At 56.5% G+C, this 60,852-nt stretch overlaps 2 protein-coding genes and 1 long non-coding RNA gene across 6 annotated transcripts in view; 2 read left to right on the top strand and 1 right to left on the bottom strand.

Annotated features, from left to right (window-relative positions):
• Window positions 1–503, top strand: part of LOC142819017 (uncharacterized) — a 2,091-nt gene extending 1,588 nt beyond the window's left edge. Inside the window, exon 2 of the long non-coding RNA XR_012896702.1 lies at window positions 1–503. This exon is cut by the window's left edge and continues 134 nt beyond it. This is a non-coding gene — a long non-coding RNA (uncharacterized LOC142819017).
• Window positions 1–13,436, bottom strand: part of CRLF1 (cytokine receptor like factor 1) — a 20,507-nt gene extending 7,071 nt beyond the window's left edge. For 2 of the 3 annotated variants that reach the window (XM_075902888.1, XM_075902887.1), the window contains exons 1-4: window positions 13,262–13,436; window positions 3,685–3,963; window positions 2,023–2,152; window positions 1–26 (exon numbers count right to left, since the gene is read on the bottom strand). The exon at window positions 1–26 is cut by the window's left edge and continues 144 nt beyond it. In XM_075902888.1, the coding sequence (XP_075759003.1) occupies window positions 1–26; window positions 2,023–2,152; window positions 3,685–3,963; window positions 13,262–13,436 (610 nt within the window). Of the gene's footprint in view, window positions 27–2,022; window positions 2,153–3,684; window positions 3,964–12,644; window positions 12,965–13,261 lie in introns of those variants that run through there. The other variant, XM_075902889.1, reaches the window with a different exon arrangement.
• A 20,247-nt stretch (window positions 13,437–33,683) lies between these two features.
• Window positions 33,684–53,686, top strand: TMEM59L (transmembrane protein 59 like). 2 transcript variants are annotated; one of them, XM_075902890.1, is made up of 8 exons: window positions 33,684–33,906; window positions 40,341–40,446; window positions 41,977–42,071; window positions 47,944–48,090; window positions 49,187–49,295; window positions 50,170–50,282; window positions 50,877–51,017; window positions 51,503–53,686. In XM_075902890.1, the coding sequence occupies exons 1-8, from the start codon at window positions 33,784–33,786 to the stop codon at window positions 51,662–51,664; spliced, it is 996 nt and encodes a 331-aa protein (XP_075759005.1). In that variant the 5' UTR covers window positions 33,684–33,783; the 3' UTR covers window positions 51,665–53,686. The 2 variants fall into 2 exon arrangements, with proteins under 2 accessions (XP_075759005.1, XP_075759006.1); XM_075902891.1 differs by having other exon boundaries at window positions 33,687–33,906; window positions 50,170–50,281; window positions 50,900–51,017.
• Window positions 53,687–60,852: the final 7,166 nt, after the last annotated feature.

Genomic DNA, 60,852 nt, shown 5'->3' with positions numbered 1-60,852 from the left:
GGCATGTGTTGTCCCGGCCGTACCACCTGCGAACGAGAGGCCCCAGCCCACCCCTCAGGTCGAGTCCCCGGCTGGTGAATCGCGCTGGACTCCAGGGAACTCGGTCAGCTTGCCCCAGCAGAAAATCTGCCCCTTGGTTTCCATCCAAGCTCCTCAGCGGCCCGTAGAAGCCGACCCCAGAATGTCACGGCTGCACCCTGGGATGCCGTCGCCCCCCCACTGCTTTCCTCACGGGCGCCTTGGGATGCTACCGTGATGCTGGGGGTGAATCCCCAAGCCTGCCCCCTCCACGCTCACACTGAGGAGGTGACTGCTCCTAACCGGAGCTGTGACTCATTTACGGGCCGGTTAATACTTGCAGAGTCTCTCTGCATGGTGCGGGATTCCCAGCCCAAAATGCCAACGGCTACTGTCTGTCCAGAGAGCAGACTCCTGGTGCTCTAGGATGCCGGAATGCCAAGGATCTCCAAGCTAATGAATAAAGCCCCACAATCCCCTGGGAAGGTGGTCAGTGCCCTTAGGCCCATTGCACAGATGGGGAAACTGAGGCACGGAGCAATTTCCCAAGGATGAGTCCATTGGGTCAGCTGGGAATTCCCAGCCCCCTGCACTAATCCCTGCGTCCCTCCCACAGCTGGGAACAGAGCCCAGGGGTCCAGGCACATGCGACTATGCATTAGCCACAGACTCCTCTTAACCTTTGCCTCTCTCAGGTGCCCAGGAAGGAGAAGGCTGAGCCCTGCCAGACTCATTGCGCAGGGAGGCCACCGGCACCAGGCTGGGCCCCGTCTGCCCTTCAACTCCAGGCGGGGGAACCGTGGCAGCGCTTTGATGGCTGCAGAGGCAGCACACGGCTCTCCTAGTCAGTGTTCCGTGCAAGGAGCCCGCCCCCCTTTTCACATGCTTGGCGTGTATGTCACTTTAGTCCAGGGGTGGGCAATCATTTTTTGAAGTGGCCCCGGACATCCCGGGAAGGGGCGGGGCCAGGATGCTTCGGGCTTCCCCACTCACAGACCATGACTGGTCTGGAGGTGGGGGAGCCCCTTTGCCCCTCCTTCCCACTAAGCACCCATGCCCCTGGCGGTGGGAAGAGACTTCCCGTGCTCCCCCAGGCCGATCAGGGCCTGGGGGTGGGGGAGCACGCGAAGTCTCCTCCCACCCTGCCAGGAGGGTGCGGCACCTCTTAAGTGCTGCACGCTCCTTGCAGGGCAGGGGTAGGGTGGAGGAAACTTTGCGCACAAAGTCTCCTCCCACCCTGCCAGAAGCAAGCGGCGCTTCAAAGCACCACGTGCTCCTGGCAGAGCAAAGGAAACTTCGTGTGCTTCCCCTGTCCCCAGGTCCTAATTGGCCTATGGGCGGGAGAGCAGCGGGGCCTCTGCGGGCTGGATCAACCTGCTTGGTGGGCCGGATCCAGCCCACGGAGGCCCTTTTGCCCTCCCCTACTTTAATAACACCAGGGCTGTGTCTAGACTGGGCAGTTTTTCCGGAAAATCAGCCACTTTTCCGGAAAAACTTGCCAGCTGTCTACACTGGCCGCTTGAATTTCCGCAAAAGCGCTGACCATCTCATGTAAGATTGTCAGTGTTCTTGCGGAAATACTATGCTGCTCCCGTTCGGGCAAAAGTCCCTTTTGCGTAAAAGGGCCAGTGTAGACAGCTCAGATTTGGTTTCTGCAAAAAAGCCCGGATTGCGAAAATGGCGATCGGGGCTTTTTTGCAGAAAAGCGCCTGTGCCAATCTAGACGCTCTTTTCTGAAAATGCTTTTAACGGAAAAGTTTTCCGTTAAAAGCATTTCCGGAAAATCATGCCAGTCTCGACGTAGCCCAGTAGGCAAACAGCTGCATGTCTGGAAACCAGCAGAATCTAGCAGCCCTGAATGTGGGCAGCAGTCAACCAAATGTCTCATGGGCCACAAATACATATACAGGTTGCCCACCCCTGCTGGAAACCTTTCGCTGCTGCGCTTGCATGCCAAAGAATAGCAAGAATGAATTCCCTCCCCCGCCAGCCGCTTGTCTGTACCTGAGTTTGTATTTGAGGGTGTAGTTGGTGTGCAGGTAGGTCTCACCTTCCGTGCCGGGGGCCCATTTACAGGTGAGGTCTTTCATGTTTTTGGACCAGCAGGTTATGTTGACTGGTTTTTCTGGTGGCACTAAAAGGGAGAAGAACACTTGACGGGAAACCAGTTCTGCAAAGAAACCGCCAGCACGTCCCCGGCTCTGAGGACTGAGCTGGAGAACTTTGCTCCGTGGATTTGTTTAACAAACTGGTTTTAAGATCCCCGGCTAAATGCATGTAGACAAATCTGCCCACTTGTCCCTCACCTGCCAGGACCCAAGCTCAGGATTCTGTAAATCACCATCCGAGACACCCAAGAAAATATCCTGAGTTGGGGGTAACACCCCCAAGCCACTGTTGTAGGAGGAAGACAGACTCCTGAACTCAGGTCTCGGCAGGTGCATAAAAGCGCAAATGATTTCTCTGTTTGAAACGTTAAGAGCGTTTATCAGGCTGGGTGGCTGTTTTTTCTAATGTCCACCCATTTATTCAGTGGCTTATCTGGGATCTGAAGCAGTTTTCTTTTGGGAACAAATGAGAAAAAGCTTTTCAGTTCCCCGTTAAGCCTCTCTGTTCTGAGACACTCCTAGACGTGTCCTTAAAATAGCCTAAGATAAAATCTTACGATCATTGATTTGGACAACTGTAATTTCACCTCCGGTTGCCAAAGAGACGTGCGGCTGTTGAGTTCTCATATGCAGAGGCTAACACCATGTGTGATCATTCCCAGGGTTAGGGTTCTATTAATGAATACAGGGAAATGAGCTGGTAGTGCAAATTATGGGGAAGCCATTAAAAGGTGCAGATGATTAGTGTACAAATTACTAGGATTGTTGCCAGAGCTTCTTCTGCCTCGTTCTTGCTACCCAACAACACTGGTGTCAATTACTCCTTTTGTCCTAATGAAATGCTCAGGCCCTGATGAAAGAGGTGGGCACGTGGCATCCTATGGCTTCTCCTCTGGCATAGAAGCAAAACCCCCCTGAATATCTTGCCATTGGTAGAAGCCGACGGAACTTTTTTGACAAGAGCTGGTGTGTTCAGTCTAAGTGTCTGGGCCAAATTCCAACTCGAGTCATCCCCTCCTTCTCCAAACACCCCAGGCAGTTTGACTGGAGATGCTATTCTTAATTTCCCCTCCTCAAAGCTATTGAGCCGTGCTGCCGGTAGGCTCCACCCCAGAGACGGCTGCATGTCAGTGGATGGACAGCAACATTTATGTTTGTACCATCCTTAAAATGCTTAGGGATCCTTTAGGATAAGAAGCGCATGCTAAAGGTCTATCAATGAACAAGGTAAATATCCCTGTGTAGCCAGATTTCATCCCAGTGTAAGCTTCCGACTGTACCAGAATGAATTTGGGCAGGTTTGTTGTTCTGGCTGTGACTAATGTTCCCTGCAAGCTGTATGCTTGAGTGGTCGCCCAGAAGAGATTCAGGTGCCACCCAGCCGATTAGCAGACCGCTCACGGCCGGCAGCATGTGTTTCTACTGGTGGTGCACATCTGCACATGCCTCGGTGCACCGAACAAAAGTTATTCTGCTCATGGATGGAAAAGTTTAGAGGGACCATTGGGGTGTTTTGGCTAAACCCACATCTCTCTATGCAGAAGAATTGCCAACCTACATCCCACATACAGACAGGATCCAGCCAGGATGCTGCCGTCTCTGCTGTGACACACCAGGTTATCGCCTGACTGCTGCCTGGACCCGTTCAGGTTGGCTAGCGTCACGCTGAGGGTGGTGCCATTGAGGACCTTGTAGGACTCTGGGGGGAGCCGTCTGCCATTCAGAGTCCAGTACAGGTCCCCTGCTTTCAGGTGTAGGTCGGAGTTCACTGAGCAAGTTGCGGTGAGTGAAGAGCCAATCACCAGAGTTGGATCTTGGGGGGCTATGACTGCAGGATCTGCAGCAAAAAAACAAAAAAAAAGTATCAAGGAACAATCTCTTATGTGGCTCAACCTCTAGCTCTTCCCCAAATCTATTTGGGTTGCTTGCTGGGCAAAAAGCCTCCTTCTCTCTGTTCACATGATGAAAACACAGGAGATGCCTGGGATTAGTAGAGGCAGGTTTGGCAGCTTTTTCCTACAACTTGGACAGCGAGATATAAATTGAATGTGGGTTTCTCTCCAAGAATAAGCGGATTATTATCCGAAAGAGCGGGCGCCAGGGGAGAAGGTGTCTCTTGCTCACCGCTGCCTGGGCAGGGACTGTTTATATGGTTTGCTTTGGCCTTCCTTGCTGACCGCCGAAGGGGCTGGGTTTCGGGAGGGCGTGGCAGCCTGTGGCTGGTGGGTGGGGCTTGGGGCAAAGGGGATTTCAGAAGCAACCACGGAAACACTTAAAAAAACCCATTCACAGCCAGATCTCCCCTGAGCAAAGAGTGAAGAATCTTGAACCCAGAGCTGGTCAATTACACCCTGGTCAGTTACATCCTGGAGGACATGCTTAACTTTAAGCACTTGTGTTAAGCATTTGGCGCGCACAGTGTGCACTCAACGGGTGTTGGGAATGCACGTGTCACCCCGTTCCATTCATACACGTGTCTACACACACACACACACACACACAAGTTTGCACACCTGAGGCACCGGTTGACAGGGTGCAAGCTCTTACGATTGCTCCGACCTAGAAGATTCACCCAGCTCGGGTCCTTAACACAAATAAGTTTTGTTTTTCTTCATTTCAATCATTTGTTGTGGGGTTGCGGTTGAGGCTCGAGCTGAGGGGGGTCAGTGTGCAGGCTGTCCTGGGGAGAGAGGACAACTGCAGCCCTCTCTCTCCACAGAAATTTAGGGCCAGGTGGGAAGCGCCTGTCTATGGCTGCTGCAGCTCCAGCAGGCACGGCCAGGGGAGGAGTGCATGTACAGACACGCAAACAGATACACTCTCTGAAAAATATTATAAATAGCTGTCCCTTTCTCCACCCCTGCCCTCTGCTGGCCCTTATATTCGAGATAGCTGTCCTGGTCCCCATCTCTGGCCCTTTGCTGCGCCCTGTGGTCATGCTACAGTATAACTCCCTCCTTTCAGATCCCTCCCTTTCCACTTTATGAGAAACAATCAGTTTCCCGGCACTTCCCATTGTCCTGGCACATTAATGTAAGAGGAAGCTGCCATACCAAATGGGGTAGCCCTGTCTGTCTGTCTGTCTTCACAACTTCCTCTGGCAAGGAGTTCCACAGGTTGACTGTGGGTTGTATGACGAAATACTTCCTTTTGTTTTTTAAACCTGCTACCTAGTCATTTCCTTTGGTGACCCCTAGTTCTTATGTTGGGAGACAAGTCAATAACTTTTCCTTATCATTTTCTCCACGCCAGTCCTGATTTTAGAGTCCTTGATCCTATCCTCCTCCCTTAGCCTCATTTTTTCTAAGCCGAGAGTCTCTGCAGCTCAGAGCATCCAGCCCAAAGAGTAAGACAGAACGTGCCTCGGCCTCCGAAAGGGCCTCTGAAAATGTAATCACTCTGCACACAAGCATTTCCAGCCACCAACTTTTCCTCCATCCGGCAAACCCCAAGGAGCTCTGTGCGAGAAAGCTGCAGCCCCGTGGATAAAAGGGGCAATGTCTGAGGCCCTAATTCTAGTAAATCTTAATCTAAACACCCCTGGAAACACGTACGAGCGTTGTAAAACAGACATGTTTCCCGTCCTCCTTGCTGAGCCTCTGAGAGGCAGCGTCTGGTGCGGCCAATTTTGTAAGCAGTGGGGTTTTTTTTCAAGACCCAGACCCCAAAACGAACATGTGTTTTAAAAGGGAAAAGTGTGAAGTTTTCAGAGCAGCGAGGAATGGGCCAGAGAGACACAATCAACGTGTGGAATGTGCAACTCAGAACTCCAGCACCGGCTAGAAGTTTTATTACTTTCCTATTTCTTAAAAAAATGCTGATCAGGTGCTAAGTAATGCTATAAAGTGAAACCACACGTCCAAGGTGTCCAGAGCGTTTACTCTTTTCTTTTGAAAGGCCGGATTTCATTTTATTTTTATATTGGAAGTTTAAATGGCTGGGAAAGGGGAACAGACACTGTTAAAAGCCTCTGAGATCACACAGCAAGAGCTGTGTTTTAACTGGGAACTGGAAGGATTTTAAAAATAATTATCTGTGAGATTCCCAAAGGGGAAAACAAACGAGAATTTGTATTGTCTCAAATTTGGTAAAAAAGTCTAATTAGAGCACGCTCAGATCCTGAGAAATATGGTGCACAGATCCCCTTGTTGCTATGCCAGAGTGACACACAGACCCCAGAAAGAGCCAGTTTGGCTGCATGCTTTGTTCCTTCACAATCTTCCTCCACCTCTCCCCCCCCCCCATTTTGTGGCTGCATTTCTCATCCCTTTGGCTCAGAGGTGAATCTTTTGCAAAGTCTGGTCAAATGCAATCAAGCCAGACACGGGGGGGGGGGGGGGGGGGGAATTAGCCATTTAAAATGATGAAAGGTCTAGAGAAGATGACCTATGAAGGAAGACTGAAAGAACTGGGCTTGTTTAGTTTGGAAAGGAGAAGACTGAGAGGGGACAGGAGAGCGGTTTTCAGATATCTAAAAGGGTGTCACAAGGAGAAGGGAGAAAAATTGATCTCTGAGCCTCTGAGGACAGGACAAGAAGCAATGGGTTTAAACGGCAGCAAGGGAGGTTTAGGTTGGACATTAGGGAAAACTTCCCAACTCTCAGGGTGGTTAAACACTGGAATAAGTTGCCTAGGGAGGTTGTGGAATTGCCGGAGATATTTAAGAGCAGGTTAGACAGACACCTATCAGGGATGGTCTCGATAGTACTAGGTCCTGCCACGAGGGCAGGGGACTGGACTCGATGACCTCTCGAGGTCCCTTCCAGTTCTAGGATTCTGTGAGTCTATGATTCTAAAAAGACTGTTGGATTTTTGAGTTTTGGTCACGTGAAGTGGGGCATTTCTGCATTTCATGACTCAGTCAGTGTTCATGACCGGAGGGTGCCCTGAATAGGACTGAAAAAAAATTGGTTCCCAAATATATAACGTCAGAAATGACTGACAATTACACGCTGGGCACTGATCCGTTATTTCCATTATTCAAAGCACGCCTAAGTATATACACTCTTGCAGGCTGAGTTATTAACACAGCTTCGCATGACAGACCTTTGCTGAGGAGAAAGGGTAAAGCATTAGCTAGGGCCCAAAGCCATGTGAATAGGGGTGCCATGGGCGGTGGGCGAATCTATGACTGGGGGAGGCAACCCCTCAACTCTGCCTTTTCCATCTGGGGCCTCGCCTCTTTCAGGAGCCGAGCCCCCCACCACAATGGACAGGGCTCCAGCTCCCCCATAGCCACCCCCCACTGCAGGGGGAGGTTTCTAGCCTCTCCAGCTCTGGAACATGGGGGAGGTGTGGGCAGCCACGCTGGAGCAGGGGGCGGAGTGCGGGCAGGGCCATGCTTGGCAGTTTGGGAAGACAATGCCTCTCCCTGCCTCTGACGCCCGCCATCCAGGAGGGTTGCTAACCCTTTGGGATTGGCTTGGTGTATCCCGGAATCGTCATCAACCTCCCAGCCACTGTGGAAAGCCACCCTGGAGATGAGAGTAGGAAATGTACAGAAAACGACATTATATCACGTGTGTGTGTGGGGGGGGGAGTCTCCCGGAATAACTTCACAGCCCTACATGTGGGATCAAATCTCTCTTCTCCTAAGAGACTCCGTGGGCGTGTCACCAGCTCTGTGTACCCCACCCGCCCCGGGGGTTTAATACCAACACGAGTTATGAGGAGTGGTCTTCATGACGTGGTTATGAGGAATGTCTGTGCCGGGGTGGGGAACTTTTTTGGGGTCGGGGACCCCAGAAAAATCAGCTGGGAGTCACACACAAGAGAGAAGCGGGGGAAAAAACCCTCCCTGTGGCCCCCGAATGAGGAGAAAGACCCTCCCCACATTCCCCTTGCACACCAGAGTCTAGGGGGACCCAGCTTAGTAGATTTTGAATTCTCCAGCCCCCAGGTGGGCAGCAAGGGGACTGGAACACCAGCATGGGCTCCCCAATGCTGGGAGGGGGCAGGTTCTGAGACTGGGGGCCGGATCCAGGCAAGCCAAGGGCTGCATCCAGCCCCCGGGTCTGAGTTTCCCCACCCTGGTCTCTGCAGTCCTCCTGCACTATCATATACACCTTGGGAGGCTCTTCAGTCTTTTCAACAGGCCTCAAAGCCCAGGAGTGCCTGGGCAGGCACTGTGCTAAGTCTGCTGAGGCCATAGAAATGCCATGAATGGGCAGGTGTCTGGTTTACTGTTCCTATAGCAAACTCTCTGGCCACTGGGCGTTTCCATTCTGGGATGTTCTGTGGCAAAGCCAGCTGTGATGGGGAGATGTGTTGCCAGCCTAGAGGCAGGTCCCTCTCCCCCACCACGCCCAATAGCAAAAAGGGGTAAAATATTTTCAACCCTAGTTTAGACTTTGGAGACTTAGGAAAAGAGCAGTCCCCCCCCCCCCAAAAAAAACGTAATAGCAAGTCACTGAAATGCATGTCCCACGCTGTCTCCCAGCCCTGTACCTGTAACAGACTGTTTGTTTTGATCACCCAGGCTCCAGGAAACATAAACCCCCAAGGCACTTCTAATGGATCCAGGTTTGCCCAGGGAGACTGCGCCCCGGCCTAACTGTCCTCGCATTGAGCTTCAATTTCTTATTTTCCCCCTCTGCATCTGGCCACAAACCTCTGCCAACGTAGCTGCCCATCAAATACCTCCAGCCTTGGCTAGCAGTGGACGTGCACCCCTGGCACGCTGCTGACTCCAGCCGTGCCAGGGCCAGCTGGCATGTGGGACCCCCTGTGACAGGGCGCTCGCCCTGCACTGGCCCTTTAAGGGCAGACCCCGGCCTGAACCAGGGCCGGGGAGTTTAGCCCAGCTGAGGCTGTACTAGTCCATTAGGGCCCAGCTGGGAGCTATAATAGAGGATGGGCTGCTGCTGCGAGGAGGGAGCAGTGAGAACCTGGCTGCTGAGGGAGGAGGCGGCTCCCTGGAGCTGGGGGAGCTCTGGCCAGTAAATCCCCAGACTGCAGGGCTTGAAAGAAGGAACATCGACCCCCGGAAGGGGGGCTCAGAGACAGACTTGGGTACTGCCGGAGGGCAGTGTGGCGAAGAGGATGCTGCGGCCGGGAGTAAAGAGGGGAGACACCACCCCAGAGAAGGCACCCTACTTGCCGAGGGAGCCAATTCCTGAGGACAGACGGCAGGGGGGTTACAGTGGTGAGTGTCTGCCATGAATGCAGCAAATGCCACATGCCCTATTCACCCAGGTGTGCACGGGGACTGGGCCTGTGAACCTCACCCATGCAGGACGTCTCTTGCACAGGGAGTGCAGAATGGGGCCCCTGGCTGGAGAGAAGCCAGCCACACTTCTGAGACCCTTCCGTGGTTCTGGGGGGGGGGGGAGCCTTAACTCCAAATTCCTCGGGATTGGTTCGTTAGTTTCCTTGGCACCGCCCCAGTCTAGCTGTAATTTCAGTTCCTAATCCTTAGCTGTTGCTGTTTAATAATTAGCTGCTAACGGTCCTTGTTAATTAATCATGAAGTCATTGCAGGCTACTTAGTGCCTGTCAGGGGACAAACCGCCCTGAGTCCTGCAGAGATACTGTCTGAATCTGTCCATGTCTCTGTTTTCCAGGAGCAGCCTGATGGCACTAGGGTGAGGGAAGTGACACCGGGTACATGTCTAGCTGGAGAGCAAAACACTCTGGACACTCGGTTTTCACAGCTGCCTGGGCAGTGTCTTTCACCCAGGTGCCTGGGAGCAGGACTGTCCTGGCTGAGGTTTCAGGCGGCTGGCTGCAGTGGGGTGTGTCACTGGGGTGGTCTGGCCAGGCCAGGCTCTGTGTGTGCGTGTGTGTGTGCGTGCGTGCCTAACGCTTCCCAAACAACAGCAGCAGCTTTTCTTGGCCTGATCAGATCCTGTGTTTGCGGCCTTGAGAAATTCCCACCATAAAAAGGAAGCACCAACTTTCTGCTCCAGAAGAAAGGGAATCTTCCCCCTCCCCCACCCGCTTCTTGCTTAGGAAACAAAAACACAACTCCAGGAACCAAAGGCTAATTTGTGTTAACAGCACTTCTGTGGCCTTAGGGAATGCACTCCCTGCTCTGAGATGCACGCACACACACTACACAAACACGCCCAGAGAGACACACAGACACATGCACAGAAATACATGTACCCACAACACCAATACACATCAGTTACTCCCCAGCTCCCCCAAATACAGACAGCTCCCCCCAAATATGCATAGATACACGCACACACACACCTGCCCCCATCCCACAGATACACACACGCAGATACACCTCATCCCACAAATAAGCACAGAGATAAGTACACATATATGCACAGATCTGTCCCTACCCACAGATACACACATACACAGATGCCCACCCCCACAGATACAGGCACACACACACACACAGATCAAGCACACTCATAGATACACTCTGGGCGGCACAGACACACGCAGAGATACACACAGATTAAGCACACGCACACTCCCCACTTCACAGACACTCACATACTCCCCCATGGACACACACACACACATACACACTTCCGACCCCAGGGACACACACACACACTTCCCACTCCATGGACACACACACACACACACACAAAAACACTCCCCAGCCACAGACACGCACACTCTCGACGTCACACACACACACACACACGCTTCCCACCCCACGGACACACACACATTTTTTCTTGATGAAATGAGCGCGGCAGGAGGCCGAAACTGTTAACTCCCAGACCCCTTCTCCCCAGGGAAATTCCGGGGCCCTCAGGAGCCGGGGTTAGGGGCCTGCCCGAGCAAACACCCCAGCCCCACGGCCCACACGGGAGCAGGGGGCTGGCTTCTATTGTTCTCCATGGGGGAGGAGGGTTCTCCATTGTTCTCCATGGGGGAGGGGGCCTCTCCATTGTTCTCGACGGGGGTTGCGCCCTGCGGGTCGCGAGGTGGGAGCCGAGCACCGGTCCCCTGGCCCTGCTGCCTCCCCCCGGACCGCTGGTCGCCGCGCCAGGCGGGTGCGCCCCCGGGGCTGGGTGGCAGCTCCCGCAGGGCACCGCCGGGGCTGGGCGCGGGGGCGGACACCCCGCAAACCGGCTTGGGACGCTGCGTTCCTGCCTGGCCCCAGCTTGCGCGGGGCGGGCTCGGCGATTGAGCACGGGAGATCCCAAGAGAAGAGAGCTCCCCACGTCCCCCTCCCCGCCTGGCTGGTCTCCCCGCGGGATCTGTGCGGGCCGCGGCGTTGCGCTAGGGCGCAGAGCCAGCCCCGCGCAGCCGGACCAGTCGGGCGCGGCGCCCCCCGGGGGATCCGGATTCGCAGCAGCCGAGCCCTTTGTTATGTCCTCGGTGCGCCCCCCTGCAGCCCGGCTCGGCTCCCCCTTTGCGCCTGGCGCGGAGCGAAGGGACCCCCCCCCTCTCCAGGTGCGGATCTGAGCTGAGCCAGCCGCGGAGAAGTTCCCCGTTTCTGCGCGCAGGCGGGGGTCTCCGCGGGAGCGCAAATTCCCCTCTGCGGAGTGGGGGGGGGGGGAGGCTGGGGCCGTAGGCTGGGTCCTGGAACCCTTTGTCACGTCCACGGCCGGAGCCAGGCACGTTCGCCTTGGACTCGCCCAGCCAGGCTCGCAGCGGGCTGGAGAGAGGAGTGGGGGAGCGGGGAGCACAGACGGATAGGGAGGGGGCGACGGGCCCCAGGGAGCGCGTGGGGGCCCGAAGTGGACACCCCCGCACTCGGCGCGCCTCGGAGATCCACCGAGAAAATGAATGGACTGGAAGTGAAACCAATAAGGAGGGCAGGGTCCAGGTTTGCGGGGGACCCCAAGGGGGAAAGGCCCACAGCGAGGGGGCCGGGTACAGGGCGGGAAAGGGGCGCCTTTCGCTCCGCTTTGAGGCAAAGAATCGTAGGAGACGCGTCTTTCACAGGCTGCGCTGCGCTCTCCCTACGGCCGCTGCGCCAGGGGCGCACGGCGCCTCTCTCCCGGCTTCCCCGTTCGTGCCTCGCTTTGCCCGGTATTTTGGGGGCAGAGCCGTGCAGTCGCCGTCCCAGGTGCGCAGGGGAAGCCCCGGAGACGTTCTCTGGGAATTACAAAACTCCGAGCGCCTCAGTTCTTGCTCAGAGCAAAATCTCCCCCCGCGCGTCCCACCCCGCCTCTTGGAAAGGACCTGGCCCGTTTGCGCTGGAACCTAGCGTGGCCCGGCTGGGCGCACCCTCTCCCAATCCCCCTTCGCATCTAAAACTATCCTCCCTCGAGCTTTGGCCTGGTCTCTGTCCACATCAAGCCACCTCCGCCGTGGCCGGGCGACCCCCTTTGACTCAACCACCTTGCAACTCCAAAGGTGATTTTTCTTCCAAGTCCCCTTTCCTGCCACATCTTGCCGGGTTGTTTCATTTCCCTCATCAGCCCCCCACTCCCACCCCTCTAGTGCGCGCTCCCGCGCCTTTGCCTCTTCCCAGCCGGGTATTGATCCTTTGCCCCATCCGATACGGTCAGAGAGGGACTCTTGGAAAACTTCTGCGCATCGGCTGCTCACCTCACAGAGAAAAGCCCCGGGAGAGACCGAAGTGCGGGCGGTACTTACATGCCAAGGGTTCCACTAGAGGAAGACAAAGCCATAGGAACAAAAAAGTGATCATATTTCGACACTTTTTTTGCGGGGGGGGGGGGGGGGAGTTTAAAGGCTGTTCTCCACCTGGAGGGGCAGAAATGTTTCCTCCTCCACCCCAGGCAGATGTTCCCAGTGGGGAATGTGCCTTCAATGTTTTCCCGGGTGTGTTTTTCCCACACCCCAATTTTGTTTTCAATGTCAAGGGATCTTGAGAAAAAAAAAATACCCCCAAGGGGAGCCGAATGGAGGTTGGGGGTGGGGGGAGAGAAACACCAACAAGTTTTGGAAAGTCCTAAGCAAGTCTGAACAACTGAAATTGACAAGGTTCTTAATGCGTCTCTGGCCACGCCTCCCGCTGCCCGGCCCCGCCCCCATGAGGGTGGGGGGGCCCAGAAATTTGCAAACCCGAAGTCAGAAGAGATTCTCCACTATTTCCCCCAGCCCCCCCACCCCCTCTTGTCTCTGGGTGGCTGCAGAGCAAATGAAAGGGGTGTGGGAGAAAGCCCCCCCCCATCTCCCTGTGACATTTCCTGTTACTCAATCAGCGCCTTGCAAAAGATCAACGGTGACTCACCGCTGTAAATACCTACCCGCTCGGGGCGGGATCTTTGTGCGTGGCTCGCAGCCTTTCCCTGCGGGCAGAGCCAGACCCCTGGAACCGCGGGCGAGCGGCTTTGGAGAGCTGGTGGGCTGGGGAGCAGCCTCCCAGCAAAACGCCCTGCAGCTCCCTGGACGGATGGTTTCCGGGTGCCCCGCCCTGCCCATCCACCCCCGAGGCTTGGAAGGGAGACACATTCCCGGCGAGAGAGGAAGGTGAGTAATGAACCCTCCACGCGGCTGGCCTGGCTCCCCGGGACAGGAACTGGGATTAGCCCCCGCCCGGGCGCCTGGAGCGCTGCGCTCCCACGTGTGCGCCTGGCAGCCGGTGTCCCGGCCTCACCCTGTCCCCAGCCCTCGCCTGGCTGCGGTGGCTCCGCCTTCCAGTCGGCGGGGGGGGGGCTTGTCTGGCCAAAAGGAAAGCCTCGGGCCTTGGCCCCCGCCTGCAAAAATTCATAACAGGCCTCAGTAGGTCAGGCCAAAGGTCCATCTAGCCCAGTGACCAATGTCAGGTGCCCAGGAGGGAGTGAACAGAACAGGGACTCCTCAAGTGATCCCTCCCCTGTAGCAAGCAGAGATTAGGGGCACCCTCCCTGCCCAACCTGGCTAATAGCCATTGCTGGACCTAGCCACGAATTTATCTAGCTCTTTTTAGAAGTCTTGGACTTCACAACATCCTCTGGCGAGGAGTTCCACAGGTTAACTCTGCAGTTGTGTGAATACTTCCTTTTGTTGGCTTTAAACCTGCTGCCTATTCATTTCATTTGATGACCCTCTAGTTCTTGTGCTTTGAGAAGGAGTCAACAACACTTCCTTATGTTCTTTCTCCACACCAGTCATGATTTCATAGCCCTCAGTCATTTCCAACGTTCCCTCTAATTTTGTCCCGTTATGTGCGGTATAAATTTTGTTATGTGCACCAAGACATGAGCGGATGTGCACCACCAAGATACATACAATCTATGGGCACTGTGGTGCTCTGCTAATCAGCTGGGCAGCATTGCAATCTCTCTTGGGTGGCCACCCGAGCACTCAGTTTACAGGGTCATATCCCCCTTACTCGTCACCTTTCCGAGATGAAATTTCCAGTCTTATTAATCTCTCCTCATATTGGCAGCCGTTCTATATCCCTTTCCTGAACCTCTTCCAAGACCAAGATATCTGTTTTGAGACAAGGCGACCACATCTAGACATAGTGTTCAAGATGGGGCGTCCCATGGATTTATACAGCGGCAATATGATGTGTGCTGTTTTATTATCTATTCCTTTCTTCACAACTCCCAACAGTCCATTGGCTTGATTAACTGCCTGGTACATTGAACGGATGAGTTCATCGATCTATTCACTCAAAATCTCATTTTGTTGCCCAGTCACCCAGTTGTGCACGATCCTTGGGAAGTTCTCTGCAGTCTGTCTGGGTCTGAACTATTTTGAATGTTTGTTCCTTTTGCTCTTGTCCTTCCCTAATTAATAACTGTCCAAGGTCAGGAGCTGCGTGTTTTCCTGTAGCCACAAAGATTCCAGGGCCCCGTGTGCTCAGAGCTGTACACACAAGGAACAAAGGGCTTCACCTCACACAGGGTGCCAATTTAACAAAGATCAACCAATAAATCAGGTACTTGCCAGATGCTCTTCACAGCTTGGGGGGAGTCAGTTTTCTTCCCCTGACCACATTTTCTGGAATATTTTGTGTGTTTTTTGTCCCCTTCCCCCCTGCCGCTAAAATGAAAATAAATTTGTTTTAAATATGGGGGAGGGATTTTGACACCTAAACGAATTTGGGGTTTTCAGTGACCCCCCCCAATTCAATAAAAAACCAGACATATAACTGAAAATGCAAGTTTTCCATCAAAGAAACTCTTACTTCCATGTATCTGTGCCTTCTATCTGCACTAACACATTTACCCAGTGTTCCTCGGGTCCTTAAGAAGGGGCTCAGGGCAGGGAGCTAGGGTTGGGGGGGTGCAGGAGTCAGGGTTGGGGGGGATGAAGAGGGGCTCTGGAGGGCCACCCCCCCTCCATTAGTTTTGTACCAGGACTGCTTGCTCTTCCCTTTTCTGTCCCTGTCAGGGAGCGAGAGCAAAGTGCATAACGCACCTGCCCGCTGCACTCCCCGGCCAGAGTGAGGAATGCAGCAAACTGCACTTTCCCCTCGCCCCCTGACAAGGGGGAACAACCTCCCCAACTCCTTTCTAAAGTGCACCTGGGGCGTGGGAGGTTTGGAGCTGAGCCAGTCCCAGATGTGGGGGAGGGGAGTGCCCTCAGTCCCAGATGGGGAATGCCCCTAGCCAGCCCCTGTCACCTGCCAGGTGATCCTGTCTCTTTTTTTCTGAATGGTTTTATGAGAACCAATCCCATTCCGGGCACAGCCAATTGTTCTGGCACAACCCACCCCCGACCTTGCTTTCAGTTATAAGAGGAAGTTGTATAACAAATTCGGTGGCCCTAGCTGTCGCCGTTTGGGAGGAGTTCTTGAACAGACAGACAGACAGACACACTCACTCTCTCAAATATTGAGTAGAGAGCGGAAGGTAACAATGGGTCCGTCTAAGCAAAATCAATATAAGCAAGGTTTAGCTGGAAGTAAGAGTGGCCAGAGGCTGTTTAAGGCGATTGATTTAAAAGACATCCTATGTTAAACTGGTGCAACTGTGTGTGTGGACTGGGTCCAATAAGCCCGCCCCTCCCCCCACAGCTCCCAGGCCAGGTGTTCCGCAGTAGATCCGTCAAGACGGCCAGCCAGAGGTCACATCCAATTAAGGATTGAACAAGACAGAGAATATGCTTCTTCCAGACAGAAATTGGCCTTTTAATGATCTGTCCGGGACCTAAACATCGCTGGGCTGCCGACTGCTCTATACAAATATAAATAAACAATGGTAGTCTTGGCAAGTCGGTTGTTTTTGCTCACAGCAGAATTTTCAGTCTTGCTCTTCTGCAGCCACCTTCATTCTGAATGCCCCCAATTTAATCACAGCACCTTCCATTACATCAAAAGCTACCAAACTCATTTGGTGCAAAGGGCCCTACCCAATGGCGTGTGCCCATATACTTAAAGAGCGTATCACACTGTGCACGCAAGGAATAAAGTTGGACCGGCAGCCTTCATTCCGGCTTTCCTAACTTGGTTCCCTTTGCAACCTTCAGGTTCTTTAATGTAACTTTTGGAGAGGTAATTTCCTCGTTAAACAAAATGTTAACACTGAAAGAAAAAAATCCCACTTTCTGGAGGACCCCCATCAGTGTTCCCTGTAAGCTGTGTGCTTGGGTGGCCACCCAGGAGAGACTCATATGCTGCCCAGCTGATTAGCAGAGCGCCCACAGCGTGCACAGCTGGCAACATGTGTTTCTCCAGGTGGTGCACATCTGCACATGACAAGATTTATTCGCACATGGGTGGAAAAAAATGAGAGGGAACACTGATGCCTCCATCCACACACAGAGTTGTGATCTGTAGAGGTACCTGCACGTACCGCTGCTGCTTGTACTACTGGAGCAGGGGTGGGCGAAAGGGCCTCCATGGGCTGGATGCGGCCCGCCAGGTGGTTGGATCGGGCCCGCAGAGGCCCTGCTGTTCACCCGCCCCCCAGGCCAATCAGGGCCTGGGAGTGGGGGAGCTGCGTGAAGCTTCCTTCTCCCTGCCTGGCCTGCAAGGAGCCCGCGGCACTTCAAAGTGCCACATGCTCCTTGCAGGGTAGGAGGAGGCTTCCTATGCTCCCCTGCCCCCAGGCCCTGATTGGTCTGGGGTGGGGGAGCATGCTAAGACTCTTCCAGGGCATGGGTGCCTAGATGAAGGGGGGGCAAAGAGGCTCCCCATTGGTCTGGGGGTGGGGTGGCCACGCCCCTTCCCATTTAGACCCCTCCCCCTTCCTGTTTAGGCCCCGCCCCTTCCAGGGTGGCCCAGGGCTACTTCAAAAATTTGACTTAAAAAATTATTGCCCACCCCGGTATTGGAGGGGTAGTAGTACTGGCCCAGTAGAAGCGGGTTGTCTTCACAAATTCTTCTACCCCGGCTCCCCGACCCCGAGACTCTCCCTGCCCCTTCACCTGCTGCTACCCTATTGGGCTTTGTTGCCTGCTCCTGCCCCCCACTTTGTATCTTCCCTCTTCATCCCCCCTCTGCATTCCAGTCAAGCTGCTCTTCCTCCTCCGGGAGGTGGCCTGGGCCCAGCAGGTGGGTAATGGAGAGCCCAGGAGAGACCGGCTGTGGCTCTCACGTCTGGTGCCTGCTGCAGCCCCACAGGGTGGCAAAGAGTCATCGCAGGGCCAGTCCTGCCCATGCTCAGTCACTTGGCGCGCAGGGCACATATGCAATCCAGCTCCCGGCCGGCGCAGGGGGAGAACAGAGCATGCTCAGTGCGGACAGAAACATCCGCCAATTTAGCTGCCAAACTCTAACTAGTCCCACGTGCGATTTTCCAAAGGCCAATTTGGGTGAATTTTCAGTGTTGCGAAAAGGCACCATCCTGGCTCCTGAGTGGTCTCCCTTGGCAGATTTCAAGTCCTTGCTCCAGAGCACGAAGGTGCTCAGGCGTCTTAATGAAGCATTTTGGCCAATTTTTTTAACATGGACAAAACCATGCTTTTCCCGCTAGCCTCATGCTCAGAAACGTCTGCACCGCGTTAGCTGAAATTTCCCCCACCGTGTCAGTCTGAGGCTATGTCCAGACTGCAGGCTTCTTTCGGAAGAAGCTTTTCTGGAAGAGCTCTTCTGGAAAAACTTCTTTCGAAAGAGAGCATCCACACAGCAGAACATAAGAATGGCCATACTGGGTCAGACCAAAGGTCCTTCTAGCCCAGTATCCTGTCTGCCGACAGTGGCCAGCACCAGGTGCCCCAGAGAAGGTGGACCGAAGACAATGATCAAGCGAGTTGTCTCCTGCCATCTCTCTCCAGCCTCTGATACAAACAGAGGCCAAAGACACCATTTTATCCCCTGGCTAATAGCCTTTTATGGACCTAACCTCCATGAAATTATCTAGCTTCTCTTTAAACTCTATTATAGTCCTAGCCTTCACAGCCTCCTCTGGCAAGGAGTTCCACAGGTTGACTCCACGCTGTGTGAAGAAGATCTTTCTTTTATTAGTTTTAAACCTGCTACCCATTAATTTCATTTGGTGTCCTCTAGTTCTTCTATTTAGGGAACTAATAAATAACTTTTCTTTATCAGCCCTCTCCACACCACTCATGATTTTATAGACCTCTATCCTATCCCCCCTCAGTCGCCTCTTTTCTAAACTGAAAAGTCCCAGTCGCTTTAACCTCTCCTCATATGGGACCCGTTCCAAACCCCTAATCATTTTAGTTGCCCTTTTCTGAACCCTTTCCAAGGCCAAAATATCTTTTTTGAGGTGAGGAGACCACATCTGAACACAGTATTCAAGATGTGGGCGTACCATAGTTTTATACAGGGGCAGTAAGATATTCTGGGTCTTATTTTCTATCCCTTTCCTAATAATTTCTAGCATCCTATTTGCCTTTTTGACCGCTGCTGCACACTGCGTGGAAGTTTTCAGAGAACTGTCCATGATAACTCCAAGATCTCTTTCCTGATTTGTCGTAGGCAAATTAGCCCCCATCATACTGTACGTAGAGTTGGGGTTATTTTTCCCAAAGTGCATTACTTTACACAAGCGCAACAAAAAAGCGATGTGCTTTCTTGAAAGAGAACGTCCATATTGATTGGACGCTATCTCGTATTTAAGTTGCGATTACTTGGCAATTACTTGTCGATGGAGTGGCCACCAGGGCACCCGTACTTTTTCCTGGAGGCCTCTTCTTTTGAAAGAACTTCCTCTTCGGCGTCCACGCATGCCTTTTTCCAAAAAAGGCTTCTTCCTTGTAGAATGAGGTTTGCCGCCGTCGGAAAAACCCCTCCGTTCTTTTGACTTTCTGTCAAAAGAACTCAATGGCAGTGTGGACGCAAGTATTGTTTTTCTGGAAAAACATTGCAGGGTAGACGCACCCTGAGGGAGACACCCAGCCTGGCAAATTTTAGCCCTCGCCCCGCCTTAAAGTTTGGCAAAGTTATCAGCAATGGAAAACAGGGGCTTATAATGGAAAGTATCAGGCGCCATTACTTATAGGTGGTGCTAAGAGCTGTACAGATAATGCAATAACAGACCCCCCTCCCCCCCAAAAAAGATCCCATCATGTTTCATTGCTCTGAATAAAGTGCTGTCTTCCATCTCTGCTGAAAAGCATCCGCCTCTGGCGTGAAACACAGGAAAAGAAGCAAAACAGGATTGTTCTCCTTGGGCGCTCAGATGGAATCATAGAAATGTAGGATGGGAAGGGACCATGAAAGGTCAGCTAGTCTAGTCCCCCGCACTGAGGCAGAGTTGTGTCTTACCTGGCACAGGATTTCCCATTCTTTTTGGTACTTTGGACTAGCTTGCTACCTACCTAAACTGTGTCAGGGAGATCACAGGGGCTGGTAGCAGTTTACAGACTGGTCATTGGGACACACGGATGTAGACCATCCCTGACAGGTGTTTGTTTAACCTGTTCTTAAAAAACCTCCAATTCCTCTAGGTAATTTGTAGTTTAGGGAGTTTTTCCTGACTTAACCCTCACTGCAATTTCAGCCCATTACTTGTTGTCCTGTCCTCAGTGGCAAAGGAGAACAATTAATCACCATCCGCTTTATAACAACCTTTGATATAACTGAAGACTGTTATCACGTTCCCCCCTCCGTCTTCTCTTCTCCAGACTCAACAAACCCAGGCTACGTCTACACTGGCATGATTTTCCGAAAATGCTTTTAACGGAAAAGTTTTCTGTTAAAAGCATTTTCGGAAAAATCGTGGCTAGATTGGCAGGATGCTTTTCCACAAAAACACTTTTTGCGGAAAAGCATCTGTGGCCAATTTAGACACAGTTTTCCGCAAAAAAGCCCTGATTGCCATTTTCGCAATCGGGGCTTTTTTGAGGAAAACAGTACTGTGCTGTTTACACTGGCCCTCTTGCGCAAATGATTTGCACAAGAGGGCTTTTGCCCAAACGGCAGCAGCACAGTATTTCCGCAAGAACACTGACGATCTTACATGAGATCGTCAGTGTTCTTGCAGAAATTCAAACGGCCAGTGTAGACAGCTGGCAAGTTTTTCCGGAAAATCAGATGATTTTGCGGAAAAACTTGCCAGTCTAGACACAGCCCCAGTGTTTTCAACTTTCCCTCATTGGTCAGCTTTTCTAGGCCTCTCACGATCAGTTTCACACGTGCAGAATGGGAAGCGACTGTCTAGGAGGGAGTACTGCAGAAAGCGATTTCGGGGTCATAGTGGACCACAAGCAAAATATGGGTCAACAGTGTGATGCTCTTGAAAAAAAAGCAAACATGATTCTGGGCTGCATTAACAGGAGTGTTGTGAGCAAGACACGAGAAGTCATTCTTCCCCTCTGCTCTGTGCTAATTTGGCCTCAGTTGGAGTTTTGTGTCCAGTTCTGGGCATCCCCTTTCAAGAAAGAGGTGGAAAAATTGGAGAGGGTCCAGAGAGGAGCACCAAGAATGATGAAAGGTCTAGAGAACATGAGCTATGAGGGAAGACTGAAAGAACTGGGCTTGTTTAGTTTGGAAAGGAGAAGACTGAGAGGGGACATGAGAGCGTATCCAAAAGGGTGTCACAAGGAGGAGGGAGAAAATGATTCTCTTTGGCCTCTGGTGATAGGACAAGAAGCAATGGGCTTAAACTGCAGCAAGGGAGGTTTAGGTTGGACATTAGGAAAAACTTCCTAAATGTCAGTGGTTAAGCGCTGGAATAAATTGCCTAGGGAGGTTGTGGAATCTCCATCACTGGAGAGATTTAAGAGCAGGTTTGACAGACGCCTGTCAGGGATGGTCTAGAGACAGTGCTGGGTCCTGCCATAGGGGCAGGGGACTGGACTCGATGACCTCTCGAGGGCCCTTCCAGTCCTAGTGTTCTATGATTCCATGATTAAGAACATAAAAACAGCCAGACTGGGGTCAGACCAATCCCAGATGCCCCAGAGGGAGGGAACACAGCAGGGAAATGTTGTTGCTCTCTTGTGGACTTTCTCCAGTTTGTCCCACATCCTTCCCCAAGTGCGGTGTCCCAAACTGGACACAATACAGGCAGTCCCCGAGTTACGCGGATCCGACTTATGTCGGATCCGCAGTTACGAACGGGGCCCTCCCTCTCCCTGGTCTCCAGCAGACCAGGGACAGGAAGCAAAGCGGCGGAGCACGCGGGCAGCTGACAGCCGAGGCGCGTCTGGGCTGTCCACTGCCCGCGTGTTCTGCCGCTTTGCTCCCCGTCCCCCTGGTCTGCAGACCAGGGGGACGGGGAGCAAAGCAGAGCAAAGCCGCGGAGCCTGGGGTTCTTAAGTTGAATCTGTATGTAAGTCAGAACTGGCGTCCAGATTCAGCCGCTGTTGAAACTGATCAGTTTCAGCAGTGGCTGAATCTGGACGCCAGTTCCGACTTACATGCAGATTCAACTTAAGAACAAACCTACAGTCCCTATCTTGTACGTAACCCGGGGACTGCCTGTACTCCAGCTGAGGCTGCATCAATGCGGAGCAGAGCGACGGAATTACGTCTCATGTCTTGCTTCCAGCTTGGCTGCTAATACAGCTCAGAAAAAGGTTTTGTTTTGTTTGTTTGTTTGTTTGTTTGCAACAGTGTTATATTGTTGACTCCAATTTAGTTTGGGTACGTCTACAGAGCTACAGACGCTCCACTGCTGCTTTTTCGAAATAGCTTCTCCACCAGAAGGGGCAGATGAGGATTTTGCGGGGCCCAGGGCAGCACAATTTTGCAGGGCCCCCCTTTGACACGGTGATGAAGACATGGGGCTTCTTGAAGCGCGGGGCCCGGGGTGGCCGCCCCGCTCGCCCTGCCCTATATCCGCCCCTGTCCACCAGGCTATTTGAAATAATTACTCCCCAGTGCTTCCTGGGTCTCTAAATCAAGATAACGTGTCCACATTAGGGGAGCCTCCCTCCGACTAATTTCTAGGCTTCCCTGTAGTGTAGACGCACTATTTCAAAATAAGCTATTTCGGAGTATTTATTCCGGAATAGTTTATTCTGAAATAATCATGCAATGTAGACATAGCCTTTGTGACCTATTAGAAGCCCCAGATCCATTTCTGCAATGCTCCTTCCTAGGCAGGCATTTCCCTTGTTATATTTGTACAGTTACTTAGTCCTTCCTAAGTGGAATAGTTTGCATTTGTCTGTATTGAATTTCATCCTCTTTATTTTAGACCACTCCTCCAACTTGTCCGGATCATTTTGCCTTCTAATCCTGGCTTCCAAAGCCCTTGCAATAGCTGGGTATTTTGTCCATCAGGGTGCTTTCTGGGCCATTATCCAAATCATTTATGGAGACACTGAACAGAACCAGACCCAGGACAGACCCAGATGATAACCCCTCAATCTCTCCTTCCAGCTTAGTTGTGAACCGCTGATAACTATTCTCTGAGTGCAGAAGGATGAATGTAGTTACCTAAATTGATAGATCCTTTGGGCTAACTCCTCTTGGCGTGCAAAAAGGGCAGTGGGGTTTTTATTAATCACAGATATTCAGGATCCTGGATTCTTTTTTAATCTTATCTAGAAGATCACACCAAACCGTTACATAAGAATGGCCATACCAGGTCAGACCAAAGGTCCATCTAGTCTTCCGACAGTGGCCAATGCTAGGTGCTCCCAGAGGGAATGAACAGAAGAGGGAATAATCAAGCGATCCCAACGCTGTCACCCACTCCCAACCTCTGACAAGTTAGGGACACTATCCCTGCCCAGCCTGGCTGATAGACATCGATGGGCCTATCCTCCATGAATTTATCTAGCTCTTTTTTGAATGCTGTTAAATCCCTGGTCTTCACCACATCCTCTGGCGAGGAGTTCCACAGGTTGACTATGAGTTGCATGAAGGAAAACTTCCTTTTCTTTGTTTCAAGCTTTGTCTGTAGACAGACGCCAGTGTAGCTCAGCATGAAAGAGGATGCAGGGCAGACCCCTCACCAGAAAATCACATGAACACACGGCATATTCTATCAGCTAGCTGCTTGTCCTAAGCGAAGAACAATGAGCAAAGCTATGGGGTTCTTTTGGGGGGGGGGGGATAGAATGGGAAGCCACCATGCTGGAATGTTATGGGATCCCGTCCCGGTCTGGGAATGCTGATGGAAACCTGCTCTCTGACACCTAGGCATCAGCTGCTGTTGACCAGAAAAGTGTGGAAATTCACGGCTCCTGCAAGGAAATTTCAGCCGGAAGTCAAGTCTGGGGTCTTCCTGGTGGCCTCCATAGACTGGAGCGGCCACGGGTAAAGGGTGAGTTATAAAACCCAGATGCTTGCGAATGGAACACGAGGGCGTGGGCAGCCGGAGGGAGGATCCATTCCTGGTGGCAGGACGGAGCGTGCCGGCAGCAACCTGGAGGAAACGACCAGGGGGCGTGGAGTGGGACTGGCCAATCAAACAACACGTTCCTGGCGGTTCCCACCCATCCCTCCTCGAGAGGGACCAGCAGGCCGTGCCCTAGATGCTTGTGTGCACTGTGGTCCCCAACCAATGCCAGGGCCCCTTTACCCTGCGCCCACACAGCATGAGGCCTTGGGGACCAGGAAGGACACGTGAAGGTGCCCTGCATTGTGGTAAAGGCAGATTCCTCTGGGTAAAGCAGGAGACCCGCCCAGCCGCCGACCCTCTGGGGTTTTATAGCCTGGAAGGATTTCTCTTTCTGCACAAGAAAACTCGGCCGGGTGTCAAAGCACAAAACGCAGCATCCCCTCCCCCCCCCCCCCCCTCCCCCCCGCACAAAAAGCAGGGCCAGTAGGAGAGCGAACGTCCGTGGCAGAGCAGGTGCTGGCTGCCAGTGAATAATGACAGAAGCTGCAGCAGGCAGCGGAGGGACAGAGGGCCCGGCAGGGTCAGGCCCTCGGAGACGCAGGGAGAGGCCGGGAGACAAAGGTGGCCCAGAGAGAGTGCCCTTTCCCACTTGCTCTGAGTCAGCGCGTCTGCCCGAAACCAGATGTGGTTAGTCTCCCCCTTTGATGGTGACCTTTAACGCGCTGACTCCATGGACGCGCTGTCCTGCCCACGGCCTGGCACAGCCGGCCATGGCTCACCAGGCGCTAAGAAAAGGAGCGACGCAGAGCAGTGGACAGGCGGGGGGATGCGGGGGAGGGACAGTTATTCAGCACCAGCATGAAGCATGATTGAAGCTGGGGGAACAGGCTGAGCGGCTTTGCACAGAGCATCCTGCCCACGGGGGAACAGCTGCAGCCATCCCTAGAAGTCACCTTCCACTCCCTGTGGCCCTGTTTACTGTGTGTGTTACGGCCGTGCCTGGCAAGGTTCCCTCTCCTCTCCCCCATGCAGAATAAATTTTGTTCTGTGCACCGAGGCAGGTGAGGATGTGCACCACCAGTAGAAATGCAGGCTGTTGGTTGTGGGCACTCTGCTTCATCAGCCGGGCGGCACCGGAATCTCTCCTGGGTAGCCACCTAAGTGCTCAGCTTACAGGGAGCACTGGGGCCTGGAGGCCCCACCCCACTGTGCAAGGTGTTGCCCAAAGAGAAGACACAGCCGGATGGAACCGTGTGCGGGAGAAGCCTGGGACACAGCTGGGTCCCCCCCGGTACGATCAGCTCTGAAGGGCAGACAGGACAGTCCCCACGGGGTGGGAAACCACATGGGCCAGCTTGTGTCTGCCTCCCCTACTCTGCCAGTGCTTTGACCGTCTCTCCTCTGGGCCTGTGCGACCGATCACACCCGTGCGCAATGGGAGCCGCGTTGTAAGTGGGTGGCAGGCCCTGAACGTGGCTTGGGCGACTCCGTCGGACGCAGGAGCTGGTGGGGGCCGAATTGCCTGGGGCAAAAAACCTGGTTCCTGGATCAGTGCTCCTTGGATTTGGTCCACCCGCATTGTCCCTTCCCTTTGCACCTGGTGCACCCTCAGCTCCGGGTTCTGCAGATGGCTCTTGAGTTAATCTAATTACTGGATTGCCCAGCCACTAAAATCCTCGGGTAGCGAGCGTAGCTGGCTCCAAAACTCCGGTGTAAAAAGCCCCAGAAGAAAGCCCCAGCCAAGCCTGCAGTAAATCGCTGCCTATTCCTCTCCGCATCCTTTTTAAAGCGACCTAGGGGAAAAATAAAGATGCTAGAAATGCAAAGAATCCAGCCGTCAGGCTTTCCCTTATATTCTTCCCCGGTAACATTTCCACGCTAATGGGTAATTTACAACCCGCTTAACCCCTTCCGCGCGGCTGACGACAGCCTGCTCGGCTCGGGGCAACGGCCCGCTTTGAAAAAAGCCAGCCCTGGCGTGTGACTAGCGTGGGCAGCTCATTCCAGAGAGCGCCGGGGGCGGGCGAGGGAGGGATGGATCGGCTTGCTAATCTCAGGCAGGGAAAAAAGGTGGCCAAGGTGGAGTGGGCGAGCGGCGGGTTCTCTGGAGGTCCCTTGGAAGGCCAGGGAGGGTCCAGACGGGAGGGGAGATGTGTCTCACCCGATGTCCCAAGCGCCGCTTTGGTGGAAGGGTAGATTTTGGCCACAGACCCAAAACCTCATTGGCTCAGGTGTGTTCACCCCTTCCGGGCCCCAGGGCTGTGAGTTCCCTGCTGTGCATGGGCCTCCCCTGGCCGAGGTATTCAGGTAACCATGTGCACCAAGGGAGCGGCCCCTGGAAGGAACCAAGGAGGACCCCACGTGCTGCTTGGCGATGGTGGTTGCGTCATCGGCTTAGAGGCGCCAGTCGGGAGCCGGGGCCGTTTGTGAGCAAGGCAAGAGGCAGCACCGGGAGTTATTGACAAGGGGAGGGAGGGCACGCGGGGGGGTGATGGTCGGGTGTAAATATTTGCCAACTGGAATAGGATTGCCAGGGGAAGCTTTTCCCATAAAACGCCGGTGAATTTAGTGGTCGGCTATGACGTTGAGCTGACAACCCAGGCATGTTGCAGGCAGGTGCGGTGCAGCTTTCCCCACACCCAGCTCTGCCAACACATTTCAGTCCTGACCCGCACACACACGTTCCCCCCAACTCCCCCCCTCCCCGGCTTTTCCCAGTCCTGGGCCCCACACAGCTCTGCCAGCCTTCCACACACCCCGCCATGCCCTCCGGCACGCCAGCCCTTCCACGGCCCATCAGCCTGATCTCCAGCGCCCCTTCTTCTCCGGGGCAGGCGCCCCAGGCAGCTCGGCTGCGGCGTCTCGGGCCTGGCCTGGGTTTCTCCGGAGCCGGTTGAAAGCTGTGGGGAGGTTTTGGGGCTAGGCAGCGCATGAGGCTGAATGGAGCATTTTTGTCTTTTAACCACAGTGCAGAGGGGGGGAGTCGCGCCGCCTGCACCCGTTCCCATGGAGGCGGCAGATGGTGCCGGCCATGGGGCCTCTGTCCACTGCCAGTGCCGATGCCAGAAATCCCTTCCCAGGGGCCAGTGCTGTGGCAAAGCAGGCAGGTTCCCCTGCAGTGGGGGCGGCTCTAACGGAGGGCCATGGGCCTGAATCCCCAGCTGGTGCAACTGACGCGCCAATGAAGCAGCTGAGAGCGGTTCCGGGGGCAGTCGCCAGGTCGTGGGCTAAGGAGAGACACTTGAGCAGCATGTGTGCTGCCGGGCGAGCTCTGGACATGCTCCGTGCGCCCCGCGTGGTCGGGGGGTTTTGGCCGAAGCAAGCCTGGGATGCAGCGTTCTCTCTGCAAAGTGCACCCCATCATAATCCCCCCCCCCCACTTCCTTGCATGCCAAGGGCTTGGCACACGCATGGGGCAGCGCGTCTGACCCGGGCAGGGCTGCGCCTTGGCCGGCTCCGGGGGATCCGCAGGCTTTGCCAGTGAGATCAGCGTGAGCGAGCAGCGGCAGCGCCGGGCAGCCCGGGACGCTGCCGAAACCCTAGCTGTCAAGCATGTGACTCCGCGCCCCGCGTGATTTACGGTGACGGCTCCCAATCTATTCAATTTACTTCGACATTACTCACCCCGTGCGAGACACGGAGGCCGAGGGCCTGGACCGCGGCCAGCAGGAGGAGGGGGCGGAGCGGGGGACGAATCGGCGGCGCAAAGCAGCTTTTCACCCCGGCCCAGTTTTATTAAGTAGAAGGGGGCAGCACATGCCACCCCGCCCTTTGGCCTGGCTCTGTCCCCAGAGCTCAGATCCTCTTCCAGTGTCAATCCGGGCCACTCCACCCCTTTCCGGAGGGCACGGGGTGAACAGAGCTCCCCTCCCCCTCCGCACCCTGGCTTAGGGAAGCCGCACTCCCCTTCCTCCCCCGCGGGTGGGTGGGGGGAGAGGTCTGCCCCACTTCTGCTGGGATCTGCTGGGACTGCCGGCCACGCCGCCCCAGGCCTGCTGAGAATCCTGCCCCATGTGTTCCCCATTAGGGGTGTGAGGCTATCAAAGCCCGTCAGCAGCTCCAAGCAGGCTTTGGGGTGCGGCAATAAATAACCCTAATGAATGAAGCAGCGACAGCCAGCAGGGCAGCCATGCCTCGCCTGCCCGAGATTGACATCAGGATGGGGGTGGGGGTGGGGGGCTGGCGGGGATTCTTCCTTCTGCCTTTACAAAAACAACAGCCCCCAGCCCCGGGAAATAAAAGCGATAAATCTAGCCTGTCAGGAAAGGCCCCAGGCTGGGTATCTTTGCTTGGGGACATCCCTCGCCTAGGAACCGGTCTGGCTCGGTGGCTGCTCCGCGTGTAACGAAATACGCCTCCCGCCGGCCAGCTCCGCCCCCAGGCTGCGCACGGCCGCTCGGCGGAACCGGACGGCTCCGAGCAGCGGCGCTGGGCCAGAAATCGTGGGGCTCCTCGAAGAGCGGGGGCAGCGAGTCTCCTTCCGTCTTGGCCACATGGGTTCCTTCCATGCTCCCCTTTTTTGCTGGCCCAGCCCCCCCATTTGGCAAGCGGGGGAGCATCAGCCCGGCGGCTCCCTCCAGATGGGCTCAAGAAGGGTTTGTGGAGCCCTGCAAAGAGCCACAAAGCTGGGCCCAACCTCAGACCGGCCGAGCGCTTTACAGCGTCTCCAGGTGGCGGGGGGCAGGAGTTCAGAACCTAACTGGCCAGGTTGGCTGCCTAGGCTGCTGCTCTTCCTGTGTCCTGGGCTGCTGGTTTCCATCAGAAGATGCTCATTAGTCTCGTCTATGGGACGGGGATTCAGACGCGCCCGAACGTTCACTCCTCCCTTCAGGGAATTCCCTGGGCTCCCCAGCTGCCTTCTCTCCTTTCCAGGGGCTCAGAGATGCTGAGTGCGTGCAGCGTCCCACGATTTCAACCCCCCCATGGCACCTCTGAGAATCAGGCCCAGGATGGGCCCCTGAAAACCGAGGAGCCCAGAATCAGGGCCCACCCTTGAACAGCTGGGTCTAGGCCCAAAGTCCCAGAGTGAGTTAGGGTCAGCGCTGGCAGCAGAACCCAGACGTCCTGACAGGGGCAGATAACCGTTTTGCGGGGCCCCGGGCAGCATAATTCCGCGGGGCCTCCCCTTTGCCACGGCGCATGCGCGGGGCTTTCTGAAGCGCGGGGCCCGGGGCGGCTGCCCCGTTCGCCCTGCCCTATATCCACCTCTGCATCCTGACTCAGGCCCTAATCATTAGAGCCAGACTTTCTTCTGGAGCAGGAGCAGGGCCCAAGGTCATGTAGTGAGTCAGTGGCAGAGATGAGAATGCCCCTTCCCCTCCCCAGGAGTCCTGACTCTCAGTCCCGCTGCTGTAGCCACAAGATGAACTGAAATTCTCCCCTGCAGGAGGAGGATGGGCTGGTTAAAAGGCCCACCCATGCTCACTGAAAGGGGTCCCTGGGAAGCTTGGGTGCCAGGGCCCATAATCCCCGAGGACCCCAAGCAGATCCACTCCACAGGCTCCATGCAGTCACTAAGGTAATAGCTCTGGCTGGAGGCATGGCACATACCAAAGGTGCTTTCTGATTGGCTGCCAGTGGTGTCCGTGTCATCAATGGGTGTTGGTGCCTCTTTCTGACTGGCCGCCAGTGATGTCACAGCCATGCTGCTGATGCCCAGGAAACTCCTGCATCTGGTGTCTTTCCCCTTTGCACAGTCCGTCTCGTGCCAGGCCTCAGATGTTCCTCGTCATTAACTGCTCTTCTTGGGTGGTGGAAGCACGCAGGCCCCCCGCCCGATGCCTGGTATAATCGCCCGGGAATGCATGGCCCCCCCAGGCTCTCCCCACTCCAGTACGACCTGGCTCAATTAGCTGCTGCATCTCACACCATGGAGAAGAAGCAGCTGGTCACCCGGACTCCCTTTGAACATGGGGGATGTGCTGCAGTGGCAGCCAGCTCTCCGAATCTGCCAGGGCCTGGCTCTTCTCTGCTCCAGCCCTGATGCTCTTTGCTCACCCAGTGTGTCTGCAGAGGCCTCAGGCCGCCTGGCTGGGTGTTGCAGGGTCTAGACCTGCCCTGCCAGGGCATGGACAGACCCCAGCAGGGTGTGAGTCTTAGCAAAAGGGACATACCATTTTCAGCTGGCTGGGCCAGTCAAAGAAGCACAAGGGGCTGCCATGGAGCGTGACTGAGTCTGGGTCAGGAGCAGTCTCCTTTTAATTTTTCTGGGGAATAAATTTTGGTTGGTGCGCCGAGACGTGTGGATGCGCACCACCCGTAGAAACACATGCTGCTGGCAGTGGGCGCGCTACTAATGAGTTGGCTCATCTCTCTTGGGTGGCCAGTGTCCATGTCACACAATCACCTCTCTGACCACAACGGACCCCGCCTGGCTCCCTCCCCAGCACGGAGGCCAAGCACTGAATGGGCTGCAGAGTCCGGGCAGCCTAGCCATGCTCGTGACGCCTGCTGACTGTGTGGCTGCCACGTGGACCAAACCCACAGACCCGGGGGGTGCAGAATGAGAAACACTGGCCCATCCCCTGGGGCCGATGTCTCCCCCGTGCCCGTGGATGGGCCAGCCTGGGAGAGCAGTGTCCAGCGTGGGTTCAATTCCATCCCTGCAGAGCACAGACACGCTCATTAGGGCTCGGCTCACTGCCGGCGGAGATCAAAGGCCGAATGCACAGAACAGCTCCCACGGTGCCCAGCCTCCTGCTGCCCCTTCACGAGTCTCTGACTTCCCATTTATTCTTCCTGATCACTTCCACCCTCTCAGAACGCCCGACCTGGCAGCTGGGTCTGGAAAGGCATGAGGCAGGCTGGCTGCCTTTTCCTACCCCCACCCCAGGCTACACGCACGGAGCAGGGACAGGTGAGGCATCGGCCTGGCAGAACGGTCCAGCTGCTGGCTTCTGGCTTCACTCTGCAGCCAACTAGCCTCCTGCTCTGGGCAGAGCTGCAGCTCCTCTGGGCCCTCTAGGCAACATGAATTTGCCAGAAGTAGGAGACTTTCTCCATGCCCGGGGATGGAGGGTGAGGAAGGACGTGGTCTGCACCCGCTGTCTGTCAGGACTAGACTGTCGCAGTATCTGAGGGAGAGAGGAAGCTGCTGCCAGGAAGAAAATGACTGGAAAGCAACTCGCTGGTCCCTGCTAGTACCACCGTCCTCAGCCCTCGCTCACTCCAGCTGATCCACTGGAGATTTGGCTCCACCTGGGAAACGGATCCAGGCACTTCCCTAGGGCTCTTCCGTCCCAGGATCTCCTCCCTTCCGTCAGTAACACAACCGTCACGTAGTCTGGTAGCACTTTAAAGACGAACAAATCAGGGAGAGGGTATCATGAGCTTTCACGGGCACAGCCCAGGAAAGTTCATGATCCCATCTACATGTTTCGTTAGTCGATAAAGTGCGACAAGACTATTTGTGGTTTTTTAAGTTTATCCCGTACAGACTAACTCAGCTCCTCCCCTGAAACTTTTTTACAACCTTCATGGTGAGAATTGCACCGGCTGCTGAAATGCAGCCAGCTCTGGGGTGGAACGTGGCACCTACTGAACAGCACACAGCAACACTATTCTAGAATAGGAAGCCTATGTCTATCCAGCAGCATTATTTCGAAATAATATAGTCCCCGTCCATGCGGCAAGCAGCCATTGCGACATAATGTCGAGCTGGAGGACTTCTTACTCCTGTAACCCTCGTTGTCCGAGGAGGAAGGGCAGTTGGAGGAAGAGTGCTCCTTCTCGGCCTCCCTGCTGCACCAAAAGCTGACGTAGCTCAAGGGGCGTCGCCTGTCAGCATTAGCCCGGCTGCGTAGATGTGGCCGAAGTGAGAGCGAATATCGTTGGCCATTGCCCTTGCCATGAGCAGGGGAGGCAGCGTGGGATGAGCTAGGGCCCCAGTGGATTGGAACAGGCAATAATTACTCTCCTCCTTAGCTGCTTATAGTGCTCGCCCAGCTGGTGTGAATCCACGATGCCCCCCGCTGGTCATTTCGCTGATGCCACTTATTAGTTCACTAGGAACGTGCGGGATGTGCACTTCTGTGCGGCCTCTCGCCTGTGTCACTAGCAGGCTGGGAAAGGCCTGAGGCCGTAAGAGTTAATCACCAGAATCAATAGCCATCTAATCCAAAGGAGCAGCGCTAAACGCCTGACTCACGCCCCAGCGGTCAGTACTCTGTGCTCCTGCCTCCAACGCTTAGCCCTGGGCAGAGCCGCTTAGCAGAGCAAGGCAGCAGTGAACGAGTTTATGGGAAGCTGCCTCTGAGACGTTGGGATGCAAGATGCTGACCTCCCTCGCTCCCTGCTTCCCCCACTGGGTGCCGGGTGCTGCCCAGCTGCAGAGAGGTGCCTCCCTTAAAAGCCGCTGTGCAGCCATGGTGGGGAGCCTGGGCTCTGGCTGGCGTGACTGGTCCATGCAGGGATGTTGTACATGTGGCCAGTGATGCTATAACAGTGCGGGGCCTGTTATCTCAGTTCCACCCCACCGAGGGTGCGTCTACACTACATGGCTCCCTCGACGAAGCCATGTAGATTAGGCTGATCGGCAAAGGGAAATGAAGCCACGATTTAAATAATCGCGGCTTCATTTAGATTTAAATGGCTGCCGCGCTGAGCCGACAAACAGCTGATCAGCTGTTTGTCGGCTCAGCGCGCTAGTCTGGAAGCTCCCGCGCCGGCCTGAAAGCCCTTTATCGACCTCCCTGTTATGCCTCGTAGGATGAGGTTTACCGGGGAGGTCGATAAAGGGCTTTCATGTTGGCAGGGGAGCATCCGGACTAGCCCGCTGAGCCGACAAACAGCTGGTCAGCTGTTTGTCGGCTCAGCATGGCAGCCATTTAAATTTAAATGAAGCCGCGATTATTTAAATTGCGGCTTCATTTCCCTTTGCCGAACAAACAAATCTACATGGCTCCGTCGACGGAGCCATGTTGTTTCGACGCACCCTAAGAGCCCAGAAAAGGTGCCTTCGCCCAAACCTCCCATTGTGCATCAGCTGGTGAAACTCCAGAGCTCTGTGCAAGATGATTGAGCCAGAACAGGCTCTCTCTGCTAACCCCAAGACTCCGCGACACCAGAGGGGCAGGTGGCCCTGACATCTTCTCTGCTACAGCAGTCCCTAAGAACATAGAAACATAAGAATGGCCACACTGGGTCAGACCAAAGGTCCATCTAGCCCAGTATCCTTTCTGCCGACAGTGGCCAATGCTAGGAGCCTCAGGAGAGAACAGAACAGATAATCCTCATGCGATTCCTCCCCTGTCACCCATTTCCAGCCCCTGAAAAACAGAGGCTTGGGACACCGTTCCTCCTCATCCTGGCTAATAACCATTGATGGACCTAACCTCCATGAATCTATCTTGCTCTTTTTTGAGCCCTGTTAAAGTCCCGGTCTTCACAACATCCTCTGGCGAGGAGTTCCACAGGTTAACTGTGTTGCGTGAGGAAATACTGCCTTTTGTTTGTTCTAAACCTGCTACCTACTCATTTCATTGGGTGCCCCTTTGAACTTCTGTTATGGGAAATGCAATAGCTCCCTGGAGGCTGCGTGGCCGAGCTCTTCGGTACCACGGAGCCCTTTGCCGGGGTCCAGACCAGAATTTTTCCTGCTAATTTAACCCTAATCTCCTGGTACTGTTCGGAGTCACTCAAGTGACAGGACTCGCCCCACTTCCACTTGCAGACTGTCCATGTTTCGGCGGCGCATCCACGTGACCTGCCTGGCTTCTGGGAAGGCCCGGGCAGGGGGCTGCCAGTTCTCGGCCCGTCTCTTGGTTCATCCAGCGCATCGCATGCCCCCAACCCTGCCGCTAACTGGCACCTTCTGTTGTCCTGCGCCAGGCCTCTGCCCGCAGCACGATGGGCAAATTCATGCTGGGGGGGGACCCCAACCAGGGACGGTGCCAGCAGGCAGGGTGGCACCAGCCCCCCCTCCCCAAAAGGGAAATCCCAGGCGTGCCAGAGGGGGCTCCCACAGGGTCCTGGCTGCCCCCCAGCTGGATGCAGGGATGCAGGGATGCAGGAGGCCCCGTTGCATCCCCGCTGGCCGCATCTCTCCCCCCCTCCTCCCTCCCCGCGTCTCTCTCCCAGCCTCCCTCGCTCCGTGCACCGCGCGTCACGCTGCTCCTGCCACCGCCGGGCACCGCTCGCTCGCTCGCCCTCCCCGTCGGCTGCAGGCGCCCGCGGCCCGGGGAGTCCGGCTCGGGATGGCGCTGCCGCTGCTCGCGCTCGGCCTGGCGCTGGCCGCCGCCCAGGACCCCTTCGCCCCGCAGCTGGGGGACATCAGCGCCTGCCGGGAGCGCTGCGCCCAGCCGCCGGGCGCGACCCGAGTGAGCACCGCGGGGCTGCGCGGCGCCTGGCCCGGCAGCGGGGAACCGGGGGTTGGGGGAGCAGATTTTTCCAAAAGGGGGGGGCTGAGCAAAAGCAACACGCTGGGGGGGGGGGCGTCAATCCAGCCCAGGGCGGGATCCTTGGTGGGGGGAGGTCCCCCCCTCCCGTCCTGCTGTTGGATGCGGGAGGGGCACACCCCACCGATCTCGGGGCGCTGGTTTGTTTTGCATGCGGGGAGGAGGCGGGGGGGGGGCGTCATGATATTTGTATTTTGCAGCCATGCAAAGGGGGGGGGGGTTTGTCATGTGTCACCCCAACCCCCCCCCCCCCATCCCTTCCAGCCAGGCCCTGCCGCTTTCTGCTTGGGCAGGGGATGGGGCTGCCAGGGTCCCCATCTTAAAGCCTTGAATTTCTTATCTGGTGCTGGATGGGGGGCGAAATCTGGAGGGGAGGGGAGCGTGTGACTAAAAATCGCGGCTATTCGTCAAGGCGATGCTCTTTGGCTAGCAGCGCCTGCTGCCCAGGTGCTGGGGGCAGGCCACGACGCACCATTCGGGTGCCGGCAAAATTGCAGTTCATCCATTTTGTTTGGCGAGGCACCTGGTGTCCAGTGAGAGCTAAAGCCAGTGGGCTGGATCTGGCTGGGTTATGCAGCCGGACACCTGCTTTCTTTCCCATGGCTCCCTTCTCACAGCCCTGCCACCTGGCTCAGCTGAAAGATGCCTGTGCATCCCCCCCACCCCTCAGACAACCCATGAGCGAGACAAAAGCACTGCATCCCCGGGGCAGCTTCTCCTCCCAGGATGCCTCCTCCGCGAGGGGGGAAGGGCCGTGTCGGAGCCTGGTGCCCGAGCACTGCCAAACTCGTCACACTGGCGTAGGCGCAGCAGGGGCTGAAGCTGTCGTTCGTGCTGGGGTCGACGGCGCTCTCAGGAAATCGCTTGGGTATCGTGGATAAGAGCTGCAGGGATCAGAGAAACCGGGCAAACAATAATCATTGGGGGGTGGGGGGGGGACAGTTCTGGCTTCTAAACAAATAACTTCAAAGTAAGGTCTTGGATCAGAGCCTGCTTCAGCTTTTGTGTAATAATGTACCATGGCCGTACATTGGCAGGCGGAAAAGGCCATCAAAGATCCATGTGACAGATCCAAACACAGCAGTGGAAAAGCCCAAGTGGTTGTTTTAAAACCAGTCACATTTACGGCTGTTAAAACCACTTCTAGGAAGGAAAAAGCCTAAGAACGGCCACACCGGGTCAGACCAAAGGTTCATGTTGCCCAGTGTCCTGTCTGCTGACAGAGGCCAATGCCAGGGGCCCCAGAGGGAATGAACAGAACAGATAATCATCAAGTGACCCCTCTCCCATTATCCATTCCCAGCCTCTGATAGAGGCTAAGGACACCATTCCTATCCTCCATGGATTTATCCTTCATGGATCTATACTCCATGAATTTATCTAGCTCTTTTTTGAACCCTGTGAAAGTCCTGGCCTTCACAATATCCCCTGGCAAGGAGTTCCACAGGTTAACTGTGGGCCGTGTGAAGAAATATCTCCTTTTGTTTGTTTTAAACCTGCTGCCTATTAATTTGATTTGGTGACCTCTAGTCATCCGACACTAAGGGTACGTCTAGACTACATGGCTCCGTCGACAGAGCCATGTAAAATAGTTTACTCGGCATAGTCAAAGAAGCAGGGATTTAAATAATCCCCGCTTCATTAAAATAAAAATGGCCGCCGCACTGTGCTGACGATCAGCTGATCCGGCACAGCGCGGCAGTCTAGACGCCTCGAGAAATGAGGTTTACCAGAGCGGTCGACAAAGGCTTCCCTTGTCAACTGCGCTACGTCTAGACTGCCGTGCTGCGCCGGATCAGCTGATCGTCGGCACAGCGCGGCGGCCATTTTTATTTTAATGAAGCGGGGATTATTTAAATTCCCCTTCTTTCACTATGCCGAGTAAACTATTTTACATGGCTCCGTTGACGGAGCCATGTAGTCTAGACATACCCTTAGGCTATGTCTACACTGTGGAGCTATTTTGGGATACCGGAAGTATCCTGAAATAGCTATTCCGCGTCTTTAAAGCAGCCCGCTTTTTCGAAATAGTTTTTTGAAATAGCGGGCACGGTATTCCGGCGTCCCTGTAACCCTCGTTCCAAAGGATATTTCAGAATAGTGCTTTATTTAAATTTCGAAATAAGCTATTTTGAGGTAAGGGTGACGTGTAGATCCATAATCCCTGCTATCCATAATCCATCAATAATAAGAGTTTACTTGAAATATGATTGAGATATCCCCAGGCCCGTTCACAGTATCCTCTCTGGTCATTCATCAGGAATGAAGAGTCTGATCTTTTTTCCCCCCAGACGTAGTAACCGATCCTTTGATGATATATTGAACAGGCTGATTTGTACTTTTGTTTGTGTGGGGACAATAAAAATATTTTAAAACTTGCAAGTGCCCAGATGTTCCCATGTGCTCCTCATGTCCAATTTAGGGTTTATTTTCTGGATCGTCCGTTTGCAGTAAACGATGTTTCGGGGGAAGGATTTGTTCAAATGAGTGGGCGCAGGAAGGGGGCTGTTCTGGGTGGGTTTCTGTGCATGCATGCGTATGAGAAGTCAAGTTATTCTGAAACGGGTGGCTCATTTTGAAGCCATGTGGGCTGCTTTCTGGTTTGTGATCCTGCTAGTTGTTAAAGTTGCTGGGTGCAAATCGAAAACATTTTTTGCGGGGGGGGCGGGGGGATCTGTGATTTTATATTAGACCCATTTAAAATGTGCAACCTGCTTGCAGTACAGGACACATACTGCAAAAAGAGAAGCCTGCAGCTGGCCTTAGCAACTAGCCCAAGTGTGTGGCTGTACGGTGTGGGTCTTGTTGCAGCCACCTTGCTCTGTTAATTCTGAGGTACGGCTCGTGAAGACTACAGGTCCCAACATGCAATGTTCTGTCAAGATCAGAGTGCCTTTGCTGGAGCAGTGCATGCTGGGATCTGTTGCCTCTGTCCATTACACCCCCCCTCCATGCTTAACAAAAACAGGGCAAGCAGTGCAGTGGAATTCCCATGGTTGTTTTTGCACGAGGCTTTGTCTGCCTGCGGTGTGGCAGAGAATGGAGGGGACGGGATGCTCCTGCCTTCCATGGAGACATCAGCACCTTCTTCCTGCTGGAATCACCCCTCCGAGACAGGATGGGCATGAAGCAGTGATTCCAGAGGAACAGCCAGGGCTTGGATATGTCAGCTGGGGTATCCCCTTGCAAGTGGCTGTTTGTTTGCCTCGTGTGGGGACGGAAGCTGCCAGGCTGGAGCCCCCCACCCTCCCATCCCCGTTTAATCAGTTAACCAGTTAAACTGAATGTTTAACCAGTTAACTAAGTAAACGGGATTTTACATCCCTAGTCGCTGCCTGAAAGTGGAGTCTCTACCCTGCTACCTAGCTCTTTTCATGAATAGATCTGAAAGGCCTTTCCAAAGAGGTAGCATCACCGCCCCCCCCCATTTTACAGATGGGGAAACTGAGGCACGGAGTGAGGAAAGTGACTTGCCCAAGGTCATCTAACAGGCCAGAGGCAGAGCCAGAAATTGAATCCAGATCGCCTGAGACCCAGGCCAGTGTTCTAGCCAAGAGACAGCAGAGAGACCCAACTAAGACCAGAAGGGAGTTATTCCCATCAGTCTAATAAGCACCTGCCCCAGTCACCGCCCAGCAGTCTGCAGGGAGGGTGAAGGAGGTGAGTTTTAAGGCAAAATGAGCGGGAAATTAAAGTGGTCTTGGACCAGCAATTGCAAGCAGGGCTCTTCTCTACGTGCAGGGCAACTTCATTGCAGCAGACTAAATGAGCATAAATCTAGAGTAGGCCAAGAAAGGAAACTGCCTAGGAATGGAGCCCTGGCCGGCAAAGGGAGCCCACAGAATTGCGTGGTTTGTTTTCAGACCATGAGCCATGTTCCCTGTAAGCTGAGTGCTTGTGCGGCCACCCAGGAGGATTCAGCCGCTGCCCAGCTGATTGGCAGCACGCCCACCTCCAGCAGCATGAATGTCTACTAGTGGTGCACATCCACATCTTCCTTGGTGCATGTCACAAAATTTATTCTGCGTGCATATAGAAAAAAAATTAGAGGGAACATTGACCACCAGTGATTTATTCCAAAAGGAGGGGGGCAAGGAAATTTCCCATCTCTAACCCGCTTGTCTTTTGGCTCTACATGGTCAGCCACCCCTCAGCCTGGCAGTGAATTTCTCCCTTTATTAGGGTAGCATTCAAAGACAGACTATTTACCTAGATCTACAGCTGCAGAACCTCGGATGGCACAGGATGCCAGGGATGAATCGCAAGCTGCTCTGAGCCCGGAGATGGGTGCACCGCCCTGCATTTCTCACACGGAAACGCGGCGCAGGCAACACAGATGCCGTTGGCTGGCCTTTGGCACCAGCCTTTAGATCAGAAGGATCCATTTTACACTTCCTCTCCCCTGTACCAGACAACTGGCCTTTCTACTGAGGGAAGCCCGAGGGCGAGGAAGCGGGAGAGAAGCATCCTTGCTAAGACGCACCTTAACCCCTTGCTGTCCAGGATCACTAAAGCAAGTTGCCCCGCATGTAGAGAAGAGCCCTGCTTGCAATTGCTGGTCCAAGGCCTCTTTGATTTCCCCTCTTTTTGCCTTAAAACTCACCTCCTTCACCCTCCCTGCAGACTGCTGGGCGGTGACTGGGGCAGGTGCTTATTAGACTGATGGGAATAACTCCCTTCTGGTCTTAGTTGGGTCTCTCTGCTGTCTCTTGGCTAGAACACTGGCCTGGGTCTCAGGCGATCTGGATTCTATTTCTGGCTCTGCCTCTGGCCTGTTAGATGACCTTGGGCAAGTCACTTTCCTCACTCCGTGCCTCAGTTTCCCCATCTGTAAAATGGGGGGCGGGCAGTGATGCTACCTCTTTGGAAAGGCCTTTCAGATCTATTCATGAAAAGAGCTAGGTAGCAGGGTAGAGACTCCACTTTCAGGCAGGGAGTATGGATGTAAAATCCGTTTAATTAGTTAACCGGCTAAACATTACATTTAACTGGTTAACTGATTAAACGGGGATGGGGTCGTGGGGGGCTCCAGCCTGGCTGCTTCTGTCCCCACAGGAGGCTGCCGGCTCCAGTTTTGTGTAGGGCTGCTGCTTCCGGCCTTGCATGGGGCTGCCAGCTCCTAGCCTGTGTGGGCCGGGAGCCGGCAGCCCCACAAGGTGTGAGGAGGGTCCTACAGCAGCCCCAGGCATGATCCCTATGTGCATAAATAGCAGTAACGGAACACCACTTCACCCGGGTGGAAGGATGCTCAGGGCCACATGCTGTGTTGCCATGGCAACTCAGATGGACGGATGCTGCAGGGGGAAGCGACAGCCCGCTGGCTGCATGCAGTTGTGTGGTTGTTTCCAGGCAGCCTCTTCAGGGGCCGTATGGGGCAGAGGTGAGCCTGGGGCGAGGGCCTAGGCCTGGCCTCACCTCCCAAGGCTGCTGCTGAGGGAGGGTCTGGGCGTGAGGGGTGACTGCCTGGCAGAATCGGGCCCTGGCCTAGGCCTCTAACCGGGGGGAAGAGGCTGGTTCCTGCTGCAGCCCCGAGCCGCCCAACTGCTGCTTGGTGAGGAGCCGTGGGCAGGTTGCTGGGCACAGCCCACAGGTGGCAAGTGAAGCCAACGGTACCTCGGTCCTTTTGCCGAAGTTCCGGGTCTGCTGAGAGGCCGGCGCGGCCCAGCCCCATGGTTGGAGCCGTTCCTCTTGGGCCAGTCGGGGCTCTGGCAGGGGGCGAGGCTTCCTGGTGAACGTGCACGTGCACGGCAGCCCACAGACTCCCCCCCGTGCACGGGCCCACCGAGTCTGTGGGTGTGAGAAATACCCGGTGCCATCAGCAGGCCTGTTGGCTCGCCAGGGGCTCCTCCCAGGCCGGGGGGTTTCAGCCTTTTGTCCCGTGTGGATGCCTACGAAATGGCGGTGCGGACTCCTTTGGAAAACGTAGTCACAGTCTGAGGCCCCTCCGGGGACCCCCAGACCACAGGCGGTAAACCACTGCTCAAGTCCGTCCCCCGGAGCCCTAGGCACAGTCCTTCCCTGCCGTATACTCCGCAGAGCCATGTCCAGCCTCGCTGAAAAGGCCCAAAGTCCCAGGGTGCACTGCCCCTCTGGGGAGACGGTGCCACCGCCTTGACGTTGTGCTGGGTCTTGCTGTGTGTGGGCGGTTGACAGGGAGGAAGGATCGGGAGCGGGTGTTGATGACCCAGCCACCAGAGTCCTGGTCCGGTGCAGAGAATGAGCCACCCTTCCCACCTCCCCTGCAGTCCCACAGCACAGCGGGGTGCCCACGGGCTTTTGGGTTTTGGCAGCGGGCTGGAGTGCAGCCGCTGTACTGTGAGCTGTGCCAGCTCCTAGCTCTCCTCTTCTCTCGGCAGGACGCGGTACTCGACGCCTGTTACCGAGGGTGCCGGCTGTTCTCCATCTGTCACTTTGTGGATGTGAGCGCCGAGCTGAACGCAACCAGAGCCGAATGCGAATCAGGTAAAGAACAGCACAGCCAATTAACGTTCCCTCCCCTCTTCTCCCGCCGCCCCCTCTGTTACATTGTCCAGAAGGAGCTTCTCCACTTAGGCTGTCAGGACAGAGACTGTTTCTGCTCCTTCTGCACCCCCATGCCGTCCAGAGAAAGTGCCACGGCCGGGGTGCACTGTGGTGCAAATCCAGACCAGTTCCACTTGCTCCTGGGTGCAAATCTGGAGCAGTTCCACTTGCTCCCTGGTGTAAATCCAAACCGGCTCCATTCTCTCCCTGGTGTAAATCCAAACCGGCTCCGTTCTGTCCCTGGTTCAAATCCAGACTGGCTGCACTTGCTCCCTGGTGCAAATTAAGGCTGGCTCTGCTCACTCTCTGGTGCAAATTAAGGCCGGCACCATTCGCGCCCTGGTGCAAATCTGGGCCAGTTCCACTTGATTCCTGGTGTAAATCCGGACCAGTTCCACTCATTCCTGGGTGCAAATCCAGACCCGCTCCACTCACCTTGTGGTGCAAACCAGGGCCAGCTCCACTCAGTCCCTAGTGCAAATCATGGTGGTCTCTGTGCACTTCCTGGTGCAAATCAGGACAGAGCTCCTGGAAGATGGAGGGTCACGTGGGGGCAAGGCCCCAGATGAACCCAGTGGGGCTGTGACCATAGCAAACACCAAGGGGATTAATAATGTTCCGACTGGGATTTCACCCTCTCAAAGGGATGGGAGAAGAGAGGTGAGGATCCTCTGCTGCAGCCAACTCCCCCCCCCCCCAACCAAATCCCGCCCCCCGCCCCCAGCTCCGGCCCTTCCTGCAGCTGGAGCCTCGCCACCAGGCTGCTGCAATGATGTAACGTGCCCTCTGTAGCGACCTAACACCCCTCGTCGGGCTGAAGGCTGCCCAGTGAGCTCCCAGCACCATGTGAGCCGGCCGGGCTTCCTGCCCCCCACCCGGTGGCGATGCACTACCATGCCGTGCCCTTCCCCACAAGGGATCCCACAGCGGTTTCCAGAGCCTCGCTGAACTGCAGCTGCCTCTGGGGAGGAGCAGCCGGGATTCAGCGCCGGGGAGGGTGGACTTCGTAAGCGAGGCTCTTTGGGCAAACCCCTCCCCTTGTGAAAAGTGCTCCCACCTGGAGGCTTTCATGGCCCTGCAGAGTCGAGGAGGCCTCAGCGTCTCAGGTATTGTAGGAGACACATTGCTGGGGTGCCAGGGTAGCTGCTTGGAATGGGGGCTGAGCTCTGGTCGGGGTGCTCTGTGGGTGATGGTCCCTTGGAAGGGGTTTGGCTGGTGCACCTGGCTCTCAGCCCTGGAGTAGCTCGGGGCAGAGGAACACTGGCAGCTACCCTGGGAACCCTGGGCCGGCATAGCAGGGGGCTGTGGATTTTCTGGCCGAGCAGTGTAGGGTGGGTGGACACCCCTGCTGCCCTCTGCCTGGCTCTAGGCCGTGCTGCCGGCCCCTGGTTGTCCCGGGCTCTGAATCCACTCGCCGCCTGGTTGTGAGATGCCCGGGCCTTGACTGTTCCTTCCCTGCCTCTCTTGCAGCTTGTATTGAGGCCTACGGCAGCGCGGAGGAGCAGTTCGGCTGCACCACTGGATGCAGAAAGCAGCTGCCCGAGGCGCAGGGCTGGAAAGACAAGGTATGAGCCGCCTCTTTCCCAAGGGCCAGCGGGCTCAGATGCCGGGGTGATGGGCCTGGAAAGTGCAGATCATTGCAGGGGGGGCTGGAATACGCCGTACAGCAATGGGTGCGGGGAGCCACTGAACCAAACTGCACTTGGTAGATGATGGGAACTGGTTTGAGCCGGGGGGTGCGGCAGCCCCTCGGACCGCCTCGTGGCAGCATCTATGGATCCTAGTCTGAGATCCGCCCCCGCAAAGATCCCCTCCTGCCGCCTGCTCAGTTGTGCGGCGTGGAGGCCAAGGAGCAGCAGGAGTTTCATTCCCATGAGGGCCGGAGGCTCCTGGGATCAGGATTAGCGCCAGGGTGCATTCCAGGCGGGGGCCGGCAGCCAGCTATTACTCATCGCTCTGCAGCGGCGAGCTGACCATCTGGCCAGCAGATTGGGTGAGCCGGGGGAAATCCTGGATCGGTCGCACCTGGAATGGAGGCCCCTTCTGCAGACAGCGCTGGTCCTTCCAGGGTCGTTTGATGCCACAAATGACAGTCGTGCCCCTCACTCGCTGCTCGGGGCTGTCTCTCCCGGTGCCCTGTTAGAGACAAGCAGCAACCCCCTCCAGGCCCTGTTATCACTCAGCACGGCTGCATGTGATGTCCCACACCCCGCTACATGGCAGGAATGCTCCCAGGGGCGTTCACGAATCACAGGCTAGGTTGACACTATCGGGTTTTATCAGAAAAAGCGCCGCAAATTGTGCTCCGCAATTTGCGGTGCTTTTTCCAATTGTTTTTCCGGAAGAGGCTTCCTCCTCTTTGAGTACATCTGCACTAGCCCCATAGATCTATCTAGGGAGGCTAATGAGGGCGACCGAAATTGCAAATCAAGCCTGGGATTTAAATATCCCATGCTTGATTTGCATGTTCCCGGCCGGTCGCCATTTTGGAAATTGACTAGCCCGAAGAAACTGCCCGGGTCTACACGCGGCATTGAAATGGGATTCTGATTTAAAGCCCCTAAATCGAATTAGCTGGTAAACCTCATTGCAGGAGGAATACCAGCTAATTCGAGTTAGGGCTTTAAATCGGAGTCCCGTTTCACTGCCACGTGTAGACGCGGGCAGTTACTTCGGGCTAGTCAATTTCTAAAAATGGCGACCGGCTGGGAACATGCAAATCAAGTGTGGGATATTTAAATCCCGGGCTTGATTTGCAATTTCGGTCGCCCTCATTAGCCTCCCTAGATCGATCTAGAGGGCTAGTGTAGACGTACCTTTCAGAGGAGCCCTTGTTTCTTATGAGACGAGGAATGTAGGGTTCCCCTAAAGAGCGTGTTTGCTCTTCCACAAAAAAAAGTGGAAGAGCAGACGCGTTCCCTGGACGCGGTGGGCTTTTTCCGGGATACCTCCGTTTTTTCCAGGATCCCAGAAAAAACCCTTGGTGTAGACATAACCGCACAGAGAAAGGCACAGGCCAAATCCCCCCAATCTCCCAGCTTCGTGCCTCAGGAAAAGACCACCCTGCCCAGCTCAGGACAGGCACTGCAAGCTTATGAGTTGTCTCACCACTTCATCAATGGCAAGTGGGTGTACAGCAGTCTCCATAAACCTGAGCCGATTTACCAGACACTTCAGGCGAACTCACTGGTACGAACAATCGCTCAGGGTGTGTCTAGACTACAGGGTTTTTTCGAAAAATCTTCCCCTGCATCTAGACTGCTGCCGCATTCTTTTGAAAGGAAATCGAAAGCACGCGGCAGTTTTTTCGACCGCGGAAAACCTCGTTGTGGGAGGAAGAACGCCTTTTTTCGAAAGTGCTCTTTCGAGAAAAGGCGCTAAGTTATGCAAACTGTGCTTTTTCGAAAGAGAGCATCCAGACTGCCTGGGTGCTCTCTTTTGAAAAACGGCTTGCCTTTGCGAAAGTACTGGTTGTCGTGTCGATGGTCTTTTTCGAAAGAGGCTTGCTGTCTAGACACAGCCTCAGAGAAGTGTGCTGACTAGAAAAGATGGGTCTGAAGTCAGAGTCAGTGATCAGACACATCAAATCCAGGCCTGCGGTCTAAACACTCAACCCTGTTAGACAGGACACCGTGTCTAGATGCAGCAGTTTGGATATTGCAGTTCACAGGACACCGGTCGCACCCTGGAGCCCTGGGCTGGGCCGGATGGCGGCATGGGCGAGCCGAGCAGCTGCCCAGGGCGCCAACCCATGGGGGCGCCTGATGGCAGCTGGAAGGGGCGTGTGGTGTCCCTTACAGCTGCCATCAGGAGCCACACGCCCGGCTCCTACAGTGCTGGCCCCACGGCGCTGGACAGCAGCACCCTTGCCCCCACGGCTGTGGGGCCCTGCACGGCCCAGCGTGTGCACCAGCAGCGCTGGCCGGGCCGGGCTGGGCAGCACATGCACCGTAAGTCCCGGGGGCAGGCCCCGGACTTTGCACCAGTGGCTGTGGCTGGCGTGCACATGTGCCGTGTGCCCAGGGGGCAGGCCCGCGCCCCATGGGTGGGCCTGCGCATGCGCACAGGTGGGGTGAGGAGGAGAGACCAGCAGGCCTGGGTGGGGCCTGTGTTGTGTCCATGTGCTTGTTGGATCTCTCCAGGCCCGGCCAAGTCCCCCGGCGAGGTGGGGCAGTGCCCCGGTGTGGCTTTGTGCAAGCGAGTCATTGCCTGGTGACTCCCTTGCTGGACAAGGGCCCTTGATGGTTGTTTGGGAGCTGGGAGCTGGTGCTGGGAAAAGGTGCAAGAGGGAAGAGGGACCCAACCCAGCCCGGCTGCGGCAGGGCCCACCAGACATGCAGCGGGTGGATCTGGGTGCTCTCCTAGGGCCTTCGACCGTGTTCCCCCCCCTTTCTGGTAGGCGGTTTGGCACGGTCCCCCAGGGGAGTGCTGAGCTTTTGGGGCAGGGCTCTGTCCCCTCGTGGCACCTGTCCACGGTGCCTGCGGGCGCCATTTCCAGAGCCGGGAGCAGGAAGCGGCACAGAAGCCAGCTGCCCCCCCAACCTTCTTCTGCACCTCAACCCCCTGCCCCAGCCTAGAGCCTGCACCCAAACGCCCTCCCAGATCCCGACCCCGCACCCCCTGCACCTAAACTCCCTCCCAGATCCCGACCCCGCACCCCCTGCACCTAAACTCCCTCTCAGGGCCCGGCCTCGCACCCCCTGCACCCAAACTCCCTCCTAGAGCCTGGCCCCATGCCCCTCCCACACCCCAACCCCTTGGTGAAAGTGAGTGAGGCTGGGGGAGAGTGAGCGATGGAAGGAGGGGGATTCAGTGAGTGAGGGCATGGCCTCTCAGAAGGGGTGTGGCCTCCAGGGAGAGGCGTGGCCTCAGGGAACGGCAGGGGCGGGGCAAGGGCTTTGGGTTTGCACAATTGGACAATTGGCAACCCTGGGCCGGCATGTGGGAGCCCAGGCTGTGCCAGGAGAACACACCCCGCAAGGCAGCTGGCGCCTACGACAGGCACCCTGGGGGCGGAGCATTGCTGCCCAGGAGCTTCCACCTCCCCGTGCCCCAGGGCTGGGGGGGCTGGGCCATGTGCCACCCAGGAGGCCGAAGCCACGAGCCTTCCTCCCTCCCCGCGCTCTGGGGCCGCATGTCACTGCACCTCCCCATGGTGCCCAAACAACTGTGTTAGCCTTTGGTCCTGGGTAGAGGCTTTCACCTTTGCAAGGATGGCTTTCTGCGGTGGAGAGCAAGGATCAGGCATGAGGAACCAGACTGCCGCGAGCTTCTCAGCCCAGGTGCTCAAAGGGCTTTCTATTAACTAATTGAAATGGAGACTGGCAATGAGCATTAAAGACGGGGAAATACAAGCACGGTCCAGTGACATGCCCAAGGGCGAACACAGAATCAGTGGCAGAGGGCAGTGTTTTGCTTTGGGAGGTGGACGTCTCAGTTGCATGGCTGTATCCAAGTGCCAGCTGTCCCTGTTAAGGGGACAAGCATTTGTCCCTGTGTCCCCTGAAAGAACTGGTGGAGTCGGGGGGAAGTCTGTGAAAGGCCAGGTCCGGAGACTGGTCTGCGCTGATTGCATTCCAAACATTCCTTTAATCATTAATTCAACCCAAAGTGTTTTTCCTTTGGAGTCGTGGGCAAGCAGGCAAAGCAGATTGAGCATGATGACGAGCTGCAGAATCTGACCTATTTCTTCCCCCTTTGCTCATCTCTCTGCTCTGGCCTTCCCCGCCTTAGAAAAAGTATCACACCCCATGGCAAGGAGCCGTCAAGCAGATGCTTTAAAAAGTCACACACCTTGCAAAGAGCCAAGAATCCAGGGCATGGATAAGCTTCCTGGAGAGAAAGGCCCTTTGGCATCTCAGCTCTTTTGTTTAAGACTTTTTCATGTGAGTTCAGTGCCGGTGCAAAGAGCCTTGTTTATCTGCCGTGCTTCCTGCCAGCGCGTATTGACTCTGATCTCGGGTCCCACTCTTCCTCCAGCCTTCATGCTGAGGCTGGTGGCGCGGGGCATTAGCGGCCCTTCAAGAAGGGCACAGATGCATAGACAGTAGGAGCCCTGGACTGAGTCCTGCTGTGTCATTTCATTCCACTCACTATCCTGGGCTCTCTAGAGGTTCTCTGTCTTCTGTCCCTGTTATGGCTCCTTCCCCACTCTGGCATGATAAATGCAGAAGTGGGGGCCAGCAAGTGTACCCCAAAGCCTTATCTACCAGGCTTTGGTATAAAACTTCCCCCAAAATCTTAAAAACCTAGATCTTGGGAATAAAACTTCCGCTGCCACCACCCAAATGTTTATAAAGAAATTAGGGGGAAGATCATTTGGGAAATCTCACCCCTAAGATAAAAATCAAGGCACACCATTAACCACTGCCAGGTTAATACAAAGAAATGAAAGAACTTTTATTATTACAACAATATTCCTGTTGCAAACATAATGACTAGATAGGGAGGTAACAAAATATACTCATGGAGAAACTCCATGGGCCTAGAACTTAGTTACAAAGAAAAGCCAAAACATCTTTTAAGCAGGGCCAGATCTCAGATCCCATACCCAATCCTTAAAACAATAAAACCTAACGAAACTACCTAAACTTTACCCTACTTACAGAAAATGAAGAATGGTGTCTTGGAGAGAGAGAGACATGCTTGTCCCTCTCTGTAGCTGCAGAGAACTCACTCCCAGAGAGACAAAAGGGAGAAAGGAAAAAAACCCAAATTCCTTTGTCCCAGTTTGAAAAGTCCCACCTACATTCCTATTGGTCACTCCACCTGGCTAGGTGCAGTTAACCCCTTAATCCCCAGGCTGCTGGCTAACCCTCATAATCATGACAGTCCCCTTTGCTGGAATATCTGAGCATCTCCATCAGTGGATTAACGGGCAGGGCTGTAATCCCCCCTTGCACACGTGGGGAAACCGAGGCACACATCAGCTCAGGGACTTGCCCCTGGTCACAGAGGGACTCTGGCAGAGCTGGGAACTGAGGTCTAGTTTCACAAGGGCTAGGCTACTGTTCTAACCACTAGCCAGTGGTTCCCAAACTTTTCAGCATCACGTCCCCTTTTTGATTGTTGAGAAACTCTCACGCCTCCCCCCCCCAAATAGCAGCAAAACTTGGAATGGGAGTGACGGGGTGTGTGTGTGGCTGGGTCGCCTCGCGCCCCCCCTGGAATTTCAGCATGCCCCCCAGTTTGGGAACCCATGCACTAGACTATCCTTCCACTCTCAGAAGGTTTCATAGCTCATTTAGGCCAAGAGCACTGTCATGGGTCCTTCAGCATGATCTGGTCGATATACCCGCTTGAGAGCCCTCGAGCGGAGCCTCGAGCCCAGAACTGCCTCTCCTGTGCGCGGGAAAGCGGGGCTGGGGTGGGGCAGGGCCACGGGGTGGTTCCCAGCTGAGCGAGCCGATGGCCTCTCTCCTCTTTGTTGACTCACAGAGTCTGGAGCCGCAGCCGGCGTCCTTCTCCATGTTCGACTTGGTCTCCAGCTTCTGCAACGACATCGTCAGCTCTGCCCAGAGCTTCATCTCCTCCACCTGGACCTTCTACCTGCAGGCCGACGATGGCAAAGTGGTGGTGTTCCAGGTAGGCCAGGCTCCCGCTGCGGCGGCCCTGGGGGGCGGTTGCAACAGAGCAGGGAACCCCCATGCTTCAGGGCACAAGCTGATGCTGTAGCAGGGGTCAGGAAGGGGGTTGCATTTATCCCACCTCCGCTGATCAGGTGCATTTGCCTTCCTGCAAAGAACCGGGAATGGGAGACCACATTAGATGGCCAGTGGTCTGGGATGGCAGGGAGGTAGGACTAGGGATGTAATCGTGTAATCAATTAACTGATTAACCGATGAGCAAAAGCTTATCTGTTAATGCTATAGACTACACACGTTTCCCTCTCCCTGCCAGTGTGTTTCTCAGGCCTGGCTTGCAATGGGTCCGGGACCTACCCCTGCTGCAGCTCTGCATTTCAAGTGTATTAAGAGCTGGGCAGGCAGACAGCCCGGCTCAGTTCTAGCTCGCACTGGGTCCAGGAGCTCAGACCCGCCCTAGATTGAGGCTGCTACCACCCCACGCTGCTGCCTCTTTCTCAGAAGCAGCAGCATGGGGTGACAGGCAGCCGGTCCACAACGGGAGCTGGTTTTTAAACTGGTTCCCCTCGCAGACCAGCTCCTGCCTGGCACCCCGCACTGCTGCCTCTGATACAGAGGCAGCAGTGCAGAGTGGCAGGGGGCTCCTCAGGAGGGAGGCCGGAGCGCACTGGCTGCTGGCCCCACCCCCAGGGGCTATAAAATAGTCGACTAACTGATAAAAGTTCACGAGGATACTCGACTATTCAGTTAACCGATATAAAACATCCCTGGGCAGGATACTGGGCTACAAGATGGAGTCACGGTCCAGGGCTAGACTAGATTCTAACAGCCCTGCATGCGCAGACTAGAGAGTTTCTTAATCCCCTCCCGCCCTCAGGCACGGCTGAGGTGCAGGCATCCGAGAAGCACTCTGCACAGACAGGCTGACTGACAAACTGGTGGGTGTCGGGTTAATGCCGTCGGAGGGATCCGCCCCTCTAAATCCCAGCTGAACCTGCGCGTCCCTCGCCCCACGGGCCAGACCTGCCCCACAGGAGGTTTTGGGGCTTGGTCACCAACTGCGTGTTCGTCCTTTTTGTTTGTTTTTCAATGCTCAGTCCCAGCCGGAGATCGAGTACCCGGTGCCTGAGGTGCCGGTGCCCAAGTCGGACCTGATGGAGAAGTCGTGGCCTGTCTCCAGTTCTAACACCCTGAAACCTCACACGGGTGAGCAAGGAGCAGTGCTTGGGCCTGGGTGAGGCGAGGAGGCCAGGAGCCACTGGAAAGCTGCTTTCAGCTCTGAGCTTGTTTCTTTACAGCCCCCTGGGATGCCCAGGGTGGGCCTGGTGTCTGCCTCGGCACCCCTCTCGTCCCATGCCCCTCCTCCACCGAGCCAGGCCCGTCCCCCCTGTGCTGGAAACTTCCACACCACTGTTTCTTAAACGGTGTTCCGCGGCACACTGGTGTGCCGTGAGGCAGTTGGAGGTGTGCCGTGGGAGAACAACAGAGTACAAAATGGCCACCCTTAAAAGGGCAGGCGACTTTTTTTTTTTTTTTGGCTCAATAACTCCCCTCCTCCTGACCCTTTTTTCTTTCCTCAACAAAAAATCCTTGGTGTTCCTCATTAAAAAAAATTATTGTTTGGTGTTCCTCGGTCTTAAAAACTTAAGAAACACTGTTCTACAGGCATCCAGAGGCTTCGTCTTGACTTGGGGGGCGCCAGCACCTGCTGAGGCTGCCAGTGTGAGGCCTATGGGGGTGGATTTGTGCTGTGAGCACCTAGCTTCTAGGAACCAAAGCGAGACCCCCCCAAACTCGCACTGAGGGGACGGGGAGCCAGCACCCTCAGCCTGAAGGGCTTGGTGGTCTGTGCCCGACCTCCCGGGGCTCAGTTCAAGGCCTAGAGCGAATGGTGTTTTTAAGTCCTTTTGGGGATGGGTTCGTTCTTCTAGGCTACTATCAAGAAGGCTCCTTTTCTGCCCCCCCCAGTCCCCAGCCTTGGCACATGACCAGGGGCCCCTGATTTCACTGGGGGGTCAGGTGGTTGTGCCCAGCCTGCTGTGGAAGGGGAGTCATGTGGGCCTGGGTGTCATCCTGCCAGGCCCCCAGGAAAAGCTGGAGAAACCCCCCTTGAAAGAGCCAAAGAGCAAACCCAGGATTCAGCACCCGGAGACCCAGCAGCCAGAACACGACTTCCTGGGCTGCATGTCCAAGTAGGTGCAGGCCGGGCCCTGTGGCGCGCGGGGAGTAAAGGGAGAGCCAGAAGGAAAAGGGCTGGCAAACGGGGTGGGGGGCGGTACGAAGGGGGAGGAAAGAGGATGGGGGCTAGAAAGAGGGTGGGGCGATAATGAGGTGGGGATGGGGATTTCCACTGCAGAATAAACCATGTTAGCAAAATGTTACTAGCAAGCAGTGAGGTTATTTGAGTGAGGGGCGGGGCTATTTGAGTGAGGGGCAGGGCTATTTGAGTGAGGGGCGGGGCTATCTGAGTGAGGGGCGGGGTTATTTGGCAAGGGGTGGGGCTATCTGAGTGAGGGTGGGGCTATCTGGCAAGGGGTGGGGCTATCTGAGTGAGGGGCGGGGTTATTTGGCAAGGGGTGGGGCTATCTGGCAAGGGGTGGGGCTATCTGAGTGAGGGGCGGGGTTATTTGATCCAGGGTGGGGTTTCTTGGCAAGGGACCAGACTGCAGAGAGGATGTTCTATGGAGAAGGCAGGTAGGTGGTAGCCAGGGGAAACTCTTCCCTCACTGGCCTGTTTGTGGTCCCCACGCCCCGGTCCCCAGCCATAAACTTATCCTCTCTCTTTGGCGGGGGGCGGTGGGGTGCTCCAGGCGCTCAGGCCTTCCTCGCTGGATCCTGGCTGCCTGCCTCTTCCTCTCCATCATGGTGATGCTGTGGCTGAGCTGCGCCAGCCTTGTGACCGCCCCGGACCAGCACGTCAAGACCCAGGTAGGGAGCCCGCCGGGATCCTAGGGCAAACTCAGGTGCAGATCCCACCGAGCTGGGGCCCCGCGCGGAACCCAGCCGCAGCCTGCCGGGGGGACGCCGGGGGGACATCGGGGCAGGCTGGGGGTAGTTCGCAGCCTCGGCTGCCTTGCGTTAACTCCTGGTGGAGACCAGCGTGGCGGGGACATGGAGCGGGGAGGAGAGCCGAGAAAGCCCAGATACTAACTCCTCCTTTCCCATGTCCCCAGGACGCCAGGGCGCTGGCATGTCACAGCCGGTCGGGAGCCAAGCAGCGCCCCAGGCTGGTTTATTTTGGGGCGTTGGGAAATGAATCCCAGACACTCCAGAGCTGGGGTGCTAACAGCCTCTGAGCTGGGTCCCTGCTGCCACAGCCCCTCCTTCCAGAGAGGGCACCCACGGGTGGGGCTTAGCTCTGCCTCCCTGAGCCAGGCCCTGTCACCCACGCTGTGGCTCTGATTCTCTTCCAGCCGCTGAGCATCAACGGCGATAAGGAATACCTGGAGGACCTGGATGGCCCGGCCCCCTATTCTCTGCACCCTGTGATCGCTGTCACCATCTGCCCTGCAGACGACAACGAGGAGGCGGGGCCGCTGCCCGTCAAGGTGGATCTGGACAAAACCGTGCTCTAGAGCCCCGCCCCTCCCCGTCCCCCTGTCATCTCCATGCCTTATTTCCTGTGAACATTTTAATGCAGCCCCTCCCCCCGTTTTGATCTGCCTTCCCGCTTTCTGCTCTTTTAAAACCCGTCCTGAGCCGGGGGGTGGGCAGCCTGAACCGCTCCCGGCTCCCTCCCTTGTCCTCCCGCGGGTGAGAGGGGACTGTCCTCTTCCCTCACTGCCCCCCCGCTTCACAATCCCAGCAGGGAGCGGCAAGGTCCCACCAGGCAGATCTGGGTTCTCGCCTCCTGTCTCTGGGTCCTTGCAGCTTTTCTGGGAAAACACTGGTCCGGGGCCTCGGCTGGGTGGACTCAGGTGGCTGGTGGGAGCAGAGGGGAGCACAGGTGGGGGCGGGGGGGGCAGAGGGCACCCTCTGGTGGGACGGGGAGAGGGCATGGTGGGGCGGCGCCTGTCTGGAACAGGGAGCTGCGTGGGGCGGGGGACCCCTCGGGGTTCACGGCGGAGCCCTCGCCTGGCACGCGCAAGCGGCTGGGGCGGACGTGGGGAGGGCCGTGGTGGGGCGAGGGTGCATCAGCGGAGTGGCTCCAGCTCTCGATTCGCCTTCCCCGGAGGCGGCGCAGGTCGGACGGTCCGAAAGGAGGCTCTGGCCCAGGCGTGCTAGGAACGGAGTCAGCCTCGGGCGCCGCAGCCAAGCGCTGAGGCCCAGGCAGCTCCCGGCTGAGGGGAGGGATGGCACCCCTGCAGCCCGGCTCAGACAGCTCGGGTACATCTGGCAGGTAGGCAGGGCCGGAGTCTCCGAGGCCAGACAGGTGTCAGGGAGCTGCCAGGACTCTCCCTCCCATAGACAGGGTGTCTGTCTGGTCCTTGCTCAGTGCAAGAAGCCAGGTGAAGCCTTGCTCTGAGCCAGATGCAGAGGCGGGTCCCTAAGAGTGGGGGGAGACCCACGGGGAGCTGTATTTGGAACCCCCTGTGGCTCCTTCACACCGCTGCTCCGGGTTCTCCAGTGGGGACGGCGCTGCCGTGGAAAGGCTGGGTGTGGAGCCAACTTGAGCCATTTGGCACCTTGGCACCTCACCCCACTGCCAGCCCCCTAGTCCCAGCTCCCACAGAGCTCCAGCACTGCCGGGGGGCAGGGGAGGGAGGTATTCCTGAGCCAACTCCTCCTGGGTGCCGGAGCATGCTCTCCCACTGCCCCCTTTTCCTGCAACTTCTCTAGCTGGCGATTGTGTTTGCACGACCCAGTGGGGAGGGGGCCCTGTCTCACAGACCTTCCGTATCTCTTGACTTCCCATGTCGCTCCCTTCCCGTGTTGTTGTGCTGGTGTGTAGGCCGCTGCCCACTGGGCGCTCTGCACGGGCGCTCGTGCTGAGAATAGCCTTCTGCAGCACCAGGGAAGCCGGCCAGGAAGCCGGCTACGCATCTGTCCGTTTGCCTAACGCCGTCTGTATAGATTAACTTATTCCCCTGGACTCCCTCACCGTGGGTTTGAAAGCTCTCTGTCTAGTGACCTTCTCCTATGACCCTGCCTCGGTTTCACTGGACCCTGTAGGTTGTTATTGCAAAGAGACTCTTTCATCCTTTCTCCCTTCTGAGTTCTGTATCGTTCTGTATCATTTTAATGTGTGCAACATATCTGTTTTTTGGAAGGGGGGGAGGGCTGTACCGGGAGGGGGCGGGGGGGATATTTTGTGTACGTGCTGGGATCCGTCCCACTCTTTTTCATGATCGCTTTTCGGCAGATCAGCTCAGCCAGGTGGCGTTTGTGATGGAGGCTTGGCAGCCCGTTCTAGCCAACGGGGCCACGCTGCCGTCCGAGTCGGCCATCGGTGTGCCCGGTGCGGAAAGACCCTCCCGGCTGTGGCTCCGAGGGGAGCTGGGTGGAAGCGGGGTGCGGGACTGGCGGGTCGGCAGCGTGTCTGTCCTGAATTGGTGGAGAAAGTGGGCGCGAGCTTTATTAAAAAAAAAGCGGTGAAGGGAGCGCGGAGCTGGCTGGGAGGCGTGGGGAAGGATGGAAATAAAGGTTTGTAAAAGAGCCAGCAGGGCCCGTGGCTTTTTTGGGGTTACCGGGGGAAAGGGGGCAGCGGCTTTCCATGTTGGGGCTCGATGGAGAGTGAAGAGAGCCAGCTAAACCCTTATCTACTCCCTTCCCTGATGCCAAGTCAGGCAGTTGAGCTAAAGAAAGGGGAGGCCTCCGTAGAGTGTGAAAAGTGCCCCCCCCAACCCAAGAAGCAACCCCCCGGGAGACGGCAGGGGTTTATCGGCCCAGGACCTTCCACCCCCTGGGAGGCCACGGAGCCCTGTGTTCCCCTCCTTGCCCTAACGGGAGCAGCTGCCCCATTGCGCTCTGCAGCGGGTGGCTGGCCGAGAGCCGCAGCGCAGAACGTCAGAGCTGGCTGGCCGAGAGCCGCAGCGCAGAACGTCAGAGCTCGCGGTGCCGCCTGGCCTGGTGTGGCCTCCCCGTGCCCAGGGCCGCTCCATCTCTCCAGCCCCGCTGCGCGTCGTTCGGCTGCTTTGGGCTTCCTCTCCCAGCTGAGGCCAGTGCCGTGCGGCTCCCACCAGGATGCGGGAGGGAAGACGTTTCCCATCCTAGACTCCTGCCAGGTCAGCTGAGGACAGAGCCTCCTCTCTTCCCTGGAGAGAAGGGCCCGGCAGCCAGGTCTTCTCAGGGCCCCACCGGGAGGCCATCACGGCACAGAAAAGGGACCAACACTCTGTGGGAAGCCAAACGTGATTTGCCCCCGACTGAGCAAGAAAGGCAAAGTACCGGGCCTCTCTGAACGCCGCCCCCTCGCCGAGCAGGCCGTGGGCCCCGGGCAGGCGCCATCGAGTGGATTTCAGGAGTGGAATGCGGGGCTGTGTCTGTGTGATTTGGGGGTTGTTATGGTGACAGCGAGGACTCATTCCAAGTCAGCCAGCAAAGGCTGGGGTGGAAATCTGTGTGAAGGGCTGGATCTCACGTCGGAGCCTTCCCGGCCGTCTCGGAGACAGGCAGACGCAAGTGTCCGGGATGGAGAGCCCCGCCGGCTGGTGGGGGAGGGGGGAAGTCACATGCGGCATGAAAACTCTCCGGAGAAGAGATGCTGTTTGGGGAGCAGCCCTAGGGAATCCCCTCTCTAGAGAATCAACAGCTGCCTGCATCCAGCAGGACGCAGGGGGCTCAGAGGAACTCCACCCAGCGTTTCCTGCAGACCGAGGGCATTTCCCACCCAGGCTGTGGGGCTGCCCCCTCTCAGGGTGCACAGACCGGTCTGAAGAGGGAGTCGAAAGCACCTGGCCGGGAGGGTGGTGTGTGATTGCACCAGTGCATGGTGGCTGGGCAGGAGGCTGTTGAAAGATGCATCATTTTTTGTGGGCTGTCTGGGCACAGCTGCTGCCTTGTCAGCTGGGCTGTCCAGCGGGGAAGGAATAGAGGGAGATACATACCCCCATGCACACACCCATGCATGCACACACCCACCCACCCCTATGCATGCACCCACCCACCTATGCATGCACACACACCCATGGACACCCACCCACACCCATGCATACACACACACACCAATGCATGCACGCGCATGCACACCCACCCACACACACCCATGAATGCACACCCATACACACACACACACACTCCCATGCATGCGCACACACACCCATGCACACCCACCCACACCCATGCATACATACACACACCAATGCATGCACTCACCCACACATGCACACCCATGCCCATGCACACCCCCCCCCACACACCCCTGCACGCACACACCCATCCATGCATGCACACACCCACGCCCACACCCCCATCCATGTATGCTCCACGCACACACACTCAGGGGTCCTCCGGTACCTGCGCCAAGTGTTGTTACTGTTTTTTATCTTCCAGGTATGTCACAATGTGGCCGCAGACTGTGTCCATGGAGCCCCCTTGCAGCTCCTGGAATGGCCATTTGTGCTGCCTGCTCCTCTGCGTTGGTCCCCGTCATGCGCCCCAACCCACCCTGGGCCCCCTTCCCTTTAGGGCTCAGTTCCCCCCTTACCTCGGCTCCACCTGCCTTGGGGGGGCAGCCATCCCGCTCCGCCCTTGGAGTTCCCTCTGTTTGTCTTTCCTCCGCCCATCTGGGGTCTACCCCACAACTCCATTTCGGCCCCCCCAGGCGTTGCCCGGTGCCTGTCCCGTCCCTGCTAGGGTGTCCTGGCCCACACCTCGCCGGCTGATGGATTTTGGGCCCCTCCAGTGTGAAGCCCCTGGGCAGCTCTGTCTGTTTTGGGCCTGCTAACTGGGCCAGGTGGCTTTGGTATTGACCCTCCCTTCGGTTGTCGTTGTCCAGTACCCCCTTACTCCTTCACCCCTTCTGCAACTTTGAGTGTCCCCTCCCGACCCCACTGCAGTTTCACCAGCCTGCTCTACACAAGCAACCCTGCCGCTGATCCACTCACCCCCACATCTGGCCTTCACAACACTGCCCCCCAACCCTGCAATGTTCCCTCTACTCTCTTCCATCCAAGTGCGAATTTTTTTCCACCCATGTGCATAACAAATTTTGTTCTGTGCACCGAGGCATATGCCAATGTGCACCACCTGTAGAAACTAAACCTAGCTGTGGGCGTTCTGCGAATCAGCTGGGCAGCATTGGACTCTCTCCTGATCCTCTTACAGAGAATGCTGACCCTGGAAGCTGATTGCGGTTACTCCTTCCAAGAGCTTCCCATCGCCGCAGTGCAGCCGCTGCGCTCCTGCCGTGCACATGCCGGCAGTGCCACAGAATGGGGCCTTTCCCCCCACAGGCAGCAGGCTGTATCCCGGCTGGTCAAAGGGACTGTATTTTATTCCTGCCTCGCACCCGTAGCTCTCGCTACTGCGGGAATCTTGCCCCCTTCCCCTCATCCTGCTTGTGCTGGACGAGGCGCTTGAGAGCACCCCTCAGCCAGTTTACCGCTGCCTCCAATGTCTCTCCAGGGCTTAGTGCAGCGATGGGGAACCTAAGGCCCAGGGCCTGGATGCCTGGATCCGGCCCCCAAGGCTCGGGGCTTCCCTCCCCCCAGCGTTGGGGTGCACATGCTGGCACTCCAGCCCCCCACCCCTCACCACAGCTCCTTCCGTGGGGCTGGAGCGCCAGCGCCTGCTCCCCGGTGTTGGGGGGGAGCCCCAAGCTTTGTGGGCCCGAGTCATGGAAGCCAGAGCCGGAGCCGATCTATGGGCTTCTGCCTGGTGGGGGAGGAAACGGCTCCGCACGCTGCCACGCCTCCTCCCCTTGGCTGGTGCAGTAAAGTGCCACCTGGAGGCTTCCCCCCCCCAAAATCTGCTAGTCCGGGCCCCCCAGCCTCTGCTGTGTGAGGGGAACGTGCTTCTCAGGGGCCGTGTCTGATGGGGGGGGGTTGCTTCTCACTTCTGTGTGGCCCCCGATTTATTTCCCCGTGGGTCAGCAGCTCCCCCACCCAAAAAAGGTTCCCCCACCCCTGGCTTAGTGGTACCTGGGACATGCAGCGTCACGTGCTCTAACAGCCTGGCGTCCATGACCGTTTCCACATCCTGCCCCCCCGGCCTCAGCATCTGCTGCGCCCGTCAGTCAACGGCTGCACGAACGGGCCGGGGCTCACCCGTCAGCCCACCCGGCCGCCCTGAGTTTGGTGGTATCTTTCGGCTGACAAGCCCGCCCCGTCCGGCACAGAAGCCTCTACCGTGGCCTAGTTCTTGGCCTGCTGTTGGCTCGATGCATCTCTCACCAGCCAGGGGCTAAGCCTGGTGAGCTGGGGTTTCCCCAGCGGTGGGCTAAGCGCAGCATCCGTTAGCTTTGATCCCAGCCAGGGCCGACCTTAGGGAAAATGGAGCCGTGGGCGAACGTGTAGTTTGGTGCCCTTGACACGTGTAGGCATAGCACCCCCCAATTCTCCTGGCACTCATAGGCTCCCCAACCCTGCACCCCCATCCTGTGCTCGCTTGACCACTGGCCTGTGCACGGTGCCTCTTTGCCCCCAACCTCCGCACAGTGCCCCCTTCATCCCAATGCCTGCATTTCCCTCCAACCTGTGCTCCCAACCCCAGCCCTGTGCTTCCAGCATGTCCTGCCACACTGCCCAGCAATGCCCATACCCAGTTGCGCCTCACCCTCTGGCTACAACGCTCTGGGCATGGGCCCAGTTTGCCCAGCCCTAAAGCCGGCCCCGATCCCAGCCCACGCTGAGCACAGTCCATCAGTCCAGCTACTTCGGGATCATCCCCAGGCTCAATTTATGGAGTCCCAGCCCCCACGACTTCCATCCCCCCCCAGGGCTGTTGTCCCATGTTGTATTAATTTTCTTCACTCAGCACACAGTTAACCTGTGGAACTCCTCGCCAGAGGATGTGGTGAAGACCGGGACTTTAACAGGGTTCAAAAAAGAGCTAGATAGATTCCTGGAGGTTAGGTCCATCAATGGCTATTAGGACGGGTAGGAATGGTGTCCCTAACCTCTGTTTCTCTGGAGGTGTGTGACAGGGGAGGGATCATGTGAGGATTTGCTGTTGTGTTCCCTCCCTCTGGGGCATCTGGGATTGGCCACTGTTGGCAGACAGGACCCTGGGCTGGATGGACCTTTGGTGTGACCCAGTCTGGCCGTTCTTAATTGCTGCTCTCTCTGGTCCCTCTCACACTCCTGAAACACTGGCGGTTGCTCCTGCATTTCTCCCAAGCAGGCTTGTCTCTGGAAGGCCTCCATCACGCACTGCATCGCCCTCCCAGCCGCCGCGTCGGCTCCCCCCTATTTCCCAGGTTCAGTCTGTCCTCTCACGGGTCACCTCGGGAGCCTGCCTGGCTGGCAGGGGAATCCTGGACAACTCCCCCTCCCCCAGTTCTGAACGGGCTCCCCCTTCGGCTCCGAGGAGGCCCTGGGTGAACCCACAGGTACCTTGCTGCAGGGCAGCCGGTGGGCAGAGCCCCCTGTCCGCTCCTGGCTCAGCCCTTCTTGCCGCTTGCTGCTCGGTGCTGTCCAGCTCGTCAGCTCATGGCCTCGTTAGCTCAACGGACCCCGCAGGGCCAGTCCTCCCCGCCCCCCTTCCAAAGCCGAACTGCCTGGTGGGCTAAGAACCCAGCTGGCGGCTTGCAAAGGGCTGAGCTTCTAGCTGCTAAGAGGGCCCCGTGTGTGAAACATGCTCACACCCACACGTTTCACACAGACATGACGCCTCTGCAGGCTCCTCCCGCCCCACAGACACCCATGACACATGCATGCCCCATGCACAGCGCCAAGGGGAAATCCCAGGAGGAAGGCTCCCTTCATTGTGAACCTGCAGTTTCCAGGGACCCTGTGGTGGAGCCAGCCATGTCACTCGGCCCCCCTGGGAACCTGGAGTTCATCGGTTTGCCCAGGGCACGTGGTGACAGGCGGAGTCCTGGGAAGTGACAGGATTTCTGCACCCCGGGCCTCAGCGTAACAGCCGCCCTCAGGCAAATCTCCCAGCAAAGCCAAAAGAGGCGTGGGTGGGTGGCATCCCAGCCAGGATGTGGGGCCACAGCTCCCCCGGGACAGGGGACGGACAGCGTCACACGCAGCGTGCCGCACACCCAGGTGTCTCGGCCGCGCTCTGGAGGGACCCCAGCGAGGGCTGGCGGGTCTCTACGGTCCCATAGCGTCATGCTGGGGCATTGGGGGCACCCCTCACTGCAAAGGGAGACCCCCCCCACAGCCCTGCTCCCTCCAGGGGTGTTAGGGTCAGTCCAGACTCAGAGCAGAGAGCGCCCCCTACCGAGCCCCTTCCCTGCTGGGGGGGTGACTCTGCACCACCCGTCTCGTTTTTGCTGAAACCGACTCCCACGGCTCCCTCTCTGAAATCTATTTAGGTTGCTGCCTCTCCTTAGCTCCCCAGAGTCCTTCAGGCTAATTCTCTGGCGCGTGGAGCGGCCCTGCCACTGCGCGAACCACGCGGCGGCCTCGCCACAGGCTGCGTGTGCTCTGCCGGCGGCCCGGCCGTCACGTTGCCACGGCAACCGGGTCGTGGCCCGTTGCTCGTTCGAAAGCCACGTGCACGGGAGCCCCGGGGGGTGGGCGGGAGAGGCGACACCAGGGTGCAGGGAGTAAGCCGCCACGGCTGCGGAGCCAGCGATGGGCGGGCGAAGGGTGGGGCAGCTTGGCCTCCATGCCCAACGCCTGTGTGAGGCCTACAGGCACGTGGGCCCCTAGGCCAGTGGGTTTCAAACGACGGGTCGTGACCCAGCGCTGGGCGGTGGAATGTCGGGCGCTGGGTCTCGTGGCTGCAGGGGAGCAGTGAGGGGGCTAAGACAGCTTCCTGCCTGTCCTGCTCTCGGCCCCAGAAGCAGCCGGCAGCAGGCTTGGCTCCTGGGGGGAGGGGAGCGCACAGGGCCCTGCTCACAGCCCCTGCCCTGAGCACTAGCTCCGCGCTCCCATTAGCTGGGAACCTGCTGCCGGCTGCTTCTGGGGCACAGCTGGGTCTGTGGTGCCAGGAGAGGCAGGAAGCTGCCTCAGCCCCCCCGCTGCACCGCTGACTGGGAGCCACTCAAGCGAAGCCCCTTCTGCTCCAGCCCTGACCCCCGCAAAGCCGGAGCCCCCTCCTACACCCCAAAGCGCCTCGTCAGCCCCACCCCGGAGCCCACACTCCAGTTACATTCTGTCAGGTTGCGGCATCAACGATTTTCTTCAACTGGGGCATGAGAAAAAAAAGTTTGCAAAGTGCTGTCCTATGCTGCAGCCTGCCAAGCAAGAGACTCTCCCTCTTAGGGCTCCGTGCCCACCTGTATGCGTCAGCTCAGTGTGGGACAGGTCAGTTCTCTCTGACAGGGAGGATTGGGGTCCAGAAAATCTTGGTCTTTGCGCTAAGGCTGCCCACCAAGGGCCGGGGAGGAACTGGTGCCACATGGGCTGTGGATACCTGTGACCCTAGAGCCTAGACTGAGCCCAGCCAGGCTGCCTGGCAGCTTGTGGGTCCTGCTGGCCTGGGATACACACAAGGAGGGACACAGAGGTGAGAGGCCAGCCCCAGGGCTAGGGTTGCCAGATGGTTGAAACAAAAATACTGAACACCCGCTTCCCCTTCCCCCCAAAAAAACACCAGGAAGAAATTTTGTGGAAGGAAAAAAAAGGGGGAGACTAAAGTTGTTGAGCAAAAAAAAAAAAAAAAAACAACATTAAAACAGCACGTCCCCTTTAAGAGTGAGTGCAGGGATAGGAACAGCAGAGAAGTTGAGCACTCAGACCCAGGGGAGTCATTGCTTCCTCTTGGT

Source organism: Pelodiscus sinensis, chromosome 19 (assembly GCF_049634645.1).
Source record: "Pelodiscus sinensis isolate JC-2024 chromosome 19, ASM4963464v1, whole genome shotgun sequence".
Lineage (NCBI taxonomy): Eukaryota > Metazoa > Chordata > Testudines > Trionychidae > Pelodiscus > Pelodiscus sinensis.
Note: the sequence above shows the minus strand (reverse complement) of the source record. Positions and strands in the feature narration are given on the sequence as shown.

Excerpts from the sequence above, each read along its gene's own strand:
- TMEM59L (XM_075902890.1), top strand. The coding sequence starts at position 33,784 with ATGGCGCTGCCGCTGCTCGCGCTCGGCCTGGCGCTGGCCGCCGCCCAG. Across the intron at positions 48,091-49,186 it reads GCAAAGTGGTGGTGTTCCAG|TCCCAGCCGGAGATCGAGTA; the intron begins GTAGGCCAGGCT and ends TTCAATGCTCAG. Across the intron at positions 51,018-51,502 it reads ACCAGCACGTCAAGACCCAG|CCGCTGAGCATCAACGGCGA; the intron begins GTAGGGAGCCCG and ends ATTCTCTTCCAG.